The sequence below is a fragment of the Diadema setosum genome, chromosome 3 (genome assembly GCF_964275005.1).
Source record: "Diadema setosum chromosome 3, eeDiaSeto1, whole genome shotgun sequence".
In the NCBI taxonomy this organism is placed as follows: Eukaryota; Metazoa; Echinodermata; class Echinoidea; order Diadematoida; family Diadematidae; genus Diadema; species Diadema setosum.
The window spans coordinates 23,514,168-23,575,115 of NC_092687.1; the positions used below are offsets into that span (position 1 = coordinate 23,514,168).

Here is a 60,948-nt window from a genome sequence, read left to right on the forward strand (position 1 = left end):
ATATATATATATATATATACATATATATATATATATATATATATATATCCTCTTTCTGAAATATTATGATCTATTGCCACACCGTCAATGAACTGTCTTTGCATCATTCTCATTTGGGTCAAAGTTAACCCTTCCTGTCCTAATGAGTCAAATGTGCACAGATTTAGCACACAAACCTATGGAGAGGTAATTAATGTGGCACACAGATGGTTAATGATGGTGCAGGTTGGTGTACAGCACATATAGGACGCTCTGAAAGTCGTCTCACGAGTACTCGAGGTTACAGCGTTAAAACGGAAGACATATCGGCAAGACAGAGAGAGATATAGATATAGATGGATAGATAGATAGATAGATAGATGGATCGATAGATAGATAGATGGATGGATAAATAGATAGATGGATAGATAGATAGATAGATGGTTATATAGATAGATGGATAGATAGATAGATAGATGGATAGATAGATGGATAGATAGATAGATGGATAGATAGAGGAGAGATACCCGATTTCATCAAATTTCTAGATTTTTTATATGCCTATGTAGATTCTAAATAAAAAAAAATGTAATGATTAGAATATCTTATAACTAGCCCTATACATAATTATGCACGTATATACATATGAGATGTACAATGATAAATATGGCTTTGAGTGCGCGTCGTACGTAAGACCTTCCAACCGTTGTACTCATATGGATATACGCGGGTGAGTTGAGGTAACTGGTATTTGTGAGGAAGTGAAAAATAGGAAGACTTCGATCCAAAAAACTCACCAAATTTCCTCCACAAGTCGCCCTTCTCCAAGAACGTTCTTACAGAACTTCTTGAAGATGAGAAGGATGACTTTCAGCAGAAATGTCTCCGCAATCGACATTTTGAATTTCCGGAATTATCAGGAAAAGCAAAGTCAATAGGAAGATAATTGTAAAATATCCTAAGATATCTGACAATATGTCGTGTACATGGAATGGCTGTGTCTGCGTGTCCAAGGTAAACATTTTTTATGCAAACGCGTGTTCTTGTAAACGTCATAATAGTTAATGCGCAAGTGGTGCGCGTAAAGTGAAAAGCAGCATTATGACCGAATAGAAGAATGTATGACGTGTTGCTTTTTCTTGTATTTTCACAAGGGAAAATCATTAAAATGTAATGCGAAGAGAAGTACATATGATTTTACAAGGCAAGGAAAAGCGAAATGTTGAAGGGACAATGGAAAACATTGTTATTACGAATTCATTTTCTTTACGGAGTTTAAAAACGTGCATGTATACACGAAAGCATACTAATCGTGTCACTGTATTATCAAGTCAATTCTCAGTTGCAAATCCATTGTTAGAAAGTGGAATTCTGTGGGAATTTATTATGTATGTTTGTGCTTGTTTATGTCCGCGAGTGTGTGACAGAATGTATGTGTATTTCTGTATTTTTGTCTGTGTGTATCCGTATGTGTGTATGCTTGCGTGCGTGCGTGCGTGCGCGTGCTTGCTTAACCTCGAATTAGGTGAGAATGGCAATTATCAAAATCAAACGAGAATTTTGCAGCTTCGACACACACTTGATACATGACGCAGCTCAGAAAATTCCTTTAAGTATAATTTTATTTCTTTGTTTTCAAAGTTCAAGTTTTTAACTTTTTTTTTATCAACACAACACATGAAGAGAACCAAGTTCTCATAAACTCATATTGCACAACTTATTAATTGTTGCTAATCTAGCGGCGTATTGTCTTTGAAAACCGGGTGGGGATCATTTAATATGAACAAAATGATTCGAACAAGCCAATGTGAAAATTGTCGAGCGAAAATATCATCGTCATGACTTATTCCCACAAATCGACTGTGACAATCACAATGATAATTTAGGAAAACCGGTTTCACTGCAAAGCCTTGAAATTTCTCAACATTTCAAATTTCAAAAAATTATTACAAGAAACGAAATTGGCTCTATTGTCGCTAGACTTTCATTGTTGTTTTTGCATTTCTCTTTTCTTGTCCAGATTATCATAAAGATGGAACACCTCATTGTTTGACTTTGTTATGAAGTCGTATACAAATTACTCCCGTCAATTATACACGCCTAAATGTTCGCGTTAATTCGAATATCGCTGCCTGATCTACAAACCGATGCAATGTCGTCGTGAAGAGAACGCCGAATCCTGGAGGCCTTCGTAAACGGTAAGAAGATAAACATTTTGAGATGCTGATTGCATCTTTTGAGACTCAGTCTGAGTTGCAATAATAATAATAATAATAATAATAATAATAATAATAATAATAATAATAATAATAGTAGTAGTAGTAGAAGTAGTAGTAGTAGTAGTAGTAGTAGTAGTAATAATAATAATAATAATAATAACAATAACAATAATAGTTGTGTCTACTTGTATAGCGCACAGGTCCACCTTTCCGTGTTCATGGCGCTTCAAAAAATGAAAAGATAGATAGATAAATAAATAGATAGATAGATAAATCTTTGTCTGCAAGATTTTTAGAAGTCACACACCATGAATGTATATGCGAGGTAAGATTTCTGCATTTTGGGGAGTCAAAAAATACAATGCCACAATGGCAACGAATACAAAATTGACACAAGTAACATGCCCGTCGTCCATTTTGTAACCCATTGGCGTCGTATAATATCATAGAAACGACAAAGAAAATGTGTAATTACGAGGAAGAAATATCACACTATCTTTGGGCAAGCAATCTTGCAACATCACGTAATAAAATAGGATTACTATCTCAGGACAAACTTTTGGAAAAAATAAGTGGTTAGTTACTACATCGCATTTCCAAATGAAGAGTTTGTTTGCAAAAACCGATAAGTCCATTTTGAAGATTTTCAATTAAGGTCTCTGTCATAAAGTACAAAATAATAACTTTTGAATGATATATTGGTCACTATATATAAAGGTACATTTTTGAAGTTATGGTCAAAAGAAGCGAACATTTTCTTATTATTCTCTTTATTTTTCTTGACCTTTAATCGCAAATATCTCCATTTGGCAAATATGGACTTATCGGTTTTTGCAAACAAACTCTTCAAATACTTTACGTGATCTCTTTATGACATCACGGCCCCGTTGCTTGAAACTTTGCGTTTAAACGCAACTTGCAACTGATTGTCACTGGCCAATCAAAATCATTGTTGCATGCATGTCTTCTTAATAGGGCAGACCCTGAGCCAATCAGAATGGTTGTTTCAAAATTAGCAATTATTTGCAATTGATTGGACTTTCTTGCAACGGGGCCCACATCTCATTCGCAGATACATCCCTGAATGGTGAAACTTAACAAGTCTGTACGCCAACAGTGAGATTAAAGGAGACATTTCATGCCATTTCTTTTTTAATAGACTTTTGCAGTTGAACATCTGTTCATTAGTTGTACTGTGTACAAAGTTTCAGAATCTGTAGTGATTTTAAATGAAGAATGACTTACTGTTTTGGGGGTCTAAAAAATGCAATACCACAATGGCAAAGAGTTTTTTCAGAGTATTGGTTTATCTGCTCAAGGGCCATAAGAAATTCCACAAATCATGACGATATCGATTTGGGTACTACACAATGTGAAATTATGTATAAATTGGCTGAAATGCCCCTTTAAAGTCGATAGTCATGAACATACAGATGGAGCATTTTTATAATTACATCAGTCCTAAAGAGGAATATTAATTGAAAGATACAACGGAATGCGACAGCAAGATGTGTCGCTGTTAACTGAAAAGGTAAATACCACCTCTTCTCTATCGTTAGCTACATTTCATGATAATAATATAAGTATGTTTTTTCCCATGTCCTCGCGACATGCTCGGTATAATTCTCTCTCTATTATCATTAATGCACTATATATATATATATGTATGTATATATATATATATATATATATATATATATATATATATATATATATATATATAACACACAAACAAACACAAACGCGCGCGCATGGACTCGCAGATCCTATGGCAATGCACAAAGGCACACACTCTCGGTGCCAAACCAGGGTTAAGGCATAAAAAAAACTAAAAAACAACAAAACTTGATAAAACAGCAAAATTCCACAAACTTCTAAACTAACTTGGGATGATGTCATCTATAACGTCTGTGAGGATATCAGAAGCTAGGTAGGTTAAGCGAATTGGACGACTGATCTCAAAGTGATTGTTCCACTTATATTTTGTACATGAACTGAAACAACAAAATGTTTCATGAACTTTTGAGGGAACATTATTATCCAATATTTACTGCCAGCACCGCATAATGTCATGTGTGTCTATAATGGACACTGGTCAAATTTCTCAGGTGCAGAACATCACAACCTGATCAAGTTTGGGCGTATGAATTATACCGTAAATGTTCGGCATTTTAAAAGCATTTGACATAATTAATATGGCAGCTCTAGTGAGTTGCAACGTGTGAATTGCTGCCATTCCTTAGCCTTGTTTCAAGACGGAAAGACCATAATGTGCAAATCCCTTACAAAGAAACTCTCTTATCTCTCTCTTATAGAAAAAAAAAAGGTCTTCATTGGAGACATTCCAAAGTTTTCTTAAACACTGTTTCTTTCATCATGTCCGCCCGCTCCTGTGGTGATTGAGTACGCATCATCTATGGCGGGATCTCTTCTTGTTGCCATAGAAACCGTTCATCATCTAGAAGTTCACAGAGCTCACGATTCTTATCTCGAAAGAAATCCCGTAAAAGTTTTTCCGTTTCAGCCAGCATTGGTCCAACGACGCGTGTTTTCCAATTCATTAACTTCTTTGTTTGATTACACGTCTCCTGCAGCTTGGCTTCAGGAAGCTCGCCTCCAGTTTGAACAAATTGAAAATAAAGTTAGTATCATTACATCAACATAGAGAAATCCTCAGCAAGAAATCTGAAATGATTAATGTGTAAAATACCAGAGGTACTAACATTAAGTAGCTTCACAAATCACAGTCATGGGGTTGGAACTGATTTCATTCTCCACAGATCAGTTTCAACTGCATTATCTCATAGCATTTATACATAATATATGAAAGGGCGTTATCAGTCTATTCTATATTCCATTCGATTCTCTTCAATAGTTTATTTATTTCCATTAAAAAAACCCCCACATATCATTGATCATACTGACTGATCATACTGAGTGATTAAAGCGTTGGATCACGTGTTTGCAGTTAAAGAATGAAGGTCCAACTTTCAACTAAATTATACACACTGATCTCTCGAAGAAAAGAGCAACAATATTTACATTATTATCATTATCATCGTTTGTCATTCAAATTTATGTCCTCAAATGATGATTGTTATTATCTTGACATATTGAATTTCCCATGTGTTTCGTCATCTTTCGTAATAAGCATGTTGTACTAAACGCTCATATTATTACTTTGGAACCTACATCCTACACTGAGCATTGCTTTTTAGTAGGTTCCTCATATTACACATATGTTCTTATACATTTGTTAAAGTATGTCTAAAATTAACTGTTGTCTTAAACATATCTTATTTCGAAATCAAATGCAATATAAAACCTAAATAGAAAATGTGGAATATGAAACATGAATTAAAAATAAAAATAACATAGAAATAAAAAGACACTTACGAAGACCGAGAAAGTGATGTATATCTCGGAGATAGAATGTGCAGTTAGAATACCAATCCTCGGTTCGGAGGATGTACAGCTGATCACGTGGGAAACGTTGTAGCCAATCACGGATATAAATGGCATAATATCCAAACAGAGTTCGCTGTAGTGATACACAACAAAAGTGATGAAATAAAACCAGAACAACTAATAAAAACACTGGTGAGATCTCGGAATGAATGACTAATTTTACACGACTTTGAGTCTTATACCCATTCCTAAACTATTAAAAACACTATTGAAAATCATGTCAAAGAGGGCATAATGATATACAAAAGAAATATGATAATAAAATAATGGTACATCGTAATAGCTTGGCAATGACTTTTTATTTTCTCTTCCCAGAGGACAATCAGACAATGACACGTACATTGATATATGACTATGATCACAAACATCTTTATATTGCTGAAGCAATGTCAGGTTAATCCTTTATCAGAAAAATGCAGTACGCTTTGAAAGACAAACAAACCATTACTTCAGATCATTCAGTGTAAATGGACTGACCAAGTCATCTGTTAAATCTTCAATTCAATGTTTGCAATGACAAGTATTATTGGAACGTAATTATAGATCACAAGTGCTTCGCTAAAATTGAAAGATTGGAACTTGTTCTTACAACACCGCCCTTTCCGTGGATGTACGCACAGGCGCGTTTACTGCGATGAAGGGTGCAGTTGTTGAATCTTCCGATGTCATCTGAAACGTATCGATGAAAAGTCTCTGGCGAAGATCTTAATCCATATATTGGCGGGAATACGTTGAAAAATAGGTAATCTGAGTATGTCCTGTGAGAAGGGAAGAAGTCAAAATTCATTTAATCATAAGCTCACGAAAATTCAACGCATAACAATACAGAGCTAAACACCCGATTGCCAGAACATTGAATGGAATGACTTTCCAAGGTCCATCTACTTCTATGTAGTATGGCGAAAGCCAGTGATTTGATGAACACTGAAAAACAAAAATGAAAGAAGATAATAAATGACAGTTTGGGCAATCTTAACCTTTTGGTTACATTTTCAAAATCTCGAAAGTGACGATGCTTTGGTGTGGAGGTTGAATATTCCTTTTTCACTTTATGCTGCTTTGCAATGTCATAGAACAGCAATGGCCCTAAAATCACCTCGGAACGGGATCTCGCAACACAATGATGTGTTTTGAATCTGGCTGAATCTCACGCATGATATCGGCAACCAGGTACGCAGGTCCGTCGTAGGGGTCGCTCGTCATATTTTGCCAGCGGTTGTCGGCGAGAGCCGAAGTCGAACCATCGCCTTCATAGCAGCAAAAGTGTAAAAATGCAAGCAATAAAATATCGAAATTTAGTAATAATGTCTAAGAATAAATGTGTTCAGCAGGAAAATATTATGATAATCTTTCTGCCCTTTTTTTATTATATTATTATTATTGTTATTGTTATCATTAATATCTTTTTTTTTACAGGTTGAAAATCCCCAATTTTAGAACTTTATAGAAAGCTACTTTATTAGATGCAAACCGTAGGGTGAGCAAAATAAGTTTATCCTAAATGCCGGCCATGAACGAAAGCTAGGTTGTTTTACATGTTTGAAAGTGTTTTATTCCAAACCATTTGGTATCATTTCTGTGTGGTATATACCTTGATGAACAGGAGGCATTGTTTGCGAGAATGCAAAAATCAACTTGCGCCAATGTGTTCATTAAGTGAGGGGACGAATTGTATGTAGGACCCTATCTAATGAAATGTATTGAATACACTTACACACTCAAGGAACACACATACACAGACAGTCCCAGTCCCACAAATTTCCCATCTAAAATTTGTGTGACCAATTTTCCTGATTTTTTAAATAAATGACCACTTTCTATAAAGTGTACATTTTTTTTGACTTACCCTGTATCGGCAGTTTACAGTTTTCGTTATTCTTTTGTCTAATCGCAACACATCGAGTTGCCACCTCTGACATCAACTTTCTACGAGTGCTATATTGCATCATTATGTGAACTGTGATGACAGACGCAATGCTGCATTCCTGTCCAGTCAAGTGCAGTCCTTGATATTTTACTTTTTTTTCAGAGTGAGCTTATCTTAAAGTTTTCATCCCATTCGGGTAACAACCATAAGTATGTTTTGGGTTTCCGGCAGGTGCTTACCAGAGATTAGTTCGTGAAGAGTAGAAGCGTCTCCTCGAATATACGCAGTTGTGAGTCTTTCCGATCGGCCTCGTAGATAGGTATGAATGGACACATTGTGTACTATACACACAAAGAAAAAGGTCGAGATAAAATGAGAGAAGAGCAAAACTGCTGTCACAATGAAAACATTACATCTGTGGCTCAGTGACTGAATGACGACCTTTACTTGTGGCAACTAGAATTTTATGTCCTAGGTTAAGCTGTTTAGTGTTAGCACTACTTTCCAAGCTGGGGTCCTGCCATTATAGCTCAATGATTGCCAAGTAGATCTACACATTAATCCCTTTGTCACGAGATACACTTGGCAAAATGCAGTGTCGAAAGATGATTACACCAAAATTCGAACCTCGGACCATTTACTCTGTTATCTGATAGAGTCACATCAGCTGCACTATACACCATAGTGCTTCCACACCACTGCATTCTTTTACACCACGACTAAGTGTAGAACATCTCACTTAATGGAAGTTCACTGAATACAAGAACAACTCTAGGTGGAAATCTTCCAGCATTCGGCAGCTATATCTGATATTTCGCAACAGGTATTTTACCAATGCCCTTTCAGATTCTGCAATCCGACAGAATAGAACCAACCGGATTTTCCACACACAAATGAGGTGCATTGGTAAGTGATATGGGTACTATCTAATGAATATAGTTGACCACGCCTTTCTTGAATTTGCTTTGATTCATTCTTTATTTCCACACAATTTATTCAAAAATACATTCAATATCGCGCGTTGAAAATATATTTTGTTTTTCATGAACTGGAAAACAAAATACCTCTAAAGAGGAATACCAGTCTACCCTTGCTTACAGCGCACGACCTCCATGCATGGTAAAAATTACCTAAAAGATCAAAGCTTTCTCCAACTTACAAACTCGATATCGAGCCCAAAAGTGTGGTTCTTTCTGAGTTCGTAGAATGTCTGGGTGACTCGTGAGTTTATCCCACACGTCTGTTGTGCCACACTTCTGGATTCCGATGAGGTAGAAATATGGTAGACATCGAAAACTCGTAGGTACTTCCGGGTCAAGGAGGAAGCAAGGGTTTTTGTAAGACTGGAGGAACTGTTGAGGGATGACGTCAAATGCCTACGGAATCAACCATGAACGGGAAGAATGATGAACATGTTTTTATTATATAAATGGTGCTTAACAGCATAATATGCAGCTTACACCAACAAAATTTTCATTATGTTTTATTCATTAAAGGACAATTAAGGCAAAAAAAAAACAACAAAAAAAAAAAAAAAAAAAAAACCCACGATGCTTTACTGTAACAAAATATGCCAGAAACCAAATTTTCAAAGGTTTCTCTCACTTTTTGGCAGTACAAAAATATTTGAAACAAACTAGCCTCTTCCATAAAGAAACGATGAGAGATATTATACATGTAATTCTTTTCTGTGTTTTCCAGAAATTATGCTTTTATTTGAGAAAACGTTATCATACTTGACAAGATACAAGAAATAGAGTAAACGTAAAAATGAGGACGATGTTGATGATGACGATGACTATGAAAACCGTTACTATTGTTGACTATAATCTGATAATTAAATCTGAAAAAAAAAAACCACTATCTCTGTACTTGTGTCAGTAAGAAACCTATATCGGTACCGTTGTTATCGGGAATTGGATGTGGCTATGTACAATTTCAATAGGAAGTTTTATGAAATTTCAACCGCGATAATAGCCTGTAGACGAAAAAATGTCAGAAGAATGTAAGAAATTAAGAAGTGAAGAGCTTCCAAAATGGGACTTCGTGACCAAGAGAAATCGACCATCTTGTCGGAGATAAAAAATTGCAATAAAGAGACAACTGGACCCTGTCGCATAAAAGTTGAGATCAAACACACCAAGTCAGAACATCAAACACAAGTTTGTGAATACTTAGTTCTGACTAGCTGATACCTGACTTATGATTGATTTTAAAATTCCCCTCGACTCAGCATAACTTGCATGTTCCCTCGCATGTCTTTTGTAAGTTACATTAATATCACAGAAACATGTAAGTTATGCTGAGTCGAGGGGAAGGTGTATTCCAATGTCTTTTGTTAAACATATCAGTACATTAGCAATGATTGACAGATGAGGTCACAACAAGAATATTGGTTTGGAAGGATTTTTTTTTTTTTTTTGTGGGCGTATCCCAAGTAATCTGAAGAAAAAATAGAAGAATAAATAGTTACAAATATATGGAATGTTTCTAGATATTCCAGTGGCGTATCTAGGGGGGGGGGGGGGCAAGGGGGGCACGTGCCCCGGGCGCCACTCCTTGGGGGCGCAAAAAAACGAAAAAAAAAACAACGAAGAAGAAGAAGAAAAAAAGAAAAGAAAGAAGAAGAAGAAGAAGAAAAAAAAAACTCGCCCGGAAGGGGGAGGGAAAATGGTGGGGGCAGAAAACCAAATCAAACAAGATAAAACAAAACATGATAATGACGCGGACAAAATGACAATGTTTATTGTGTTCACACAAAAATTCCAAGTTCTGTGAGCTGAAATGCACAAATTTTCGGCTCGCTCGCTGCGCTCGCTCGCCCAAATTCATATAAAAAAAGAAGGTAAGAAACAAAACGTGATGATGACAAAATGACAGTGTCTATTTTGTATTTAGCAGGCAAAATGTTTCACGGAGCAGCGGCTGCAATTTCATTCGTTCTGAAGCGATCGCCAATTGGATCAAAAGAGAGCGTCAACGGTTTCGAACATACGGGGGGGGGGGGGGGCGGCGTAAAAAAACAACAACAAATCAAACAAGATAAGAACAAAACGTAATGATGACGCGGAAATATACAAATTTCGGCTCACTCGCTCGTACTAATTAGAGCATTTTTTTCAAGTCCTCAGTTTGTTGGTATAATTCGTTATCTATAAGGTCGTCACTATAATTTATTGTGAGATTCAATAAGCAAAAAATGACAAGAATTCCATGTTTTGTAAGCTGAAATGCAAATATTTTCCGCTCGCTCGCTGCGCTCGCTCGCCAAAATTTATATATAATAAAAAAAGATAAGAACAATAAGTGATGATGACGAGGACATTTACAAATTTCGGCTCACTCGCGCGCACTAATTTAGAGTATTTTTTAAAGTCCTCAGTTTTTTGGTATAAATCGATATCTATAAGGCTGTCACTATATCTTGATTAGAATTGTAAGATTTGGTAAGCCAAAAATGACAAGAATTCCATGGTTTGTAAGCTGAAATACAAAAATTTTCGGCTCGCTCGCTGCGCTCGCTCGCCAAAATCTATCAAAATTTATTACATTTAAATCACCCTCAAAAGATCCCTTTTAAAGCAGAAATTTATAGAGAATCTAGAAATATGACAAGTTTGATATCTACGGAAAGCTAAGAAGCTAGTTAACAAAACTGGATATCTTTTAGACGATGTAACTTTACCCCCAAACTGTTTTTGAGATTGAAAAACACCCATTTCCATGACCACGTAGCTCCGTTCGCTACAAGAAACATCGGATTTGAGCGACGTCACTAATGTGTATGAGCTGATTTGCCCGTACGTCTATATGAGACCCGCTCTGGCAAAACCCGAAACTTCTCGGCAAATGTGATTTCGCGCTACAGCCGAAAAAGTCAAAAAATGACCTACCTCAGGGACCAAATTGACATTTTGGTATCACGTTGTAGGGGAAATTTCTAGTTTCTGACTGATATCAACAACATTTCAAAATACAACCTACAAAATGTGGAATTTTGAAGAGAAAAGTGGGATGTCAATCTCAAATGCTGGCCAAAATCTTACGTCTAAAGACCAAATCGCCTTCGCTTACGGCGAAAATGACTGTTCTTTTGGCGATCGTGTCTTAGATATTCTGCGTTGAACCCTGACACATTTGGTACCTACAGAAAGCTCTACCTCTGCTTATTCCAAGTATGGTCATGGCATGATATCATGCTACTCACTTTCATTCATAAATTCGTCTGAAACATCGCGTAAACAGCCTTGTTGCTTACCAAGACAGTGATCGAAATACGTGTTCACGATTGGTCAACTGCGCCGAGGACCCCCTTGTTTACAAGCAACCTACGTGTTATACTATGGGGATCGCTGCAGCAGCGATGCATGCTTGCAGTGTATCGTGACTGCTGCTCAGCACGGAAATGTTGCAGTTTCCCGCTTTGTTAGACTGTTTTTTTTTTTAGCAAGTTGAAGTAGAAATTAGAATTTAAACCAACACACAAGACAAAAAGAAGGTCACATTTATCTAACAAACCTTCATCATGCCATTTCGAAGAAGAATCAAGCTGAAATCACGGCATCAAGGAATACCTCTTCACTGCCGATTCTGCTGGTACTGTTGTGCGTACACCTGATCACGGCAATCGCGAATCTTGAGCTGATTACGGTAGGTTTTGAGCTTTTCAAACGTCGCATTTCCGTAAATTTATGGGTGTAAAAATGATTTCCAATCAATTACAGCCCTAGTTGACTTAGTTATCATCCTTCATGAGTATGTATACCTCAGTTATACGCAATTCCCCCACAATGATCGATTTGTTGTGTCAATAATAACAGCAAATTGTTGCTGTACGAAGGAACAGCTGATCACGGCAATTGTGAATCTTGAGCTGACGATAGGTTTTGTGCTTTTAAAACTTTGTTTTCCGTAAATCTATGGGTGTAAAATATGATTCCAATGAACACAAACAAACAATTTCACGACGTGAATATATAGTTTTGGCGGACGATTTATTCTAGATTGACAACAAATTACACACCAATTTCCTGAAAAGTGCGCACAGTTTGCCTATAGATACGTAAATCCCACTGGGTTGCATACACATGTGGTGACGTCACAGATTTGGCACTTTTCGTAGCCGCATCGAACTTTTTCCAGTGCTCAAATTTGGTAAAAATAAAGATTCTTATATTCAAAGCAGAGACAACTTTATTGCATGATTTATGTCAGAAATTAATCAAAATAACATTAAATGATGGAAAACAGTCAATTTATATGATATCATTTCCTATAAATTTCTTCTTTAAGTGCTTGAAAAAGCATCATGTGGACTTTGTTTAAAGTCCCTACCGGGATGGGGTTGGGGTTGAACACTTTTTCAGAAATTAGGGGCGCAATTTTCGTGCTTGCCCCGGGCGCCGTTTTCCCTAGATACGCCACTGAGATATTCGTTTCACCGCAAAGTGATGTTGAGGGATTCATAAATCAAAACAAATCAACATGCATTTGTATTTCAGGGAACCTTTAATCTGGCTTTACCTCTCTGGCCAAGTGGTAGAGTGCGTCGGGAATGTTCCGTCTCTGACGTAATGAACTCCCGGGTTTCATGACCATGGTTGCCGATGAATTGACTACATCTGAGAAGAAAATGATCGCAATTGTGATTATGATCACAGTTATTGAGACGTTTTAAACGGATGAACTTGTTTTAGCATTCATTTTTTTTTGTATGTCTATTCATTTAGATTGTTGTAGTCTGAGACAACAAAATGTATCTGAGTGTTTGAATAAACAACTTTCATCATTACTCGATTTGAAATGAGATAATGGACACAAAGGGGAGAAAATAAAATCATGAAATCTTTACAATAACTATATTCGGGATTCAGGTCAATTTGGGGGAAAAATCAGAAGAGGGAACAAAAAAGTCAGAAATCCTTCTTTCAGATGATTAGAACTACCTTACCTTTACTCATTTTATCCAAACCTTAGATAGTTAGTTTGTAAGTCGGGACCACTTCACGGGGTTAAAGGGGCATTCCAGGCGATTTTCATAATTTCACATCATCTAGTACATAGATCGACAGCTCCACATGTATATTTATGGAATTTATTGTGGTCTTTGATCAGAGAAACAATACTTTGAAAAACCTTAAACAAATTACACTGAACAATGATGATGACATATAAGAGGCTCACATATTTCAGAAATGTAGTCAGTATAATTCCATTACAATACTGCTAGCTTGCAAGTTCATCTGCGTATAATCTATGCATGCCTTCTTCTTTTATTCTGCTTCCTTGAGCCCCTACTCATGCATTCTTATGGTGAGGCTACCATGTCATTATCCTTGTCCATTGCAATTTGTTATAGATTTTGAAAACATTCTTTTTCTTCATCCTAATCATTATAAATCCTGAAACTATGTGCACAGGGTAACTAATTTATAGATGTTTATACGTAAAAATCTGAAAAATAATTCGGAGGTCTCCTTTAAACGCCCTGCTCTTCGTGATGAATAACAGCGGGATCTTTACGTGCATGAGTCGTGGCTCTCTCACACACGGGACCTTCATTTGTTGTGCCTCTTACAATTGTCTTACTAGAGGGGACGGTGTGATTACACACAACATTGCTCGGTGGGACTCGGGGTTAGTGGGAATCACATCAAATTCAAATTGTTTTGTTTCGTGCTTAGATGAACCGACTCTTGAATATCTTAAAACAATCTGCTCTCCCATAGTACTACCCGTAGAATTACGTCCATCCTAAAGATGTACAGGCAATGGGTTTCGAGTGTAACTCAAGTGGACGCTTCTGAGGTTCAGTTTACCATTGAATGCCACGCATTTATTTTATTCATACTGTACACTGTCCTCTGTGATCGTAACACTTCTTTTGCTGATATCATTTGTGCAATACTGTGCTTCGTTTTTCTTCTTCTTATGTTTGCCATTCTGAATATAATTCCTAATGTATTATTACCTTATTTATTATAATTCATCACTTCATACAATATGAATTTTAACATTTCCTTTTATGACAATTATTTTAGTTTATTGTGCCGTATCATTAACTGAGTTTGCATATTTATTTGACTCATTTTACATTTCCGTATTTGTCTTATCATCAATGGGTGCAGATATTCTTAGTGCCACAATAGTATTTAATCGCATGCATTTTACGTATTTTACATATGTTATTAGTTCACATTATTATGATTCTTGTGCAATACATTGCTTTGAATTCACGTGCCATCATATGATTTCTTCCGATTTGACTCTGCAACAAAAATCAACGTTTCCCATCTACACTACCTTTTTATCTGGCAAATTATGATATGAAATACTGACTAATTGTTTTTTACATGATAGTAAGCATGCTTTGAAAAACTGACATTATATTTTATTTGTATATGTTCGAATAAGTATTTGATCTTAATATTTTGCATGCTATATTGTTCTTTTGTGTTACTGTTCAAAGTTCATTTTAATAATTATCACTAGATGTTAGTGTTGATTAACATTAGTATTGATTATTTTTCTATAAAATCAAAGGAATTATACCATTGACGCTTATAATTTCGAATGCTGATTGACTAATTGAATGATTTTTTACTGCTTATTTGTCCTCTGTTTAACTTATCCAATCTGATATCTCACATCTTTTGAGTCAACGTACGTTTCAACCAACATTACTTTTATTTTTGATGCCTCACTTACCCGATATCCATTATTTTTTTTTATTTGTTGTCCTTGTGAATGTATTTTGTATGTATGTACGCATGTATTTTTTTTTTAATTTTTAGTCGCTTTTATGTTGTATATTATATCATTATTTATGTTTATTATACAGTTGCAATAGGGTGCACCTTACCCGACAAGCGTTTGCTTCTTATAGGTGTCACCCAAATGAATCCTTGCAATATTTACCTTGTTTTTATATCCGAAATAAATGTGAATTGAATTGAATTGAATCATAATAGAAACCAATTGCCACTAACCAATACATACACTCTAACATCATTTTATTACCATCCCTTCACGCGTACGCCATTACCATTTTCTCTATGACCTCTGACTGTAATTCATTTTAACTCGGCATTAAGCGTAAAAAGGTAAAGAAGTGACTGCAACACTGCAAGAGATTAATCATTTCAATCATCATCGTATAGTTTTGGTTGAGACCTAATTTCAGGTTTCTAACATTTTTTGGTGAGATAATGAGAAACCTCTTATGAAATATGAAAGAGCATGTAATTCTATGAGGAATTCAACGTTTATTTGATGAAAATTGGTTTTGAAATGGCTGAGATATCCAAAAAAAAAAGCTAAAAAAAAAAAAAAAAAGCCCAATTCTCATCTCCACCAATACTGCACCAACCCTTTAATCATTATCAACATGAAAGAATTTAAGAAAGTGCCACTTAGAAACACACGCATAGCCCAGCAGAAATTCTACAGTCATTTTCCTGGTACGACAGTACTCATAAGATACGTAAACATTTTCGATCTGTATAGTAAATATCCACATTTCCCATGAAGATAAGTTGGTAGAATGCAGGACTACCTGCTCCAGCCGTACCGGTGCTCCTTTTACTTCCGGGTCGCCAATGGGTCTGTGCGTAAAGGTCCTTCCGGGTCAGAAGATAGTCGGTTGGTACGCCGGACGGCAGAAGATAGGCGTAGAGTGCGAGCAGCACAACTGACCCGAAAATCACGATCTGTTTCACAGTGAAATTGCAAATAACATAATCTGACTGACGAATAAAATGGTCATGAAAATAGTAACATGAAGATTTTACATTTTGACGGCTCTCTAGACCTTCCGGCAGGAAGACAAGAAATTCGTCCTCTCACCCATAAGGGACAGTTATCTATCTATCTATCTATCTATCTATGTACCTACCTATCTATCTTTCTCTTTATCTAGGTCTCTCTCTCTCTCTCTCTCTCTCTCTCTCTATATATATATATATGTATATATATATATAATTGTCGGGGTGTGTGTGTGGGTGTGTGTGTGTAGGTGTGTGTAAACAAAACACACGATATATCAGGGTGCTGTTCGTTATTCCGAAGGTTCGCTATTCCGAAGGTTCGTTATTCCGAAGGGTCGTTAATCCGAAACACACAAATTCCCTATACCTAGAGGTTCGGTAATCCGAAATGAAAAAGGGTTCGTTAATCCGAACATTTGTGGCGTTATTCCGAAGGTTCGTTATTCCGAAGATTCGTTAAAGGGGCATTCCGGACGATTTTCATAATTTCACATCATGTAGTACATAAATCAACAGCTTCATGTATAGATTTGTAGAATTTATTGTGGTTCTTGAGCAGAGAAACAGTACTTTCAAAAACCTTAACCAAACTAGAGATTGTAATTTGTCATCACTGACAAATTAAGGTGATCCGATTTTTTTTTTATCAATGATTCGAGTCCTGATACTGCAAAGTCTCAGCTACAACATATTTAAATCTGAGAGAAATTCACCAAAGCATAAGTAAGATAGTGCTCGATAAAGAGAGTCATGTCAATTTTCACATCTAAAAAATTCCCTCCCATAGAGATAACACGTCATAGCGAAGATAGAAAAAGAAGTACATATGACCTTTGACCCCACTTTGCACAGACAAGATGGCATCTGAGCAAAAAGTGGTTATTTTATGAAATGATCCCTGTAACATGGTCTTTACGTGTGCAAAATATGGGAAAGATAGGACATGTATTCACCAAGATACAGGATGAAATATCTATGACCTTTGACCCTAATTTACATACCCAAGATGGCGTCTGATCAAGTAGTTGTTATTTTATGAAATAATGTTCGTGACATGAACTAAATATGTGCAAAATATGGTGGTGATAGGGTATGTTTTTCTTGAGTTATTGCACATAAAGTTGCAAAAAGAAAGAAATATTTCAATACATCGAAGATAAACTTTAATTTCAACCAAGTTTTTTGACGTGATCCCGACATCGTATGAAAAAACGAAGGGCACACTTACGATAGCCCTACGTCTCAGCTACAACATATTAAAATCTCAGAGAAATTCACCGAAGCATAAGTGAGCTAGTGCTCGATAAAGATAGTCATGTCAATTTTCATTTCCATAAAAATTGCGCTCCCATAGAGATTACACGTAAACTGGTCAAATTTGACAAGGTTACCTTCAATCCATCTTTTCGAGGTGATGTGGTCATCTAATCAAACTTGCGTAATTACATTTATGAAAGAGCATTTCATAAGCTACAACATATTGAAATTTGGGTGAAAATTGGCAAAGGAGAAGTGAGATACGCTCGAGTAAACTTGAAATTTGATGACGTCATTTTGAAAATTTACTTTTTTTACTTTATTAAGAAATTTGATATCTTTTAATCATTTTGTCAGCATAGCCAGCCCATGAAATGACATGTACAACTCATCAGCTTTCAGAATATGTAAAGAAAATGGGGGGGGGGGGGGGGGGGTCACCGTCCATCCTGACGAGTAAAATCGGATTTAAAATTGGCGGTTTTTTGGCATAGTTGCACTGTGTATCGCCATTGACGCGCGCGCGGAATTTCAACTTTGACGGGCCCGTTTGACGTCATATTGAATCGGATCGACTTGAAACTTGGTAGAAATATTCCTTGACATTTCGGACATCCGATCCGTGTGAAAAAATTGAAAATTTCTATTTCATATGAGCTGTGCGTGCGAATATGTGCGCGCGCGTACGCGTCCGTCCAATTTTTTCAATTTTTCAAAAAATGCTCCAAATGGTCTGAACCGTGTGCAAAAAAAATTTGAGCTCGATTTGAGCATACAAATATTTCAACGCGCGCGTACGCGCGCGTTTTGAAATAAAAATGAATTTTGAGAATATGAGTAGAATCCGCTTGTCTTGAAATATATGTGACGTAAATTTCATTGAAATATTCCATTCCATTAATGAGATATGCATGAAAATGTGTTTTCATATAATGACGTCATAGTGACGTCACGGTCGACTGAGCACTATGATTTTACTTGCGCTGTCGTCTTTGCGACATGATACATATATGGTATAAGTTTGACATTGAGAGGCAATGCACTTTCTGAGCTAACCTCTGCACAAATTTTGCCCAGAAATAAAGAAGAACTAGAGATTGTAATTTGTCATCACTGACAAATTAAGGTGATCCGATTTTTTTTTTTATCAATGATTCGAGTCCTGATCGCAATATGCATGACCATACAGGTTTCATCTGTATTTAGAGACATTGGCCGTGTGATGTTTGGACTCTCATTTAGAAAAGGGAGTCATATCTGCCATCCTTGGTACTAAATTCTGTATACACTAGATAACGAAGATACAGCAACAAATAAATATGACCTTTGACCCACCTTTACACTCCCAAGATGGCACCTGAGGAAAAAGTGGTTAATTTGTGAAATGATTCTTGCGACATCGTCTATAAGTGTGCAAAATATGGGAAAGATAGGACAGGTATTCACCAAGATACAAGATGAAACAGTTATGACCGTTGACCCTTATTTACATACCCAAGATGGCGTCTGATCAAGAAGTCGTTATTTTATGAAATAATATAGGTGACATGAACTAAACGTGTGCAAAATATGGTGGTGATAAAGCATGTTTTTCTTGAGTTTTTGCAAGAAAGTTGCGCAAAGAAAGAAATATTTCAATACATCGTTGATGAGCTTTAATTTCAACCAAGTATTTTGACGTGATATCGACATCGTGTGAAAAAAACAAAGGGCACTTATATGATAGCACAAAGTTTCAGCTACAACATATTAAAATCTAGGAGAAATTCACTGAAGCATAAGTGAGATAGTGCTTGATAAAGATAGTCATGTCAATTTTCACATCTAGAAAAACTCTCTCCCATAGAGATAACACGTAATAGCGAAGATTGAGAAAGAAGTACATATGACCCTTGACCCCACTTTGCACACCCAAGATGGCATGTGAGCAATTAGTGGTTATTTTGTGAAATGATCCTTGTAACATGTTCTTTACGTGTGCAAAATATGAGAAAGATAGGACATATATTTACCAAAATACAGGATGAAACATTTATGACCTTTGACCCTAATTTACATACCCAAGATGGCGTCTGATCAAGTAGTTGTTATTTTGTGAAATAATGTTCGTGACATGAACTAAACATATGCAAAATATGGTGGTGATAGGGTATGCTCTTCTTGAGTTATTGCACAGAAAGTAGGAGAAAGAAAGAAATATTTCAATACATCGAAGATAAGCTTTAATTTCAACCAAGTTTTTTCACGTGATCCCGACAACGTATGAAAAAACGAAGGGCACATTCACGATAGCCCTACGTCTCAGCTACAACATATTAAAATCTTAGAGAAATTCACCGAAGCATAAGTGAGCTAGTGCTCGATAAATATAGTCATGTCAATTTTCATTTCCATAAAAATTGCACTCCCATAGAGATTACAGGTAAACTTGTCAATTTTGACAAGGTTACCTTCAATCCATTTTTTCGAGGTGATGTCGTCATCTAATCAAAATTGTGTAATTACATTTATGAAAGAGCAGTTCATAAGCTACAACATATTGAAATTTAGATGAAAATTGGCGAAAGATAAGTGAGATACGCTCGAGTAAACTTGAAATTTGATGACGTCATTTTGAAAATTTACTTTTTTTTACTTTATTAAGAAATTTGATATCTTTTAATCATTTTGTCAGCATAGGCAGCCCATGAAATGACATTTACAACTCATCAGCTTTCAGAATATGTAAAGAAAATGGGGGGTCACCGTCCATCCTGACGAGTAAATCGGACTTAAAATTGGCGGTTTTTTGGCATAGTTGCACTGCATATCGCCATTGACGCGCGCGCGGAATTTCAACTTTGACGGGCCCGTATGACGTCATATTGAGTCGGATTGACTTGAAACTTGGTAGAAATATTCCTTGACATTTCAGGCATCTGATCCGTGTGAAAAAACGGGAAATTTCTATTGCATATGAGCTGTGCGTACGTATATGTGCGCGCGCGTACGCGTCCGTCCGATTTTTTCAATTTTTCAAAAAATGCTCCAAATGGTCTGAAACGTGTGCAAAAATATTTTGAGCTCGATTGGAGCGTACAAATATTTCAACGCGCGCGTACGCGCACGTTTTAATAATAAGTATGAATTTTGATAATATGAGCACAATGCGCTTGACTTGAAATATATGTGACGTAAATTTCATTGAAAATCTCCATTTCATTAAGGAGATATGAATGAAAATGTGTTTTCATATAATGACGTCATCGTGACGTCACGGTCGACTGATCACTGTGATACATTAGATCTGTCATCTTTGTGACATGATACATACATGGTATGATTTTGAAATTGATAGGCAGAGGACTTTCTGAGCTAACCTCTGCACAACTTTTGAGGAGAAATAAAGAAACAAAGAAGACTAGACCCGGAATTTGTCAAGACTGACAAATTAGGTGATCCGATTTTTTTTTTAATCAATGATTCGAGTCCTGATCACAATGGGCATGACCATAAGGTTTCATCCTTGTTTAGAGACATTGGCCGTGTGATATTTGGATTCTCATTTAGAAAAGGGAGTGAGACCTGCCATCTTTGGTACCGAATTCCGTATACACTAACGGAAATACAGAATGAAGTATATTTGACCTTTGACCTCACTTTGCACACCCAAAATGGCGTCTAAGCAAAAAGTGATTATTTTATGAAATGATTCTTGTAACATGGTCTTTGCGTGTGCAAAATATGGGAAAGATAGGACATGTATTCACCAAGATACTGGATGAAACATTTATGACCTTTGACCCTAATTTACATACCCAAGATGGTGTCCGATCAAGTAGTTGTTATTTTATGAAATAATGTACGTGACATGTACTAAACATGTGCAAAATATGGGATTGATAGCCATTGTTGTTGTTCATCTATTGCACAGAAAGTAGAAAGAAAGAAAAATAAAGAAAAAATTATGTTATTTTATAGAAATTTGAAGGAGAAGCATAAAAAATCAGAAAAAGATAAAGTAAGGAAAGGGAGATTAAGATTAACTAAAGAAAAAGAAGAAAAAAAGTGTTTAAAAAAATTTAAAAAAATATTGGCAGGGGTGAGCCTCGAACCAGGGACCTTAGGATTACGAGTCGGATGCGCTACGCAATGACCTATTTCATTCTCCATAGGCCCTGTGTATTAAGCAAAATGACGCTGCATCGAAGCCTCGTGCCATTTTCAACCAAGTTTTTCGACGTGATGCCGACATCGTATGAAAAAATGGAGGGCACACTTACGATAGCCCAAAGTCTCAGCTACAACATACTAAAATCTGATAGAAATTCACCGAAGCATAAGTGAGCTAGTGCTCGGAAAAGAGAGTCATGTCAATTTTCACTGCCAGAAAAACTGCTCTCCCATAGAGATAACACATACACTGGTCAAATTTGACAATATTACTTTCAATCCATTTTTACGAGGTGATGCCGTCATCCAATCAAAATGTTGTAATTATATTGATGAAAGATCATATAATAAGCTACAACATACTGAAATCTGGGTGTAAATTGGCAAAGGATAAGTGAGATACGCTTGAGTGAACTTGAAATTTGATGACGTCATTTTGAAAATTTACTTTTTTTACTTTATTAAGATATTTGATATCTTTTAATCATTTTTCCAGCATCGCCAACCCATGAAATAACATATTCAACTCATCAGCTTTCAGAATATGTAAAGAAAATGGGGGGTCACCGTCCATCCTGACGAGTAAAATCGGATTTAAAATTGGCGTTTTTTGGGCATCGTTGCACTGTATATCGCCATTGACGCGCGCGCGGAATTTCAACTTTGACGGGCCCGTATGACGTCATATTAAGTCGGATTGACTTGAAACTTGGTAGAAATATTCCTTGACATTTCAGGCATCCGATAAATGTAAAAAAACGGGAAATTTCTATTGCATATGAGCTGTGTGTGCGAATATGTGCGCGCGCGTACGCGTCCGTCCATTTTTTTTCAATTTTTCAAAAAATGCTCCAAATGGTCTGAAACGTGTGCAAAAAAAATTTGAGCTTGATTTGAGCATACAAATATTTCAACGCGCGCGTACGCGCGCGTTTTGAGATAAAAATGAATTTTGAGAATATGAGTAGAATTCACTTGACTTGAAATATGTGTGACGTAAATTTCATTGAAGAATTCCATTCTATTAATGAGATATGCATGAAAATGTGTTTTCATATAATGACGTCATAGTGACGTCACGGTCGACTGATCACTATGATTTTACTTGCGCTGTCGTCTTTGCGACATGATACATATATGGTATAAGTTTGACATTGAGAGGCAATGCACTTTCTGAGCTAACCTCTGCACAAATTTTGTCCAGAAATAAAGAAGATTAAAAAGAAGAACAAAGAATCAGTACAGATACAGAAGGTGATCCGAGAGGATACTCGGATCACCTGACTAGAGATTGTAATTTGTCATCACTGACAAATTAAGGTGATCCGATTTTTTTTTATCATGGATTCGAGTCCTGATCGAAATAGGCATGACCATGCAGGTTTCATCTGTGTTCAGAGACATTGGCCGTGTGATGTTTGGATTCTCATTTAGAAAAGGGAGTCATATCTGTCATCTTCGGTACCAAATCTGTATACACTATAATGAAAATACAGCAACAAGAACATATGACCTTTGACCCACATTTACACTCCCAAGATGGCATCTGAGGAAAAAGTGGCTATTTTGTGAAATAATTCTTGTGACATCGTCTATACGTGTGCAAAATATGGCAAAGATAGGACAGGTATTCACCAAGATACAAAATGCAACATTTATGACCTTTGACCCTTATTTACATACCCAAGATATTGTCCAATCAAGTAGTTGTTATTTTATGAAATAATGTACTTGACACGAACTAAACATGTGCAAAATATGGGGTTGATAGCGCCTGCTGTTGTTGATCTATTGCACAGAAAGTAGACTTTAGAAAGAAAAATAAAGAAAAAATGAAGTTATTTTATAGAAATTTGAAGAAGCATAAAAAAATCAGAAAAAGATAAAGTAAGGAAGGGAGAATAAAACTAACTAAAGAAAAAGAAGAAAAAATGTGTTTAAAAAAAAAGTGAAAAAAATATTGGCAGGGGTGAGCCTCGAACCGGGGACCTTAGGATTACGAGTCGGATGCGCTATGCACTGACCTATTTCATCCTCCATAGGCCCTGTGTATTAAGCAAAATGACGCTGCATCGGAGCCAAGTGCAAATTTTAGCCAAGTTTTTCGACGTGATGCCGACGTCGTATGAAAAATTGGAGGGCACACTTACGATAGCCCAAAGTCTTAGCTACAACATATTAAAATTTGGGAGAAATTCACCGAAGCATAAGTGAGCTAGTGCTCGAAGAAGAGAGTCATGTCAATTTTCATTTAAAAAAAAACTGCACTCCCATAGACAAAACACGTAAACTGGTCAAATTTGACAAGATTACTTTCAATCCATTTTCACGAGGTGATGCCGTCTTCCAATCAAAATGTTGTAATTATATTAATGAAAGACCATTTAATAAGCTACTACATACTGAAATCTGGGTGAAAATTGGTGAAGGATTAGTGAGATACGATCGAGTGAACTTGAAATTTGATGACGTCATTTTTAAAATTTACTTTTTTTATTTCATTAAGAAATTTGATATCTTTTAATCATTTTGCCAGCATCGCTAACCCATGAAATGACATGTACAACTCATCAGCTTTCAAAATATGTAAAGAAAATGGGGGGTCATCGTCCATCCTGACGAGTAAAATCGGATTTAAAATTGGCGGTTTTTTGGCATAGTTGCACTGCATATCGCCATTGACGCGCGCGCGGAATTTCAACTTTGACGGGCCCTTATGACGTCATATTGAATCGGATCGACTTGAAACTTGGTAGAAATATTCCTTGACATTTCGGACATCCGATTCGTGTGAAAAAATTGAAAATTCATATTTCATATTAGCTGTGCGTGCGAATATGTGCGCGCGCGTACGCGTCCGTCCAATTTTTTCAATTTTTCAAAAAATGCTCTAAATGGTCTGAAACGTGTGCAAAAAAATTTTGAGCTCGATTGGAGTATGCAAATATTTCAACGCGCGCGTACGCGCACGTTTTTAGAGAAAATATGAATTTTGAGAATATGAGTAGAATGCGCATAACTTGAAATATATGTGATGCAAATTTCATTGAAAAATTCCATTCCATTAATTAGATATGATTGAGAATGTGTTTTCATATAATGACGTCATAGTGACGTCACGGTCGACTGATCACAATGATACATTAGATTTGTTGTCTTTAGGACATGATGCATACATGGTATAATTTTGAAATTGATAGGCAGAGTACTTTCTGAGCTAACCTCTGCACAACTTTTGGGGAGAAATAAAGAAATAAACTAGAATATGTAAAGGAAATGGGGGGTCACCGTCCATCCTGACGAGTAAAATCGGATTTAAGATTTGCGGTTTTTTGGCATAGTTGCACTGTCTATCGCCATTGACGCGCGCGCGGAATTTCAACTTTGACGGGCCCGTATGACGTCATATTGAGTCGGATTGACTTGAAACTTGGTAGAAATATTCCTTCACATTTCAGACATCTGATCACAGTGAAAAAAATGGGAAATTTCTATTACATATGAGCTGTGCGTGCGTATATGCGCGCGCGCGTACGCGTCCGTCCGATTTTTTCATTTTTTCAAAAAATGCTCTAAATGGTCTGAAACGTGTGCAAAAAAAATTTGGGCTTGATTGGAGCATACAAATATTTCAACGCGCGCGTACGCGCACGTTTTAAGAGAAAATATGAATTTTGACAATATGAATAGAATTCGCTTGACTTGAAATATATGTGACGTAAATTTCATTGAAAAATTCCATTCCATTGATGAGATATGATTGAGAATGTGTTTTCATATAATGACGTCATAGTGACGTCACGGTCGACTGATCACAATGATTTTACTTGATCTGTCGTCTTTGGGACATGATACATACATGGTATAAGTTTGAACTTGATAGGCATAGCACTTTCTGAGCTAACCTCTGCACAACTTTTGAGGAGAAATAAAGAAAGAAACAAAGAAAGAAGAATAAAGAATCAGTACAGATACAGAAGGTGATCCGAGAGGATACTCGGATCACCTAATAAAGAAGAATAAAGAATCAGTACAGATACAGAAGGTGATCCGAGAGGATACTCGGATCACCTAAAAATCAGTACAGATACAGAAGGTGATCGAGAGGATACTCGGATCACCTAATTACACTGAACAAAGATGATGACATAGGAGCCTCACATATCTCAGAAATGTAGCAGTGTCATTCCATTACAATACCGCATGCTTGCAAGCTCACCTGTTACGTATGCATGCCTTCTTCTTTTGTTCTGCTTCCTTGAGCCACATCGCATGCATTCTTATGGTGAGGCTGCCATGTCATCATCCTTGACCCCGTTTACAGTGCGAGGCTCGGCCGCGGCCGAGCCGCAGCCGAGCCCAGCCCCGCTTGAGTGTAAACGCGCAAAAGGCCAAATGCGAGGCCAAAATTGGCCTCGCATTTGGCCTCGCTCTGGAGGTGGTCTCGGCCGCGGCCGAGCCGCGGCCGAGCCCTGCCTCTTCTTGGTGTAAACCAAAGACGCTTAACTAATAAGACACGAAAGTGCGCGCTAATCCTGTACAAAACAAATGGACAGCGCGCGGACCTCAAGCGTATTACGCACATCACCTGAGACGCGCTGTCTTGACACTTGATAAACAACAGCAGCGGCTTCAGGGACAGCGCGTCTACTCAGGTGATGTGTGTCTTTGCCTGAGACGCGCTGTCTTTGAAGATGTTGTTGTTTATCAAGCGTCTTTGATTGTGAGATCATGTTGTTGCCAAATTTTTACCTCCACGAAATAATCCTTATTACTTTAAAATCTCGTTCTTCAAAATAATCCCCTTAATCGATAAAAAGCTACGACTATAATTTTTAAATCTTTTTAAAATGATAAAGATACCACTACCTTTGGAAATGAATGATGTTCCTAGGTGTACTGAGTTTGTACTAAGCTCTCTTTTGTGTCGTCATGTAGGGTAGCCATTTTGTGTCCATTCTTATCGCGCGCCTTCGTATCTTATTATATCTACTATCTTTCAGCGTGTAGATTGATCAAGCCCATTCACAACCCACGCGTAGCTTTATAGCAAAGACGCTTAACTAATAAGACACGAAAGTGCGCGCTAATCCTGTACAAAACAAATGGACAGCGCGCGGTCCTCAAGCGTATTACGCACATCACCTGAGACGCGCTGTCTTGACACTTCATAAACAACAGCAGCGGCTTCAGGGACAGCGCGTCTCAGGTGATGTGTGTCTTTGCCTGAGACGCGTACGCGCTGTCTTTGAAGATGTTGTTGTTTATCAAGCGTCTTTGATTGTGAGCTCATGTTGTTGCCAAATTTTTACCTCCACGAAATAATCCTTATTACTCTAAAATCTCGTTCTTCAAAATTACCCCCTTAATCGAAAAAAAGCTACGACTATAATTTTTAAATCTTTTTAAGATGATAAGAATACCACTACCTTTGGAAATGAATGATGTTTCTAGGTGTACTGAGTTTGTACTTAGCTCTCTTTTGTATCGTCATGTAGGGTAGCCATTTTGTGTCCATTTTTATCGCGCGCCTTCGTATCTTATTATCTCTACTATCTTTGCTTTATAGCCAGTTGCGCGCACATTACATGCCGCCATTTTGATTAGTCTTTTGTTACGTCACGGATTGCGATGAACAGGAAGAGGTAAAAAAGAAGAAGAAGAAAAAAAAAAAGCCAGCGTAGGCCTGCGCTATGCTGCAACTCTGTAAACCCTGTTCTGCGCACGCAAGCCGTGACGTAACAAAAGACTAACCAAAATGGCGGAGATTGCGTGCGCTGGCTATGCTTTCAGACCCCACTTGAGCATTCTACCTATATAGTTCTGTGGTTTCTACAGAACCCCAAATTCCGGGTCTATCGGATTGTATCCGATAGAGGGGGCTGTAGAAACACACCCAGAGCGGGTTGATAGATAGAGTTGCGACACTGGGGTACAAAGGTCACGTCAAATAGTTCCCCCTGGTCGTCGATGTCGACTAATTATTTCTACAGGGTTTTCACATAGGCGCGCAGTACCATACGGACCCACCGGCAGTGTGAGATACATTGTTGCTTGCGACGGGAGTGTGACTTGTTGAGAAAAATGTCGTGTTTTTACGGCAATCATGTAAACTTAATGAAGTAGAGAAAGGAGTACTTACTGTCGAGGTCAAGGAAACGGATGCAAACAACCTGAAAGGATGAAATATTTTCAGAGTTGTTTTAACGCTCCTGGCTGATGTTGATGGGCGCACGTCAAAGTGCAAGGACGGAGTTATCATGTAGTCCCACTCCTTTACAATTGTTGTTGTAATTCATAATCCCGGGCTGTGGGTCTTTACTGTTGTTATGACGACGAGGGGAAGCTATTTTACACTCTCGCGCAAAACCCATGCGCGGAGCGCGTAACTCTACTTTGCGCGAGCCACGGAGCAAAATAACAATAAATGCATTGTTTGCGTCATAATAGGGTACGCGGTTTTCTAAAGTCTTATCGACATCATACGACCAGGGGGAACTATTTTTAGGGATTGACCAATCAGCGCGAACTTCCGGTGTCGCAACTCTATCTATCAACCCGCTCTGAACACACCAGATACGGTTTCTTTCCGATGCAGATTCCGATACCGATTCCGCTTAACTTAACCGTCTAATGAGGTACTCAGTAGTTCTTTCCGGGGCAGTTTCCAGTGTCAGCGCTGTAGAAACATCCCCGCCAGGTTCAATAATCCGATACTGACCCGGAAGACAATCACCAGTTTGACATACACGTGTACGATAATGTGGCCATGACTTATGTGCATGCATGTTGCAGCTATTTAGGATCTATATCTAACGTTGAATAGTTGGGTGTCTCCAACACGTCCGAGTATCAGGTTCTAACGTTACTAGGCCCTAGTCACAATTTGCCTCAGATTTGACAAACTTGTAAAGAAAATACTCTGAATTTTAACATAAAGAAAAGACACACGAACAGGGGCAGGGGTGTTATTTACACAGTTGCGCTGTAATTTTAAAACCAAGGCAATTAACACTAGAATGTTAAATCTAGTATTAACCGTTCTCATATTCTCTAACACTGTTAGGCCTAGGCCTAATACTTTTTAACGTTAGATTCGAGCTACTAGAACTTATAGTTCTACGAGTACGACTTTTAAACTTGTTACATTCTAAATGACAATACTAATTACTATACTAACTAGCGCTAACAATAGGCCTACGTGTGAGATGCACATAGAATCTACAATAGGGGTCTATTAAAAATAGATATTCTCTAACTTACGTTAGGCCTAATACTTTTTAGTTCGGAAAAGGCAAACTCTAACATTAAAGTCTAGCATTAGCAAACTAGTGTTTAATAGGGTTTGTTTTACCAACTTTTTGTCGTTATTCTAATTTAAAGGTCCGTTACTAGAGTCTAGTTTGTATTTATCCGACAAAGAATCAAATAGAAATATGGATCTTGGTAGGGCCTATGAAAATACGACGTTTCGTTAGTCCGAAAATGAAAGGAAATTCAAACATTCATTTACTGAGTATCGAAACATTTGAAGCACATTTTGTCAATCCAAAAGTGGAAAAAGTGAGTCCACTTGGGGTGTAACGTTAGAATATATGTCTAGTTAACGTTAATGAAAGGACATAATGAAAGGACATTTATATTGCGCAGCTACTATAATAATATACTCTAGGGCCTACTGCGCACATTTTTTTTATAGATTTTTTAGATTTTTTAGAGGCAAGGTGCCTACCTAACAAACTTTACGGTACCGTACGTTACAATCAACGCTATCTAACTTCAGTCTAACGTTAACCGTTAACTGTTTTGTTAGGCATCCTATAAACAACGGCTAGTTGGCCAGGTCTACTTCTGTTCTAAAATCTAACGTTGACTTGGAATATAACCAACAGCATGTTCCATAAACCCGAGTTTCTACCCGAATTAAATCCTACCTGCCCGAAAAAGAGGTCTAACACAGTTAACAGTCAACTTCGTAATAGCCCTCGCGTTTAATAGGCCTTTGTTCTAACGTTACTTATAAATCCAATGACACACACAGTCGATCCTTTTAGTTGTAACGTTAGGCCGTTTGTGTTTAAGACTCTAACAGTTAGACTACAAACGTTTTAACTTGTTAAGTTAGAGTGGTTCTCTAGGTCTAAGTTAGGGCCTAATTTAAAGGGGCCCTGAAATTCAAATGCATATTGATTTGTGTTCATTTGAAATACCCTCAAGTTCTCAACACCACTTTTGTGGTGAAACGGATATCTAACGTTAAAAACATTCCATTTATTTTTAAGGGTGTTATTTTTAACGACTTTTTCTCTTTATTCTTCAGATTAACGTTATAGACTCTACTTGGGAACGCCCACAAAAAAAAAAAAAAAACACCTTCCAAACTAAAATTTAACAGTAACACGTTACAAGTTCTAACGTTAGATCTACTTTAAGACATATTATTATTCCTCATCTGTCAGTCATTGGTAAAGACAGTGTAATGCAGTACGTCTACTGAGAATTAACAAAACTAACAATGTAAAAAAAAAAAAAACACCTTCCAAACTAATTCTAGATTGACTTTAAGACATTTCTAATCAATCAAAATAGAGCATATTTAGTATACCTAATATGGAATGTTTCTTAGAGCCACCCTTAATTATATTCCCAAAAGTGATGTTTTCAAATAAAATTGGATTTCAGGGCCCCTTTAAGAACGTTAGTAAAAGTAGGCCTAACGTTAATCCTAGAACGTTAATGTTGTAAAATGTGGAAATCACTAACATGAATAGTCTAACATTAGACTTGTAGTAGGCCTAGGCTAGTAGTAATAAGTAGTAGTATTTAAAGATAGTATCCAGTCGCAGTAGGCTCAACGACTCTTTACGCCTAAAACGTGTAGGCCCTAATCTAATCATTTTTTATCTTAACTTGTTAACGTTAAATGTTAGACTAGAAATATGCCTAACGTTGGGCCTAGCCCAACAGTTGAGTAGGAGGTTCTACTTCTACTCTAGAATCTAGTTAGAATTGATAGAACTTACAGAACTCAGTCAGACGCGACAGAAGCTTTGTCTCTGTGAACTGCTGTTGTCTCGTCACATGTGATAATCCAGTTATAAGAATCCAACCTTAAGATCCGTGAAAAATTGACGAACCAAAGAATTGGTAGAAAACAAAACTACCTTGTAGTTTCTAATCCATATAAACGTCGGAGCTAACGTTAGAGTAGGTGCCATAACGTTAAGTTAGATGAAAACAAATTCGTCCAGCAGCCGGTCGTAACTTGTACCCACACTAGGCCGGGCCGGCCGGCCCAGGGCAGTGCCGTATGAGAGTCTGGCCAACTCGGTCTTTGGCTTATGTGTTTTGCAACCTGTAATTGGTCAAAAGCTGGTCCCGTGATCTACAGGCGCCATGTTGTTACCAAAGTCAATCACGCGGGCGCGAGCAGAGCTCACGCGGGCGTGAGCAGAGCTCACACGCAGTGCCCATTGTTCATTACGCTCAGCTAACGCGCAGTGCTCTACGCGCTAATATTGCGTGCCTGTGGGACGTCCCCAATATCAGTCATGGTGCAGTGGTGGGGTTAATGAATTGCCATTGCTGTTGTCTACTTTATTGAAGTAGAAGGTATATAATTAAACGCAAGATATTTTGATATCTTACCGCAATCAACTGAATATTAGTCATGCCTTCATGCGCAGCATGGCGATGCTCGAGCCGAACTGGTTCAAGTGTAAAGATGCACCGTTTTCCTACAGATCAAAAAAGAAGGAAAAAGTGGGAAACCAGAGTGCGGCGGGAGAATTGGTCAGCGTGCAGCAACTCGTTTCTATGCCAGGTGAGTTTCATTATACAAATCTCTTCTAGTTTTAAAGGACAATAAACGAAAAAAAAAACTTATTCATAAGGTGAATTTAACCTGATTTGTTTTCTTTGGATTCGTCATGTTGGCTTCGAAATTATGCCTATCAGCCCAACGACGAAATTACCTCCATTAAAGAACACATCGCTGCTCATTATCCTTATGTAGTTTGGGTCAGTGGAATTAAAGAAATATAAGAGAAGATTAAGCAAGGGAGGGAAAGAGAGGGAGAGAGAGAGGAAGGGAGAGCAAGATAAGGATCGAGAGATTGATGTTCCTCTGGAACATACTATGCACTATATGTGTAATGTAATAATCTAGTGTGTATGTGTGCGTATATTTGTGTGTGTGTGGTATTAATGGGCGTTGGAAGTCTGCCCCTCCCGCGTGTGTGAGCTGTTACAGTTGGGGCGTACCGTATACGGGATTGATTGAGTGCAAGAGTAGTATTAGTGGGATGCGTGTGTGTCGGCTGGTAGATGGCCGGCCAACTGTTCACACACAACGTCGGAAGTGTCTGTCGCTATTGAAATACGTTTTATTCTCTCTCGTATATTTCTAATTAGATGTTCTCTCACAATCCAAACATTTTGCTCAGCGTCCTTTGCTGCAGGCATAGCTATTCTTTATGCTTACAGATGTAAGTGACATCGCGCTTACTTATCACTAAGTCCAGGTTTTTATATCATTATAATGTGTGGAGAGGGCAATACGGCCATTGCAGGGTAGAATTAATTTCTAAAACGAGAGAATAGACAACGTTGGGATATACCTTTATACCTCCTTCCGTCTAATGATAAAGCAATCAAGCGAAGTTGATTTGACAAATTGACAGTACATAAGGAGAGGGAGGGTGAGGAGCCAATAATAACACAGGCTAAAAATAGCAGTTCAATATATATATATATATATATATATATATATATACATATATTATATATATATATTATATATATATATATATATATATATATATATATATATATATATATATATATATATATATATATATATATAGACCTGAATTTTGACTACATTGCAACGAAATTTTGAGACATGAAGCAAACTCCACATTGCACGTTCAATAACGAGAGCGCACTGCATTCGACCAGGGTGCGTGGCAGCAATAAATGACAGTGAATTATATTAGAGTGCATAGAGGGTCTAACGTTGGCTCATCGTACATAAATTTAAATCATGGCTCCTGGATTCTCGATAAGGAATTCGTCCCATACAGAGAAATGGTACATAAAACAACGTACTTCTTTATCCAATAGGGTTTAGTCACACCGCCACGTAGATTTGATCCGAATCATATTTTGCAAAAGTTAAAATTTGATTTAATTCAATTTTGGATTATGACATAAAGAGAAGGAGTGAATGTTCATTAACAGCATACATAAATTACACTCCTTTGGGAAGAGCGCAAATTTGACAAGCTGATTGATGAAGATATTGGTCTGGACTGTGCAAAGTTAGACTTCGTTTTAAATTACACAAGTTTGCGTGTCATTGTTTCATTGATCTTCATGTCATGGATTGCATATATGAAATTTAGTACATCATACACTGTATATATTTATCTGTCATACTGTATATATCTGTCATAAGAAAATACTCTGAAATCACATTTGTTGTACTTTTTGTTTTTGTTTTGCAGAAACATTTCGACGAGTCCCAATATGAGCGGGGCAGAGCTGATGGAAAGAGGAGACTTCGACCAGATGCTCTCCCAACATTGTTTCTTTACAATGGATACCAATCAAACTTAGCACGGAAACGTCCACGGAAGCGGGGCAACAAAGACGAGGTACTAGTAGATGCAGATGGTGATTCTACAAAGAGAATAAAGATCGAACACTCCTATGCATTAACTGATCCACAAACATTTCAGATGGAGACGGAAGAGCCTAATGGTATGTATAAATTTTAGTTTTCTAGTGGCAAATTATTGGCAGCCTTTATTACAGACTTTGTTGTTGAGCGATGGGACATTTTATACTTATCGAACTTGTTATTGTCTGATTTGTGCATAGAAATTGCACATCAATGAGCTCATTCAGCGATATGATACAGCATCAAAGTTTAGTCCCTGGTTATACTCCATTAGTTATCTGATATGAAATTTTTATTAAAGTTCAGTACTGCATGCCTACACATTGTGCATTTGTATAAATGTTCTGCATTACTTGCATCTTAATATGCTTATTGAGGTTCGATTTTAAGATTATTGTGATAGAAGAAAATGACTCTTGACTCTACTACAGTAAATTTCTTTTCAATATTTTTTTCAATAATTTTGTTTTTGTTTGTGTGTGTGTTTTTCTTAAGTAATGATAGTGTAGTGTATTCATTTCTTTTGATCTGGTGTACACATTAGTTATTTGAAATAAGCTGGTACCGGTATGTGCTTCCGGCTATATTGAGCCTGAACACAGTGCCATATTTCATGCATCAATATGCAAGGCATCGAAGTGATAATAAACGAGTCATTCTACACTCATGAACTCCTCTCATTTGTGTACAGTGCTAAGGGAAGGAGAGGAAGGAGATGCAGATGACAGTCCACCATCATTGGATCGTGGGCCTGGATGTCTCAACGATGAATGCAGAGAGAAACTTCAAGCGCTGACAGAGAAAGTGGTAAAATTGAAGACAGCCTTAATAAATGAGAAATGGCATAGGAGGAGGCTATACTACAGGAAGAGAATAAGTTGATGAACGAAAAGGTAGGAAAAGTGTTTGCAGATGGTCAAATGGAAAAAATGCGTCACCGTTCTACTCGCGGAAGGAATTGGGGAACGAACATTGTGAAGAAAGCTCTGCAATTAAAGTTTGCATGTGGCACTACTGGATATGAACTTCTCTTAGAGCAGGGCCAGCCACTACCCTCACTCAGATCTCTCCGAAGAAAGATGGAGATAGTTTCGATTGAACCTGGCATCCTTGACGAAGTATTTAAGTTCCTTGAACTGAAAGTGCGAGCAATGACACCTGAGGAAAGGGAATGCTGTCTCACATTGGATGAAATGTCCATCAGAGCAGGAGTTCAATACGACCTTGGATCAAGTTGCATGCGCGGAAACGTCACTCTTCCTGGACATCATGGAGAAGCTACGCATGCCTTGGTTTTCATGCTCGGGGGCATAACCACAAGGTGGAAACAGACAGGTGCTTTTCATTTCACAGGTAATTCTGTTGATGGTGCAGCGTTGAAGCCAATTGTTCTAGATATCATACAGAAGGCAAAGGACATCGGTCTACATGTAAATAGTGTAACCTGTGATATGGGCAGTGCCAACAGAGCTTTGTGGGCCAGCTTCGGCGTCGTATGCTCGAGAAATGCGCAAACTGTTTCGAAGGTGCCTCATCCTGCTGAACCCGGCCGCCATCTGTACTTTATTGCAGATGTTCCACATGTTGTGAAGAACCTAAAGGCTGCGATTGTAAATGGACAAGACATCGTACTTGATAGTGACACTGTACAGAAATATGAGTTACCATCAAACAAAGTCACCGTTGCCCACATCAAGGCCTTGATTGACTTTGAACGGGAGAAAGATCTAAAGCTCGCTCCAAATCTCTCAGAGTCAATGCTTACCCCTTCACATTTTGAGAAGATGAAAGTGTCACAGGCCCTTAATTTCTTCAGTCACTCTACAAGTTCTGCACTTCGATATCTCGTAGAATTTGAAGGATTCAACAAGGAATGTCTGACCACAGCGTGGTTTTTTGATCACATTAATCATTGGTTTGACCTGATGTCCAGTAGGCATCCAAACGTGGCCTTAAGTAGGGCCAATCAGGAAGCATACACATCGGCGATTACTCATATGGAGGCAACCATAGACATCTTTAAGGGCATATCGATAGGTTCAAAGGGTGTGTGGAAACCTGTTCAGACAGGAGTAATTCTCTCAACCTCATCAATCCTCGGTCTCCAGACAGAGCTTCTCAGTAAAGGGCACGCATTTCTGCTTACTTCCAGACTCACGCAAGATTGTCTGGAGAACCTCTTCAGCTCAATCAGAAGCAAAAACCCCATACCCACCGCACTAGAGTTCCGACAAGCTCTGAAATTGATAACAGTTGCACAGTACCTCAAATGCCCTTCCGTTGGAAATTACCATCAAGATGACCGTGAATATCTTGCGGAATTTCTTTGCCCATCACCAAAACAGTCTGAAGTTGACGAGCAACCACTTCACCCAATTGACATCCCACTGCAAGGACTTGCTCAGTCAGAACTTGCCAGTCTCCATCACGTTGCATGTTACTGCATAAACAAAGTAAAGAAGAAGTTCAAGCTGTGCTCAGATTGCATCGATGCCGTGGAAGTCAATTCCCCAGAAAGTGGTCCCCTTCAGAAGCTGACATCTTTGAAAGAGTACAAGTCTGGGTCTTTAGTGTTTTGTTCGAAGGCAGCTATGGAGGTGTTTGAGAAAAGTGAACAAATTTTCAGAGCCTATGAACCTGAACTCTGCACGAATGTCAAACTCAAAAATAAACTTGTCAAAATAGCCGATGAGCTCACCAAGGATTCTGCATTGCCAAATTGCCACAACATTAAGAAGAGTTTACTGTCACATTTCTTTGGTGTACGGTTGCATTTTTGTGCAAGGAAGCATGACAAAATTCGCAAGAAAAAGAATGTGAGGACTTCATCTGGAGGCCAACTCGGGAGTAGAAGCATGGCAATGAGGGCAGCCGTTAGAATGATGAAATGATTCCAATTTGTGTGATATCAAGATGACTCTGTATACGCAGTAATGTAATAAGTACAAGCTGTCTTGTTTATTGCTGTGCTGAAACGATTCTAGCTGTGTGACATGTTGATGCATGTAGGTTTTAGCAACGTTCCTTAAAGCACATTAATTCGTGAGATTTCCCTTCTGCCATCAATATGAACGATAGTGAAGTCATGAAAATGATATCCAAATTATTGCTGCAGTTTCTAATTGTATCACTGCCTACAACAACGTGCACTGGCAGATCACAAACACAACTGTTTGTGGAATATTTCTTGAAAACTTTGCCAAATTTGCTTAATATACCTTCCGTTACGCAATATAACAAGCAAGCAAACAAAAGTAAAAAAAAGAAAAGTATATTGGAACATTGAGTGGATAACCTTGTATTACTAGTATACAAAATGTTGGTAAAAATCGTGCGCGACCAGTGGGCAAAAACACTCGTCGTCTTAAAACCAGGAAAACTATGAAAGAAGGCGTGTCCTCACTAAATTCATTACTGTTCTCTTATACATAATTGTGCTGCTTCCTTTATCACTGCGTGCTTGCAGCCGGAGTGCATATACCGCCAATTCCAAAACAGATACATGTAGTAATGGAAAAACACAATAGAAAAGCACCGCAAGTTCAGGAACACTCTCTTTCTGCATGAGGGATGTGATTATTAAAGGGAAAGTAAACCCAAAGAGCAATGTGGATTGAGTGAAAGCAGTAATATTAGTAGAACACATCAGTGAAAGTTTGAGGAAAATCGGGCAATCGATGCAAAAGTTATGAATTTTTAAAGTTTTGGTGTTGCAACTGCTGGCTAAGGAGACTACTAGAGGTTATGACGTATGAGTGGACTACAATATAAAGAAAATAAAAAGGGAATTCAATAAAAATTCATTTTTCATGAAAATTACACATTCCGTCAGCTTGATACTGACATATGTTAGGGGTAGCACTTATTCCCCCTGCTTTCTGAAAGCGGTTAATCAAGAACTCTTTCATTTTGCTAGAAAAGTGAATTTTTGTGGAATTCCTTTTATATTTTCTTTATATTGTGGTCCTCTCATACGTCATAACCTCTAGTAGTCTCCTCATCCAGCGGTTCCAACACCAAAACTTTAAAAATTCATAACTTTTGCATCGATTGTCCGATTTTCCTCAAACTTTCACTGATGTGTTCTACTAATGTTACTGCTTTTACTCAATCCACATTGCTCTTTGGGTTTGTGTTCCCTTTAAGAACAGCATTGGATCGTGCACTAGTATGTACAAGCAAGTCTCTCTGAGAGATTTGGTTTCTGTCTACTGGAGTAGAATGTGGCCGTAATTTGCAGATTGATGCATATGGATCACAACAAATTTCCATGGAAGGTGTGCATGCTATATGTGTACGTCAGTGTTGTTGCTGCTGTTGTTTTTTTTTGAGCAATCAACTGCAGAATTGGCATGTGTGACTGCTATAAAAGGAATATGTGCAAGACATTTTCTTCGTTAGTATTGCATAATGAGTGCCGTTGATATTTTGGCTATACAATCATTGTAATGTGTAGTTGTGCAGGACGCCTTTGTTTGGGCATAGATCTGGTGCCATTGCAACAGCATTTTTTTTTTTTAAATACCAATCATACAGAAATATATGGATTGACCTAACTCCCTCAGTGTTTGAGAATTTGACGTGGATTTTGGCACCACTACAGTATAGTAGATAGGCAGAACACAACTTCTGTCGATGTTGATCAATGCCTTTCTGTGGTAACAGCATTTTTCATTAAAAAGAATTCAAAAATATTGTGGATACAGCTATAGAACTCCCTCAGTCCTTGAGCATGATGGCTTGAAATTTGGCACATGTGGCAGCTATGGTACGTAGATGTGCGAACTTAATCTGTCGTCATTGTTGAACAATTTGTTGCCATGGTAACAGGATATTTTGAAGGAAAATCATTCATTAACATTGTTAATTTACATAACTCTCAGCTATATCATTTGACTTGAAATTCAGCTAATGCGACAGCTATATACTAGTTGTGCAAAATTCAATTTTCTTAATGTCAAACATTGTGTTGCCATAGTAACAACATTTTTAAATGAAATTCATGAAAATCATAGGAATTGGTGATTTTTATCTACTCTACTCACTCAGGTTTTGAGCACTTGACTTGAGATATGGGACATGTGTCTATCAGTAAGCAAAATAACACATTTATTCAATGTTGAACAATACATTGTCGTGGTAATTGTTTGTTTTCAATAGAAAGCATACAAAGTGATATTTGATAGATGTTACTCCCTCGGTGTTAAAGGTGGGGGTACTTAGATCCGCCCCAGTAAGGCAAGCAATAAGTTTAGACATTTGTGGTTGGCGCCATCGCGGATTAAGAAGGGGGCGCATCCTCATTTGGTGCCTCCTCTTTTTTTTAATTAAAACAATAAAAATAGAAACAAAAAGGGGGTGTGGTAGCCCTAATTATTATTTTGTAAGGGCGCTTCCCCTTTACTGAATTCCTGTATCCGCCCCTGTCTATATAATGCAAGCAATGAGTTTTGACATTTTTGTGGTTGACGCAATCGCGGATCGATAAGGGGGTGCTTCCCCCTCTGGTGCCCCCCTCTCTTTTTTCTTTACTTAAAACAATACAAAAATGGGGAAAAAATGGGGGTGGGGTGCGGCTGTTCTAATTTTGGAAAGGCGCCTCCCCTTTATGAGACTTCTGGATCCGCCCCTGTGACGCGTTAATCCGATTTTGACATTATGTCGTCGTCGTGTTATGACATTTGCAGTAAATATGGAAATTTTGACATTTTTGTCGTCAACGTGTTATGACATTAGTGGTTGATACGATTTTGACATTTGTCGTCGACGTGTTATGACATGAGTGGTTGTTATGACATTTGTCGTCGACGTGTTATGACATTAGTGGTTGTTTTGACATTAGTGGTCGATTTTGACATTAGTGGGCTCTACAGGGTTTTAATCACATTGAGTGATAGTGATAGTTTTTCAAAGGAGTTTGAGTTGCTGGGGCAGGGTATAAATTTCCCTATTTTTTTATCTCAGCATTTGACTTGACTTGAGATTCAGTGTAATGTTTGCGTGGGTACAAAAAGTCTGTCGTCAATGTTGATCAGTTTCTTGCCATGACGATATCATTTTTTTTTAAATAAAAAGCTGTGGATCGAGCCAGCTCTCTAAATTTTCATCGTTTTAGATGGGAACATCATCACAATTATTGATAGTTATAGTTATTTTTTTTTTCGTTTCACATAGTGTATATATTGAGGCAGACCACCTTTGTAAATCAGGTCTTTGTAGATATGAATGAATAAATCTGTGCCATCATTATATGAAGACAGAATAAACAAATAAGTAAATAAATGAAAGTAGGTCCCGTCTCCAACATGATTAGTTGATTGTCGGGTTTAAAACATTCGACAACAAGTGTCAAGAATACTTACCATCGCATTTGCTATATTTTATAATATTTCTGTTCATCTATTCTAATTCCGTCGTATTTTTTTATTATGTATGCAATATAACTCAGTTGTACGAGGGCATACTGTGCATATTGGATGTGGGTGCCTACTTGAAGTTTACGGACACGGGGTCCCAGGGATCGAGATATAATGTTCGCTCTTACCTGTCTTACACCTCTTAATCGTCGAAACCGACGATCTCATTGTAACAGCATTTCTGAGTATAGTGCATGGCCCAATTTCATGAAAGTTTACTCATTCCAAGTTGTTGATACATGTAGACATTGCATTCAAAGCAAGTCGAATCTCATGATGTTACCCAATGATTTCAAAAGTAATTTTCATGGGCTGATGATTTTGTGATACTCGTGTACATTATCTTTGACCTTTGACCTATCATACTTGTGTTTCGCAATGAAAAGCAAAGTAAGACGCTGAGTGCAATTTCTTTTTAATCTAACGCAGATAAGGTCTTTCATAAACTGTACATAGTTATCGTGTGTCGTAAAGTTTTGTCGGTTGTGAAGAAAATGATAAGTATAATCTGCATCTTATATTAATACTCCGTAATGGCATTATTTTGTATGATGTTGATTTGGCTGTTCGTCCGCAAAGATGGCTGTACGTATGTAGGCCTATACTGGATGCTATGCATTATTTGTCTTTCAGACTATCGAAGTTTTAATTCACATTTGAAATTCTATACTGTCTATGTTCAAATATTGTTACACATAATTCCTCCATCCAATGGATTAACTTAAACTTCAAACCAAACACGGCATTTGAAGAGTTTGTTTGCAAAAACCGATAAGTCCATATTATTTGTCAAACCTTAATGGAGATATTTGCGATTAAAGGTCAAGAAAAATAAAGAGAATAATAAGAAAAATTTTGCTTCTTTTGACCATAACTTCAAAAATGTACCTTTATATGTAGTGACCAATATATCATTTAAAAGGTATTATTTTGTTCTTTATGACAGAGACCGTACTTCAAAATCTTTAAAAATTGACTTATCGGTTTTTGCAAACAAACTCTTCATTTGCATGCCACCATTATGACGCGTATCAGGTAAAGATTTTGACCATGATGATCAAGTGAAAATACTAAAGTGACAGGACTTCCCTCATATTTTTGAAATAGCCGCTCAAAGTATTACCTTGACACTAAGTTGGTCAAAGTGAAAATGCTCAAATTCCTTAATATTTGCTCTCTTAAAAAATAAAAGTCATCTATTCACAACTAGTTCATTAGATTTTCTGACAAATATGCCATTTTACTGCCCATTATGCGAAACTGTAATGTAACATTGCCAAGACGGACTCTAGACCTGTCAAGACAATAATTCAATATGGCGGAGTATACCAGTCGCCATAAGGACATTTTGTCTTAGCTAATCATTTTACTTACACGTTGCATTTCATATCTATTCAATAGCTGTGTTCATAGTTCATATTTGGTAGGGATATATCACCGAGGATATCCCTCTTGATATGTTATCCAGGTACTGTTGCCTTAGTTCAATTACATTTTTTTTTTCATTTCTGATAGTATTTGATATTATTTTACATACTTTAATACGCACTTGCATATGGCGTTTCCATGTCGTACATTCTACATTTATTATGTGAATTTGTTTTGAACTAAACATGTCAGTATCATTACATAAATGGGACTAATGGTAATTGATGGTTGTGTATACGTGCGAAACAGTAATAACTGTGGAATTTGTCTATCGTCTGTACACAGCTGGAATTGTAAATTTATGTATCATTTTGTTATACAATAGTCTTGTTCCCTGGACAACTTGCTAAATACAATATAGCATACAGTCTATAGTGACAGTTTACAACACGGCTTACTGTGATTTCTTTTTTTTAAAACAGCAATTTATCATAATGATTATATTGAGAAATATGCCCTTTTTAGACAGCTTCCGTGTTATTTATGTCCATGTGTGTTTATGTCTATCTGAATGGGTAAAAATTGATTGATGGTTGGCTTTGTTCAACATGATTTAATTTGATTACATTGGTTCCTGCATTATCATTGCTCATGCAGATACATACACATTGTTGGTACCAGCATAATAAACATTAATTGCTAGCAAAGTAAGTTCATTGCCTTTGGAATATACAACAATACAGTTTCTTCATTGCCTTTACAATGTACAACATATCATACCAACGATGTAATGAATAACGCAGAAGGAATGAATGGTTGTAATGAAAGAATGTCCCTTCCCCAATCTACCCCATTCCACCCCCCCCCCCTCTTTCTCTCCCTCTCTCTCTCTCTCTCTATAAAAAAAAAGTCAAGCAACACAGTGCCTTGCGCCTTTGGGACGCCTGCGCTAACCCAAAAGCGCACACGCTAAAACCATAAGCGCACACGCTAAAACCATAAGCGCACTGTACGCTGGGTAACGACATGGCGTCCAATTTATGAGTTGGCCGGACTCTCTTAATATACGGCACTGGCCCAGGGCTAGGCTAGCTAGGCAGGCCCTGTGCTCAGTTTCGTTCAATCGGTGGTCGCATCCGCATCATCAGTAGATGCTTGACCCGGGCTAGGGCCCACAATGCACCAGCCAACTTTCCAGACATCCGGTCACACCTGCATTCAGGTAGAGAATCGGATTCAATCCGATTATGCGCTTTCAGTAGAAACAACCTGGGGTGGTATTCTGTAAGGATCCTAGGACAGCTCTCGCTCCTAAATACGCGATTGGTATTCTGTAACACCGCGCGTAGGAGGAGAAATAGGATAGTGACGTCAGAGATCCTTATTTCTCTCCCAGCTTAGGATAGGGGCGTAACTTGGTATGTTAATTAGATGTAATTAGATGTAAATGAGATCTTAAGATAAGTGGTATTCTGTAAGCTCAAGTAGGATCAACTTTAGGAGCAAAATTAAGGATAGCCTCTAGGCAATCTTTCTCGGGCGCTTTATGTCGGGCGACCTGCTGTCTCTTATTCTATATGTTCATGAACAAGAAAATAGATACATGAATCGTATAACAGAGTTATCTGTTCCTCTCACACTGAGGATTTTGAAACTGCAGTCTATAGAATGTTCGTAACAATAATTCTTTATCTGGTATGTGTTTATTTGTTTAGTGTTCGTCATTTCCTAAATTCTCTATTTTCATGTTTGAACATAATATACTTATAGGGCATATCTATCTTTTCAATTTTTTTTTTTTGTTTGAAGCGCCATGAGTACTGAAAGGTTGGCCTGTGCGCTATACAAGAAACCACTATTATCATTTATATTATTGTATTATTATCATTATTATTATTATTATTATTATTATTATTATTATTATTATTATTAATAATATCATTATCATCATCATCATTATTATTATGCTCAACGTCGGCCCGGACGTCATGCGGACGCAGTGCCAGATCCAGGATTTCATGCCGGGGGGGGGGGGGGGGGGGGGCACACCAATTTAGTTCCAAAGGGATGACTTGCGAAAATACTGAGAAATGTGCGCGAAGGGGCGCGAAGCGCGAGGTCCCTTGCGGCGGGGGACAGGAAGCTCAGGCGGGTTCTAGATGCTCTCTGGTGCAATCTGAGCCTTATTGGGGAGGATTTTATCCTGCAAACTAATAAGAGTTGTGTTTGAAAAAAGTAAAATTTTCAAAACTGGGAGTAATTTATTTCTTAATATCTCAAGGATGTCACAAACAATAATACGTAGTTCATGCATTGTTGATATCACGCAACTATAGTCTATGGTTGTATCGCATTTTATCCTTTCATTTATTTCTCTTTTTGTTTTAAGATCGTGCCATTTGAAGACATAGCAAGGGAAGAAAATGAAGAAGAGGAAGAAGAAAAACTGAATAATGAAACTCGCGAAGCTGCATTGCACCTATGTCAACGCTGCATATTGTGTAATGAGTTAAGGTGTCCGGAATGATCTTGACAGGATTGTCGATTAATTTTATCATGTAACTAAAGTTTAGGTTTGCATTCCATTTTATCCTTCCTTTTTTTTTCGCTCTTTTGTTTTAATTTAAAAAATCACGCAATTTAGAAGAGAAAAGAAGCAAAAAGAAATTAAAAAGGAGAAAATACCGATGGAACCAATGGGAGCGACATCGCACTATCAACGCTGTATTTATTAATTAGGTAACTTTGTGCCGTCTTCAAGTCTCCGAAATTACATCTTTAATGACCATATAGTGAATACTATCAATAAAGTGTGGGTGCGCATTGCTTTTCATGCTCTCTTTTGCGTTTATTGTTCATTTTAAGGATCACATTATTTAGAAAGAATAAGCATAGAAAAAGGGAAGGAAATATTGGTCCAACTAACGGAGCGGCATCGCAGTACAACGCTGCGTTTTGCTTAGCTTTGCATCGCTGAAAATATCACTTATATTCTGCGAAATTATCTTTTCTTTCATGACAATGATGGATGCCTATCACTTTACAAAGTGTGAGTTTGCATCACTTTTTACACTTTCTTTTGCGTTTCTTTTTTCTTATTTCAAGGATTACACTGAATTGAAGGGAAAAAAAAAGGAATAAGAAGAAAATATTGGTGCAACTATAACGAAGCGGCATTCCGCTATATCAAAGCTGCGTTTAGCGTCCCTGAAAACGTGACTTAGAGTCTTTGCGCTGTGAGTTTTTTATATAATTCAAGAATCGACGAATTTAAAAGAAAAGAAAAAAAAAATTATTGAAAGAAAAAAATATGAGTGGAACGAGCTTAGCGCAGAGTCAGCGGCATCGCACAATCAACGCTTTGTGTCGCTAAAATGTGAACTAACATTGTACGAAATTATCATTTCGTTGATAATCGTTGATACTTGGGCCTATCACATGTAATAAAATGTAGGTTTGCATCACAGTCTATCCTCTCATTTATTGTTTTTATCCCGCAATACTTCAAAGATCACGCAATTTACGAGAACATCGAAGAAAAGGAAGAAGAGGTACATGAAAAAAAATTAATAATGCGACTGTCACGAAGCGGTATCCGCAACTATCAACGTTGCATACTGTGAAGTAGGAATTGCTATCGATCTAATTGAGCTAATCTTTGCAAAATCTTGATGCAAATTATTGGAACTCATAAGGCCTACATTTATTATGGTGTGCTAATTAAGTGCCTGCTAAAGTTTTGATAATTAAAATTGTTTTTTTTTTTTAACTGTAAAATTAGACTGACAAGTAATACATCTCTAACTCCTCGCACAGTAGAGCTACGTGAAGCGCATGTTTGAGCAATGTAGACCTTGGGCGCGCATTGCGTAAAATTAGGAAGATGATTGGCTTATAGAGACTGCGTCGGGCGTGTCCTGTCTTTTCTCATTAATATTCATTATTCATAACTGACTGTCCTAGGATAGGCTTAGGACAGGCTTACAGAATACCGATTTTGCCTGTCCTAAGGGTATCCTATTTTCTGTCCTACGCGCGCTCCTAGGATCGAAAGAAGGATCGCGCTTACAGAATACCACCCCTGGGGTGAATTCTGTAAGGATCCTAGGACAGCTCTCGCTCCTAAATACGCGATTGGTATTCTGTAACACCGCGCGTAGGAGGAGAAATAGGATAGTGACGTCAGGGATCCTTATTTCTCTCCCAGCTTAGGATAGGGGCGTAACTTGATATGTTAATTAGATATAATTAGATGTTAATGAGATCTTAAGATAAGTGGTATTCTGTAAGCACAAGTAGGATCAAGTTTAGGAGCAAAAATAAGGATAGCCTCTAGGCAATCTTTCTCTGGCGCTTTATGCCGGGCTAATGCGTATATAGGCCATTATTATGACGACCTACTGTCTCTTATTTTGTATGTTCATGAACAAGAAAATAAATACATGAATCGTATAAGAGAGTTATCTGTTCCTCTCATACTGAGGATTCTAAAACTGCAGTCTATAATGTTCGAAACAATTGTATTCTTTATCTAGCTGGTATGTGTTTATTTGTTTGTTGTTCGCCATTTTCAATTCAATTCACACTTCATTTTATTCGGCACAAAATAAATCAAAAGCATATTATGTACACAATAACAACAAAAGCTATTATTATAATTATTAATATTGTAAAAATGATAATCATTATTAATATTATCATTATTATTATTATTATTATTATTATTATTATTATTATCATCATCATCATTTTCATTATTATTATTGTGAGTATTATTCTTATTCTTATTCTTATTATTATTGTCATTATTGTTGTTATCATTATTTAATGCTCAGCGTCGGCCCGAACGTCATGCGGACGCAGTGCAAGTAGCTTACCTTCGCCGCCCACATTACGTGACCCTCGAAGTCGTTGCTATGAAGATCTAGTAACCAAATAGACCGGGGGCCCAGAAGATTTATTCAGCTGAAAAGGGTCACACTTTTTAATGGTCTCACCATATAGGGATGTGTCCAAGGGTCAATAAAATGCATTGCTGGCAAGTCACATCCTGTACCGTAAGCCTAGGGACCACAAAAAGGGACCCCGAAAAATGGATTTATTCAGCCGAAGGGGGTCACGGACAAAAGTTGGTGGATATTGTTCCTTTGGGTGTACTTATCGTGAAAACAGCAATGCCAGCTATTTTATCCTGTACGGGGCCCCAGACAGTAGCCCCAAAGGGCCCCAGAAATATGGTGTTATTCAGCTGAAAAGGGTCACGGCTAATTTCTTTTGCAATGGAAGTAGTTCCCATCAGAGATATCCAAAACACCAATGCCAGCTATTTTATCCCGTACGGGGCCCTAGACAGCAGCCCCAAAGGGCCCCACCCCCCATAGGCCTACGTACAAACACACACAAACATTGATTTTATTCAGTTGAAAAGAGTCACGGCTAATTTCTTTTGCAATTGAAGTAGTTCCCATCAGAGATATTCAAAACACCAATACCAGCTATTTTATCCTGTACGGGGCCCCAGACAATAGCCCCAAAGTGCCCCACCCCCCATAGGCCATACGTACAAACACACACAAACATTGATTTCATTCGTGCAGCTGAGAAGAGTCACGGCTAATTTCATTTGCAATGGAAGTAGAACCCATCAGAGATATCAAAAACACTAAAGTCAGCTATGTTATCCAGTACGGGGCCCCGGACAGTAGCCCCATTCCCTCCCCCCCCCCCCCGACACACACACCCACACTAGTTTCATTAGCTGAAAAGAGTCACGGCTAATTTCTTTTGCAATGGAAGTAGTACCCATCAGAGATATCCAAAATACCAAAGCCAGCTATTTTATCCTGCACGGGGCCCCAGTCAGTAGCCCCAAATTGCTCCCTCCCCCCCCCCCCCACACACACATTGATTTTGTTCAGCTGAAAGGGTCATGGCTACTTTCTTTTGCAATTGGTAGTAGGCATACTCATCAGAGATATCCAAAACACTAAAGCCAGTTATTTTATCCTGTACGGGGTCCCAGACAGTAGCCCCGAAGTGCACCCACAACACACACACACACACACACACACACACACACACACACACACACACACACACACACACACACACACGCACACACAAACACACATTAGTTTCATTCAGCCAAAATGGGTCACGGCTAATTTCTTTTGCAATGGAAGTATACCCATCAGAGATATCCAAAGCACCAAAGCCAGTTATTTTATCCTGAACGGGGCCCCAGACAGTAGCCCCAAAGTGCCCCCCCCCCTCTCCACATACACACACATACACACACACACACACACACACACACACACACTAGTTTCATTCAGCTGAAAAGGGTCACGGCTAATTTCTTTTGCAATGGAAGTAGTACCCATCAGAGATATCCAAAATACCAAAGCCAGTTATTTTATCCTGTATGGGGCCCCGCACAGTATAGCCCCAAACACGGGTAATTTCTTTTGCACTGGAAGAAGTACCTATCAGAGATATTCAACACACCAAGGCTAGTTATTTCATCCTGCACAGAGCCCTAGACAGTAGCTCCACAGTGTCCCATCCATTATACATGTACTGTGAATCAGCTGAAAATGGTCTTACAAATTCTTTTGTAACGTTAATATCAGGGCCTACTGAACAGAGATATCACAAACACTAAAGCAAGTCATCTTATCCTGTATACGGGGTCCCATAGGTTACAGTAGCAAAACACTCAAGAAATTTGCAAAGGAAGCATACTTCTGTATAGTGCACAACCAAGATGACCATATTACGAAAACCAGTCATTTCATCTTGTACTGGGCCCAGGTTACAGTAGCCATAAAGTGCCCCTCCCCCACATAATTATTATGACATCATTAGCTGAAAAGAGTCATAGTTGTTTTTCTTTTACAATCGAAGTAGGCCTTAGTTTACATCATAACATCAAAGCCAGTTAGGTTTTCCCAGCCAATTTCGCACTTTTGTTGGTTCATTAATTTTGATAGAAGGTTCGAATTCGTAAAATGGGTATTCAAATTGGCTGGTACCCTACGTTCATTCAAATTCGCCTTGACTTGCCGAAAAGTGTATTTCAGTCATTAAATTTCGCGAAAGACAGTCAAATTCCAAACGTGTTCATTCAAATTCAAATCATGCTATTTCTTTGTTTCAGATCTTTTTAACATGTCTTTCTATGTGTGTTTTCGTTTCATCTATAAATTACTGTTATAAAGCAGTAAAAGTGTCATATTTCTTATCTAGTATAACTGGATTTGGTTGTTCTGTAACCAGACTGGTAACGCTCCTTCTCTTTCATGTACATGTCATTATAGGCCTATACGTGTACCAGTAATGCAGCTTAACTTCATTTTTTTATAGTCATGACAGCACAATATATACAGACGTATATCTCTAGAAGACATAGAAAGAATTAAAAAAAAAAAACATTTGAGGATCATAACCTTGACTTCTTGTAACTGGCCGACCGCTCGTAATAAAGCGCTCGTAACGGCCAGATAATATGTAGCTTCTTACTTCTTTGGATTCAAAAAGCACGTTCAAAAATGGTGTCAAAGTGTCTTAAACGAATACGAAAACATAAAATGCTATGATGCTTACAAAACAATAACTACGACGAAAGAAAATAAGGAAAGAGGCCAAGCATGAACATATCTGTTTAATTGACTGCAGAACATGTTAAATTAGATGGCCAGAAATCAATTTGAATGAACGAGCGCAGCATGTAATCACGTGCCTATATCATTATGAATTTATGAATGAACGGATAGTGGAATGGTACTTGTCTTATATGGATTTCAGCTGAAAAAGTGTTATTTAGAATAAGGTTAGAGGTAATGTGAATGTTTCAAAATAAATTTGAATGAAGAGATTAATATGACATTGAACTACCATGTCATCTAGGCGAAATTTTTGCTAAATTTAATTCAACATTAAAGAATTCGATTAAAAGAGGTGCGATATTGGCCCGGATGCAGGGCCCTTGACAGGTATAGCCCCAAGGTATTCCCACCCCATATGAATTAATTGTTTTTAGGTGAAAACAGTCATGTATGCCTATTTTCCTTGGCTGTGGAATTAACAGCTGAGATACGTAAAACACAAACCCATCCAGTTAAGGGGCCCCCAGCCAGTAGCTGGAAAGTGCTCCCGTATTATTTTATTCTAAGTGAAAAGAATCATAGCTATAATTTCTTTTGCAATGGAAGTAGTACTCAATGAGGTATCAAAAACACCGAAACCAGTTATATAGCTGTACGGGGCCCCACGGAGAGTTCCTAAAGTGTCCCCACATGTAATTCCACTATCAAGATCTGCATCCCGATCTATTCAATCTGTCAGATCGGGAGAGAGCGGCAAAAGTGTACGGGGACCGGGAGCATCGTAGCAGCAGCGTTTGGGTGATGGGGTTGGATCTGGCAATTTTACAGATCGGAAAGAAATTTTGAACTGGTTCAAAATTTCTTCCTCATCTCCCCATCAAGATTGACCTATTTTGAATCGTAGCTCAAACGGGGAGAGAGCAGTGACAGTGTAAATACCGCGGGATGAGCGTAACAATTCCAGGTTTTTCTGACCGTAGTAACAGCGGCACAAGAACGGGAAATATAGTCTAAACTAGACACCGACGACATGGTCCCGCTGCTGCGCCGCTTTCTTGATCAAAGCACGACCTTCCCGCTTTAACGACGCTCTCACTAAGTTCTCTACTCTCGTATGAAATCAAGGCCTGTTCCTACGACGCTTCATTCCTGCTTCGATAACGCTGTTGGCCGCTTTAGCTACGCTGTTCCTACGCTTTCCCAGACTCAATTATGCACGTCTTCCGCTCTCGCCGCTCTAAAATCGAACGTAGCCGATACGCTGGAAAATGTTTGCCAGAACAGCAAAACTGATGATGATGAGGAGGGCGCGTTGTCGTTGTCGCGAAAATGAAGACGAAGGAGCGCATATTTAAGAAGAAGGGATGCACACAATAAAGAGAATAAAGCAAAACACTTTGGAGCTACTGTACGGGACCCCGTGCAGGATAAGATATCTGTATTTGGTATTTTGATATCCGATGGATACTACTTCCATTGCAAAAGAAATTAGCCGTGACCCTTTTCGGCTGAATGAAACCAATATATATATGTGTGTGTGTGTGTGTGTGTGTGTGTGTGTAGGGGGCACTTTGGGGCTACTGTCTGGGGCCCCGTACAGGATAACATAACTGGCTTATAGTGCTTTGGATATCTCTGATGAGTACTACTTCCGATTGCAAAGAAAGCCGTGACCCTTTTCAGCTGAATAAAATCAATGTGTGTGTTGGGGGGGGGGGGGGGGAGGGGGAGGGGGTAAGGGGACAATTTGGGGCTACTGTCTGGGGCTACTGTCTGGGGCCCCATGCAGGATTAAATAACTGGCTTTGGTATTTTGGATTTCTCTGATGGGTACTAATTCCATTGCAAAAGAAATTAGCCGTGACCCTTTTTCAGCTGAATGAAACTATTGTGTGAGTATGTGTGTTGGGGGGGGGGGGGCACTTTGGGGCTACTGTCTGGGGCCCCGTACAGGACAAAATAACTGGCTTTAGTGTTTTGCATGTCTCTGATGGGTACTACTTCCATTGCAAATGGAATTATCCGTTACTCTTATCAGCTGAATAAAGTCAATGTGCGTGTAAAAGAATCACTGCTATAATTTCTTTTGCAATGGAAGTAGTACTCAAGGAGGTATTAAAAACACCGAAACCAGTTATATAGCTGTACGGGGCCCCACGGAGTGTTCCTAAAGTGTCCCCACATGTAATTCCACTATCAAGATCTGCATCCCGATCTATTCAATCTGTCAGATCGGGAGAGAGCGGCAAAAGTGTACGGGGACCGGGAGCATCGTAGCAGCAGCGTTTGGGTGATGGGGTTGGATCTGGCAATTTTACAGATCGGAAAGAAATTTTGAACTGGTTCAAAATTTCTTCCTCATCTCCCCATCAAGATTGACCTATTTTGAATCGTAGCTCAAACGGGGAGAGAGCAGTGACAGTGTAAATACCGCGGGATGAGCGTAACAATTCCAGGTTTTTCTGACCGTAGTAACAGCGGCACAAGAACGGGAAATATAGTCTAAACTAGACACCGACGACATGGTCCCGCTGCTGCGCCGCTTTCTTGATCAAATCACGACCTTCCCGCTTTAACGACGCTCTCACTAAGTTCTCTACTCTCGTATAAAATCAAGGCCTGTTCCTACGACGCTTCATTCCTGCTTCGATAACGCTGTTGGCCGCTTTAGCTACGCTGTTCCTACGCTTTCCCAGACTCAATTATGCACGTCTTCCGCACTCGCCGCTCTAAAATCGAACGTAGCCGATACGCTGGAAAATGTTTGCCAGAACAGCAAAACTGATGATGATGAGGAGGACGCGTTGTCGTTGTCGCGAAAATGATGACGAAGGAGCGCATATTTAAGAAGAAGAGATGCACACAATAAAGAGAATAAAGCAAAACACTTTGGAGCTACTGTACGGGACCCTGTGCAGGATAAGATATCTGACTTTTGTATTTTGATATCCAATGGATACTACTTCCATTGCAAAAGAAATTAGCCGTGACCCTTTTCGGCTGAATGAAACCAATATGTGTGTGTGTGTGTGTGTGTGTGTGTGTGTGTGTGTAGGGGGCACTTTGGGGCTACTGTCTGGGGCCCCGTACAGGATGAAATAACTGGCTTTAGTGCTTTGGATATTATTCTCTGATGAGTACTACTTCCGATTGCAAAAGCAAGTAGCCGTGACCCTTTTCAGCTGAATAAAATCAATGTGTGTGTGTGTGGGGGGGGGGGGGGGGGGAGGGGGTAAGGGGGCAATTTGGGGCTACTGTCTGGGGCTACTGTCTGGGGCCCCATGCAGGATAAAATAACTGGCTTTTGTATTTTGGATTTCTCTGATGGGTACTAATTCCATTGCAAAAGAAATTAGCCGTGACCCTTTTTCAGGTGAATGAAACTATTGTGTGAGTATGTGTGTTGGGGGGGGGGGGGGGGGCACTTTGGGGCTACTGTCTAGGGCCCCGTACAGGACAAAATAACTGGCTTTGGTGTTTTGTATGTTTCTGATGGGTTCTACTTCCATTGCAAATGAAATTAGCCGTTACTCTTATCAGCTGAATAAAGTCAATGTGTGTGTGTGTGTGTGTTTGTACGTAGGGCTTATAGGGGGTGGGGCACTTTGGGGCTACTGTCTGGGGCCCCGTGCTGGATAAAATAGCTGGCTTTGGTGTTTTGGATATCTCTGATTGGTACTCCTTCCATTGCAAAAGAAATTAGCCCTGACTCTTTTTAATTGAATAAAATCAATGTTTGTGTGTGTTTATACGTAGACCTATGGGGGGTGGGGCCCTTTGGGGCTACTGTCTAGGGCCCCGTACAGGATAGAATAGCTGGCATTGGTGTTTTGGATATCTCTGATGGGAACTACTTCCATTGCAAAAGAAATTAGCCGTGACCCTTTTCAGCTGAATAACACCATATTTCTGGGGCCCTTTGGGGCTACTGTCTGGGGCCCCGTACAGGATAAAATAGCTGGCATTGCTGTTTTCACGATAAGTACACCCAAAGGAACAATATCCACCAACTTTTGTCCGTGACCCCCTTCGGCTGAATAAATCCATTTTTCGGGGTCCCTTTTTGTGGTCCCTAGGCTTACGGTACAGGATGTGACTTGCCAGCAATTCATTTTATTGACCCTTGGCCACATCCTTACATGATGAGACCATCAAAAAGTGTGACCCTTTTCAGCTGAATAAATGCTCTGGGCCCCCGGTCTAAAAGAAAAAGAAACGTAGAATACGCAGTGCGCTTCTAGGTCGCGTGTAGAATATGAAAAGTACTAGTAACGCAACGATCCATACGCACACATTATTGTTAAGACGTACCTATAGTGTGTGACGCAACCCGGTGACCTAACAGTCTTTTTTTCAAAATGTAGTGTACTTAATAAAATAATAATAGTGAGACTCTTATAAGCGCACATTTCTACCTAAAAAAGATACTTACGCGTTTATACAAGGATATCATGGAGCTATAGCAGTTCCATGTTTATATCTTTGTTTAATCTATCAGTAATCTCCTTTATTTATTCTGTTATCATTGCCCAGCATGTAAGTCTATACTACCATAAAGATAGGGGAGAGCTAGCGGGGTGAATTAAGTGGGACAAAAAAATTGTGATTTGATGAATTTTCTCGAATAACTTTCTGATATTTAGAATGGGGCACACATGTTAAATCGGACCCAAAGACTTTTGATGCTAGCCACATAACGGATTGCTACGCTATATTCCTGTAAGTGTCGTATTTGTGTTGTCTTTGGGTTTTTTTTTTTTTTTTCGTGGGAGAAATGGAACATTATATATTTGGTTTGGTTTAAGTGGGACAAACAGTAACTATAAGCAAGACATTATTATTTAAAGCATATCGATCATAGAATAATGTGAGCGCATCTGTGTGTGTGTGTGTGTGTGTGTGTGTGCATCTATTATTATTATTTTTTTTTATATTTAAGAAAATCTTATATATTTTGTAATAACTTTGAATTAAGGGCGAAGTTTGGCATGCAGTGATGATATCCCAGTTTACCCCAACATCCTTCAAAAGTTCAAAATTTGAGCTAATTTCTGCAAAAACTTTAAATGCAAATTAATGGAACTCGTAAGGTCTACATGGTGGGCTAAGTGCGTGCTAAAGCTTTGATAATCGAAATTGTATTCTTAACTGTAATATTAGACTGACAATACATTTTTAACTCCTCGTACAGTAGAGCTGCGTTTGAGCAATGTAGATCTTGGGCGCGCATTGCGTAAAATTAGCCAGATGATTGGCTTATAGATACTGCGTCGGGCGTGTCCTGTCTTTCCTCATTAATATTCATTATTCATAAATGACTGCCCTAGGATAGGCGTAGGACAGGCTTACAGAATACCGATTTTGCCTGTCCTAAGGGTATCCTATTTTCTGTCCTACGCGCGCTCCTAGGATCGAAATAAGGATCGCGCTTACAGAATACCACCCCCGGTTCTGCGTTAGCGCACTGTTTGATTACGCGCTTGCAAATGCTAGGTCTATCGGATTCTCTGTAGAAACACGCTGTTTGGTGTAAACGCAAACTGGGCCAAATGCGCGGCCAATTGCGCGGCCAATTTTAGTCTGCCTTCCAGACCCTCTGCCCGTACTATTTCGCTATTCACGATATTAACCCCCTCAACGTGGAAAACTAGTATAGTTTAAGGTGGTTTTGTCCTGCAAAGGATTTTTCCTTCGGCAAAGGCCTTTGCCCGAACGGCGACTTCGTCGCCACGGAATTCATTTGGCAAAGAGTCTGAAAACCAGACAATACCAAATTGCGTTTGTTTACAAGCAGAGCGCCACTACGACAAAATATTGAAAGGTTTGAATCAAAAGCGCGGCCGAGCCCAGCAGTGTAAACGGACAAAATTGCGAGGCTCGGCCGCGCAATTGAGGCCGGACTCGGCCGCGGCCGAGCCGCGGCCGAGCCCGGCCCCGCAATGTAAACGGGGTCCTTGTTCATTGCAATTTGTTAGAAATTTCGAAAACATTCTCATTTTTCATCCCAATCACTATAAATCCTGAAACTCTGTACCCAGTATAACTAATTTATATATGTTCAAATGTAAAAATTTGAAAATCATCCGGAGGTCTCCTTTAATCCGAAAATGAAATTCGGAACAATGAACCTTCGGAATAACGAATCTTCGGAATAAAGAGCCTTCGGAATAATGAGCCTTCGGAATAACGAGCTGTAACCGTGTATCATGTGGTATAGAAAATTGGGTACTTCAAGAAAACAAAAATTCTCATCAAATTCTATTATTCTTTTTTTAATAATGAGAGAAAAAGGAAAACAATTTCTTTGGAGAGATCATGGCATTTAAAATGTCTGTTTTGGTTTTTTTTTTGTCTATCCGAAATACTCGGGGAATATCAGAGTTTCATAAACTGTCGTAGCCACATAATTATCCAATAATAGGTTAAGTTGATGATTTCATTACCATGGGAGCTCTTTAACCTATTTTTCGTTAATAAGATTTGATAAAAATCATTTTTTTTTTTTGTAGACAAGTTTTATAGTAACTACAGCATTTACACTATTGGGCGTTACAACATAAATAAGCAAACACACACACACACACACACAATGTTGATGCGAGGGATTCATTCCTGTGAATGTAAGGGCTTGTTTTTTGGAAGTTTCTCAACATTTAAGATTCCATATATTTCCCTCGTTTTTGTTAGGCTTTGATGAAACATATCAATGAGCAGTGATTTCTTCATTTATCATCACTCTACTTCTCTTACAGCTTAAACAATGTTAAATAAAAGTGTGGAATTGCGCTGCATTAAAATCTTTTATTACTTACTATCAATGTTCTAGTGAAGCACTATACCAGTAAAGCTTCATTGCACTCAAGTATTGTGTTACCAAGTAATTACAGCAGGGAGTGAACAGATGAAAACAAGTGGTACGTATAAATTACCACCACTCCGGAGGATAAAAAAGTACAACGAGTGGTAACAGAGTCCATGATATGGGTTAATCCTTCAGGACCCGAATCTCACCACCATGGATAAACATTATCTATATTTGTCAACTGGGCTGTTTCCGCTCTCAAGCGTAGGCTTTTAGGATACAGCCTTTTTCTGCAATTACTCCCCTTAGATTGTACCTTTAAATTATTTTTCTTTATCATTAATGTGCCGTGTAATTTATGTGTATCAAACAACTGTCAGTATTTTGTATTCATCAAGTTTATTAATTCTTCTTCAAAAATCCTATGATTTGTACAAAAGAAAACGTATTTGTTTGTATTTTACGTATGTCATTAAATTGCAGAAGTAAATGAATATCAAATATCAAATATCATATATCATCAACGCTGGTGTGATTTCAACCCACGTGCAAATACGACCTTGTTTGCTATACATATTGTGTGACACTTGCACGCTTCTGTAATATGTATCACCATATTCCACTTATCCTTCACATTCCTTATCTGCTTAAAGGAGACTTCCGGATGATTTTCAGATTTTTACATTTGAACAACTATAAATCAGCTATACTGAGGACAGAGTTTCAGAATTTATGATAGTTAGGATGAAGACTAAGAATATTTTCAAACTTTAGAACGAATTGCAATGAACAAGGATGATGACATGGCAGAGTCACCATAAGAATGCATGAGTTGGGGTTCTAGGAAGCAGAACAAAAGAAGAAGGCACGCATATATTATACGCAGGTGAACTCGCAAGCAAGCGGTATTGTAATGGAATGACACTGCTACATTTCTGAAATATGTGCGCCTGCTATGTCATCATCCTTGTTCAGTGTAATTTGTTTAAGGTTTTTCAAAGTGTTGTTTCTCTGCTCAAGAACCACAATAGATTCCACAAATCTGTACATAGAGTTGTCGATTTATGTACTACATGATGTGAAATTATGAAAATCGACAGTTCCATGTAAAGATTTGTGGAATTTATTGTGGTCCTTGAGCAGAGAAGCAATACTCTAAAAAATCTTTAACAAATTACACTGCACAGTATTGATGACATAGGAGCCTCACATATTACAAAAATGTAGCAGTGTAATTCCATTACAATACTGCTAGCTTGCAAGTTCACCTGTGTAGAATGTATGGATGCCATCTTCTTTTGTTCTGCTTCCTTGAGCCCCAACTCATGCATTCTTACGGTGAGGCTACCTTGTCATCATCCTTGTTCATTGTAATTTGTTGTAAATTTTGAAAATATTCTTATTCCTGAACCCAATCACTATAAATTCTAAAACTCTGTACTCTGCATAACTAATTTATAGCTGTATGACTCATGAACCTTTTTCAATGTCGAACTCGTGGGCCGTATGACTCGTGGGTGTCGATCTAGTGGGATGACCCCACAATGACACTGGTAGGGCTGATGATGGAGGGCAGACCCCACCCCCCCCCCCCAAAAAAAAAAAATACTAGTACATAAGGGTATGACAAGGCTCTTACACCGATCATATGTTGTTTATTTTGTTTTGTTTTGTTGTTTCTAGTTGAACTTTCGGCAAGCTTGGTCTTATCTAAATGATATGTTAACACACATCGATATTTCATAACTATTACACACACGCACAGTAATAGCCTAAATACCCGCGTATACGAAGTGTTATACATACATGATAAAATAGTTGCCAACCAGCTCAACTGAGGACCCAAGTTTCAAGACATTTCGATTGATAACCAACCAAACATTGTCATTGTACTGTGCAGAAGATTGTTCAGCTAATCGCCTTTTCGGGTATTTTATTTTCCTGTCGCGATAAGATATATATAATATATTTGGTTTGATTTATTTCCGCCAGCAAATATAAATCAAATACAAATTTAATACAAAAAATTTTAAAAGCACAAAGACGAAGGATAACAAGTACAGTGATTCAAATTACACAAATAGATACACATAATAAGCAATTGCAGTGAGCAGTTTACATATACAGAAACATAAAATAAAATAAAATGTATAGTATTTTCACTAAATAACAAAGATAATTGAATGCAGGAGACCGCCGCCATCGTGAGCGATTATGCTTGAAATGGATGGGGCCTCATTAAAGAGACTATCAGGCGAAACCACAATCTTGGACATGTTGGATGAAATTAAGTGATCAGCTGGATGCATGTGCAGTTGCAGGTGTGGGTGCACAATGCAGTTGAATGAAGAAAAAATAGAGATTGAAAAATGACAATCATTAACCCAAAATAATATGTTATCTTAACGTAATCGGGTGGGGAGCATTGTGGAGCATTATATCAAATACTGTAGCTTTTAAAGATTTAATAGACTTTATGTTGTCCGGGAGATTATTCAAAATATTCTGACCCATATAAGATTTATATATAGAATAATCTGCGAATATCTCGATATTTCACAGCAAAGACGACACTCTCAATGCGTTCTTGCGTTTATCAAGACTTGCCAAGGCTAAATTGATCCAACCAACACACCGCAAATTCCGCCTTAAGACGACACTCTCAATGCGTTCTTGCGTTTATCAAGACTTGCCAAGGCTAAATTGATCCAACCAACACACCGCAACAAAACCTGTACTTTACCACCCACACCTAGTATTGGAAGCTTCATCCAAGTGTAACTAGAATATACTACCCCCTTGAAAAAGAAAAGAAAATATTCTAATTCTTTGCATACCGTTATTCTAAAGGATTGTCCTGACAACCACGAAGACAGAGAAAAAAAAAAAATACCCGAAACTAGTTCTACGTAGCGACAAATAATAAATGCACACCGGGTCTCGTTAGTGTCTGCATTTATACTTAAGTGAAACAGGTGCCCTGGCTTGCTTGTTGTATACGTACTAGGCTCTGAAAATAATGTACACAATTTTGAATACATCTTTCAGAAAATGTTCTACCTGTTACAGCTTCATTTAATGCGGGGCGGGGGGGGGGGGTGGTGTGTTGGGTTAGTGTTGGTGGATGATAATATAGTTCATGGGTGATTCTGTTTTGTTTTTTTTTTGACAGGTGGCAATTCGCAATTCTTGCACCTGTTTTTGCAGCTTTTGTGATTTAAATCCTACGTACAAGGTAGGAAAGGTGTGTAGTCTGGCTGCATTGGCAAAAATGTCATGTTCTCATTTTGTGCACTAAATTTACAAACACTATCAAACTCCCACTCATCTTCAACGTTAGATATCCCCAATGCAAACTACATCGTCACTTGCAGCTCCAAGAAGTCTTCCTAACATGTGTAAACATAGTGACCTGGCCAAACCACCAACGAAAAACAAAAACAAAAACAGACAAACAAACGAAAAAAAAAAACAGTTCCTCGTGAAATAACAGGAAAGGAGTACATTATTCATGTAGATAGGATTCCTTCCACCGAATTAGACTCTGGTACATACAAGTCCAGTTCCACATTCACATCTTATGAATAGTATTTTGTTCGCATCTTACAGTACACCTTATATATAATTGGAACGACACGCTAGTGCACTTCGGCACTCAATCTATAGACCAAATGGAGGCATCTCTCCAGTTTCAGAATGAGTAAAACTTACTGTTAAAGATAGATGCCACTACAACAACTAGACTCAAGAAGTCTAGCTAGACTACAAAGATATTTTGTATTCAAATTTTATCTCAGCCTCGGACGAACTGAGACGTGTTCATAAGACACTCGGGAATGCATTCTAATATAAGACTTTGAAAGATTAGAGACGAAAATATGATGACTCACAAATTCTAAGCAACAAAATCAAATAATGTTTATCCAGACAAGCAGTGTATTGTAAGTTTATAACTTGCCTTCATCCTCGTCTTGGCGGATCGCATCGCGTTGTGACCACCGGTCCCTGTCATTGTAGCCGCTAAAGGGACTGGCAAAAACCAGCGAGTCATTTTCCCAATTTCGACACCATGTTTACACCATTGCACATTATATAAATGATATAACTACTCCAGTCTAAGGATGTGAATTCTCAGGTACAACCAAAAATATTTCCCGCCACAAGGTGCAGACGACAGTTCAGTACTCGGCCTTTGCAAAGTCCTCTCGCTGTAGCTTGCTCCGCAACTCGCGAGCGAACCACTCCCTTTGCTGGCTGCTTCGCCTTCGATATCGAAGGCGAAGCAGCCAGCAAAGGGACAGAGTGGATGCAGCGAACTGGCCCGCACACAGCTGGCCGCCCGACCGCAACGTCGACGAATATTGCGCCATGGCTGAGTTGCGTTGTGGAAGGGGTGGTAGTTTTATAAAAGGAACGGTGGATCAGAATCAATATGATAAAGGTGTGCGTATTAAAGGATATTATATCAAACTTATTATATATCAAAATTAAACGTAATATATAAGTCTCATCTCTATTCCTGAAAACAAATCTTTCCAATTTCCATCGCTTTGTTGTCAAAAAATGCTATGATGAATTAAAGTAAAAGTCATGCCTAAGTGACAAGCCAGGAAAGTAGAAATATCGAAGTACTGTTCATTTTTGCTTTAAACATAGTGCTCGGCCCCTCCAATTGTATATTCATCTGAACATTCTTTTCTTAAGATGAAAAGACACTGGTTAACTGTTTCTTTTCATAAAACAGAGATGATTTCGAAATGCTTTAATTTTGTTTTTACTGTTTTTAGTTTTGAAGGGGGAATAAAATGTGCATCATTATTTTGCGTGTATGTTCAAATATAACATTTTGCTATACATAGTAGGAATTTTGAGCATTGTGTGCGCTATAGACTGCAATAGTGAGGGCAATCAATAATTTTGTAATTTTCTTTGATTTATGTATGAATTATATATTTTTCTGTGTATTTTTGAATGTGAAATGGAGAATAAATAGATAGATAAAGAAATAATCAGTAGTCTCCTTCAAAGAACCTCTGAGAGGAGTATGAGTTTGAAAACTCCTCATTTCATTTTTAAAAGGGCATTGTACCGGTTTTTTATTTTTTTATATGCAGTGTTCTTTTAATTCTAAAAGACCCAGCGGTGCAAACAGAATCAAAATTGCATAACGATTAAGTCCGTATTTTAATGTTAAAAATGGAACTTTTTAGGTGAGAATTATGCTAATGAGCTGACGAGCCCGGATGTTATGATGTGATAGGTGCTCTCACTATTACTGATTACAAGTGCTCGCATACGCGTGCGTTAATTCGTATGAGTAGCAGACGACGCTTAGGCCTAATTTAGCTAGCAGGCGGCGCTTGTG

The 60,948-nt window shown here is 38.2% G+C and overlaps 1 protein-coding gene across 2 annotated transcripts; it reads right to left on the reverse strand.

Moving 5' to 3' along the window:
- Positions 1 to 4,104: 4,104 nt before the first annotated feature.
- On the reverse strand, positions 4,105 to 59,794 carry LOC140226295 (carbohydrate sulfotransferase 15-like). Of its 2 annotated transcripts, none has more exons than XM_072306793.1 (9): positions 59,542 to 59,794; positions 16,103 to 16,241; positions 13,057 to 13,154; positions 8,693 to 8,909; positions 7,773 to 7,874; positions 6,763 to 6,913; positions 6,256 to 6,424; positions 5,595 to 5,739; positions 4,105 to 4,812 (listed from the first exon to the last, which is right to left on the reverse strand). In XM_072306793.1, the coding sequence occupies exons 1-9, from the start codon at positions 59,632 to 59,634 to the stop codon at positions 4,613 to 4,615; spliced, it is 1,314 nt and encodes a 437-aa protein (XP_072162894.1). In that variant the 5' UTR covers positions 59,635 to 59,794; the 3' UTR covers positions 4,105 to 4,612. The 2 variants fall into 2 exon arrangements, with proteins under 2 accessions (XP_072162894.1, XP_072162893.1); XM_072306792.1 differs by having other exon boundaries at positions 16,088 to 16,241.
- Positions 59,795 to 60,948: the final 1,154 nt, after the last annotated feature.

Bases quoted from the DNA above. Each gene is read 5' to 3' on its own strand.
- LOC140226295 (XM_072306792.1), bottom strand. From the start codon at position 59,634: ATGACTCGCTGGTTTTTGCCAGTCCCTTTAGCGGCTACAATGACAGGG. The intron at 13,155-16,087 runs GTAGTCCTGCAT...TTTTCTTCTCAG, and splicing joins CACCGGTACGGCTGGAGCAG to ATGTAGTCAATTCATCGGCA. The intron at 5,740-6,255 runs GTAAGAACAAGT...GTATCACTACAG, and splicing joins TCCACGGAAAGGGCGGTGTT to CGAACTCTGTTTGGATATTA.